Source organism: Anastrepha obliqua, chromosome 2 (assembly GCF_027943255.1).
Source record: "Anastrepha obliqua isolate idAnaObli1 chromosome 2, idAnaObli1_1.0, whole genome shotgun sequence".
NCBI lineage: Eukaryota > Metazoa > Arthropoda > Insecta > Diptera > Tephritidae > Anastrepha > Anastrepha obliqua.
The window spans coordinates 104768881-104840969 of record NC_072893.1 but is presented as its reverse complement, the minus strand read 5'-3'; the positions used below and the strand labels follow the sequence as shown (position 1 = coordinate 104840969).

The 72089-nt window shown below is 38.5% G+C and overlaps 5 protein-coding genes, 1 long non-coding RNA gene and 1 other non-coding gene across 7 annotated transcripts in view; 4 read left to right on the top strand and 3 right to left on the bottom strand.

The window, feature by feature from the left end:
• LOC129238885 (probable fatty acid-binding protein) overlaps window positions 1–92 on the top strand; it is an 810-nt gene extending 718 nt beyond the window's left edge. Inside the window, exon 1 of the mRNA XM_054874110.1 lies at window positions 1–92. This exon is cut by the window's left edge and continues 718 nt beyond it. The gene's annotated coding sequence lies outside the window, so the exon portion shown is untranslated.
• A 15792-nt stretch (window positions 93–15884) lies between these two features.
• On the top strand, window positions 15885–21788 carry LOC129238304 (short stature homeobox protein 2-like). Its single transcript, XM_054873346.1, has 3 exons — window positions 15885–15939; window positions 16020–16130; window positions 21331–21788. Exons 1-3 carry the CDS (start codon window positions 15885–15887, stop codon window positions 21786–21788), a joined length of 624 nt encoding a protein of 207 aa, XP_054729321.1.
• Window positions 21789–32361: 10573 nt separating this feature from the next.
• LOC129237181 (uncharacterized) lies at window positions 32362–32744 on the bottom strand. The gene is made up of 2 exons (XM_054871692.1): window positions 32642–32744; window positions 32362–32530 (listed from the first exon to the last, which is right to left on the bottom strand). The coding sequence occupies exons 1-2, from the start codon at window positions 32694–32696 to the stop codon at window positions 32415–32417; spliced, it is 171 nt and encodes a 56-aa protein (XP_054727667.1). The 5' UTR covers window positions 32697–32744; the 3' UTR covers window positions 32362–32414.
• An 11421-nt stretch (window positions 32745–44165) lies between these two features.
• On the top strand, window positions 44166–44661 carry LOC129238551 (uncharacterized). The gene is made up of 2 exons (XR_008581796.1): window positions 44166–44349; window positions 44408–44661. It is a non-coding gene; the product is annotated as an uncharacterized LOC129238551 (long non-coding RNA).
• A 10293-nt stretch (window positions 44662–54954) lies between these two features.
• LOC129239945 (U6 spliceosomal RNA) lies at window positions 54955–55061 on the bottom strand. The gene has a single exon (XR_008581982.1). It is a non-coding gene; the product is annotated as a U6 spliceosomal RNA (small nuclear RNA).
• A 4055-nt stretch (window positions 55062–59116) lies between these two features.
• LOC129237856 (general odorant-binding protein 19d) lies at window positions 59117–60354 on the top strand. The gene is made up of 4 exons (XM_054872815.1): window positions 59117–59326; window positions 59427–59705; window positions 59767–59820; window positions 59896–60354. The coding sequence occupies exons 1-4, from the start codon at window positions 59132–59134 to the stop codon at window positions 60052–60054; spliced, it is 687 nt and encodes a 228-aa protein (XP_054728790.1). The 5' UTR covers window positions 59117–59131; the 3' UTR covers window positions 60055–60354.
• A 1675-nt stretch (window positions 60355–62029) lies between these two features.
• LOC129238695 (uncharacterized) lies at window positions 62030–71718 on the bottom strand. Its single transcript, XM_054873811.1, has 5 exons — window positions 71583–71718; window positions 62627–62714; window positions 62448–62536; window positions 62241–62380; window positions 62030–62180 (listed from the first exon to the last, which is right to left on the bottom strand). Exons 1-5 carry the CDS (start codon window positions 71694–71696, stop codon window positions 62096–62098), a joined length of 516 nt encoding a protein of 171 aa, XP_054729786.1. The 5' UTR covers window positions 71697–71718; the 3' UTR covers window positions 62030–62095.
• Between the last annotated feature and the right edge of the window lie 371 nt (window positions 71719–72089).

Sequence of the window (72089 nt, the reverse complement as noted above, 5' to 3'; positions counted from 1 at the left end):
TTTATGACTGATTATTTGCTGATTAATGCATAAAATAATGTAATTAAAAGTATGAAGTTGTTATTAGGTAACAATTAACTATTTTTATGTGATTAGGCTGATAATTAAAGTGAAATAATTCTCAATATTAATAACGACGCGCATCAAACTGTTCACACATGCTATGATAAATATTGTTGAATAGAGATTTTTCGCTAATGCATTTAAATATATTAACATTTAATTTACAATTTTTATCATTGACAAATATTTAAGCACAAAACCGGCATAAGAACAAATGTGACTTTTTGCATTCAGTTAAATAAACATAAAATTGAATATTCGTGCACCTTAATGAAAATAAAAAAAAAGTGTAGATTAGACTTAGATTAGGATTAGACTTGATTTGTCAGACTATGATTTCGAAATAGTCTACAAGCAAGGCAAAATGAACACAAATACCGATGCATTATCACGAATAAAGATAGACTCAGACATACTAAAAAAAATGATACCAACGAATTGTGATGACAATAATAAAATGTTTGTAATAACAAGGGGAATGTCTGCCAAAAATAACACCAGGGTAGACAAGGAGAACTACAACTCTCATTCGAAGTCAGGCCAACTTCACATTTGGGAATGTACGTCCATAGCTGATATAAGAAATATAAAAAGATTAAAATTCGTATACGAAGAAAAAATGAAAGGATCCGAAATACAGATAAATAAAAAAGGGGATATAATAGTCCGATATAGTGAGGAGCCTCTGAAATACGTTTCAATCATGGCGAAACTATCATCAATAGCGACTAAAAGAAATATAGAAAAGCTAGCGCTAGCAAAAGATAATTTATTAAGAGAAATGAATATTGAAGATTTTAAGAATGCATTCAACAAGTTACAAAGTGAAAGATTAGAAGAAAAATTAAGACCCCTAAGAATAATTTTATATAAAGCCCCAAAACAAATTTATGACGAAGAAATAAAAAAAAAATTAATCTTTGAGTATCACAATTCAGCACTAGGAGGACATCTGGGTATAAGAAAAACTATCTTAAAATTAAAGCAAAAATACATATGGAAGAACATGAGAAAAATGATAAAACGATATATAAACAGTTGTAAAGAATGTACTCGAAACAAACAGACAAAGTACATAAAAGAAAAAATGACAATAACGGACACACCTAGTACAAGCTTTGAAAATTTAAGCATAGATACAGTAGGACCATTGATTATATCAAATGGTTTCCGATATATTTTAACGGTACAATGCGAACTGACAAAATACGTAATCCTATTCCCAATGAAAACTAAAGAAGCAATTTCTATCGCAAAGACACTAGTAGAACAGGTAATACTAAAATACGGACTTTTTAAAACATTAAAATCTGATCGAGGTACAGAGTTTGCAAATGAATTAATGAAAAATATATGCGAAATACTAAATATAAAGCAGACCTTTTCAGCACCCTATCACCATCAAACAATAACAGTTGAAAGAAGTCACAGAGTCCTAAATGAATTTCTATTACACTTCGTAGAAAGTCACGAATGGGACCAATGGCTACCTTATTTTGCATTTGCTTTTAATACCACACCGAACATAGAGACGGAATTTTCACCGTACGAGTTAATATACGGAAAACTTCCACGCTTACCGACTGACATAATCGAGGACAATCAACCAGTATATAACTTAAACAATTACGCAAATGAGATGAAACTTAGACTAAAAGAGTCACTTCTTAGGGCACAAGAACTGATAAAACTAACAAAACAAAAGAGAAAAGAACTATATGACAAGAACAGTAACACATCAGAACTAAAAGTAGGTGACTGGGTATTTGTAAAACTAGAAACTAGAAGAAAACAGCAAAGTCCATATCATGGCCCTTATCTCATAGTAGAGCGTAAAGGAAACAATTCTGTATTACAAATTAACAATAAGCTTAAAGAATATCATAATAATACCCTTAAGAAATACAAAATCACCTAAAATATTACCATATTAAATAAATTTAAGAAAAATGTACTATAAAACATAGAATTAAAAATAGATTTAGATATACTAAGAAACTTTCATAGTCATAAAATTATTTTTATTGAAAACCACTGTACTTGCAAAATTTAAACAAATTTCTTAGCACAGTAATTTTCAATCTTAACCATAGGGGTGTAGAGTACCTCCACTTCACTTCCAAACATTCCTAATACTCCAACTCAAATTAAGTAAACCACTTCAATTCACTCCACTTTCAATTTCAGTGACATAATTCTTTCATTTAAATGTACTCCACTTTAACGACACAATTCTTTTTCAATTTCAATAACATAAACTCTTTGCCCTTTACTTTGAAACCCGAAACATAAGTAAACACATAGCACACACCAAATGCACTTTTTGTCACACGATACCCCACTCCAAAGCAAAGCCATAACTCATTGTGAAGTAGGTTAACCTAAACAAAATTTAAGTCAACCTAAGCAGAATTTTAATTGTATAGTATTTTAAGTGTTTACAATTTTTGTTATTGATTTTTACTTGCAACAAATGTTTGATTGTAATTATGTATATTGATAACAAGGCAAAAAGAAAGTATAAAAATAAAGCCATTCTATCAGAAGTCAGCTCAGTCAGCTCTAGCAGCTCACACAGCTCACTCCTAATAGTTGGAAGGCAGTCGTTTGCCCTAACTCTAAAAAATCTTCTTTTATTTTTAAAGGAATCTTTAGTCGGCAGGTTTGCCCTAAAGCTCTTCCGTGAATTAGTAATTCTTTTATTTCGATGATACTGTTTCGCTCATTTACATGACGATCTCTGATACTATCATTATAAGTACACAACAACTTGTACATTACATCATACACTTACATAAAAATGCAGTACTCACTAATTTTTGCCACAATTAAAACTTTTTCTCAAGCACTCGAAGCAGATCTATTCTCTACATAGGTACGTCATCAGATGAACCAGATGCCGATGAACCAAAAATGTAATAAAGAAAAGCACTTCAATTTAATAAAAAACGGGTTTTCCAAAAAATGATCATACCAGAAAAATCCTCGCAGCAACCGAACCAATAAAATATAAGTCCGGAATATTACTGACATTAATTTTATTTATGTTGCTAAATTTTAGTTCTTCAATAGTTCGTATAGGGATAACGATAAGAACGGCGTCCTTCTCAGTGAGAAGAACAGCATTGGCGAACGCTGGAAACAATTTTTCAATGAACTGTATCACCTCGAGTCAACACATGGCCCACATTCCGAACACCCCCTAGAACGGATGAAGTGGAACCAGAGCCGACTTTAGAAGGCCTGCGCATAGCACTTAAACGCATGAAAAGGTAATAAGGTAGCCGGAGAAGACGTACCTGCTGTTGAGTTAATAAAAATCTAATGTGACAATGGGCTGCAAGTTGTCCTTCGCTATATACTGCGTATTTCGCAACAAGAACATATACCAGAAGCTTGAAGAGTAGGACTAGTAATTCCTGTATTTAAAAAAGGCGACAAAACTCTTTGCGAAAACTACCGGGGAGTAACACTTTTAAGCATGCAATTTGGAATGCATGCATCTGTGTTTCAAGCGGAGGTGTATGCAGTTCAAGAAGCGATGAACTTTGTTGTGGAAAAGCGATGGAGAGGCAGATCTATATGCGTCTGCAGCAACAGCCAAGCTGCGCTTATGGCCTTAGACAGCCCTCCAACCACATCAGGGGTAGTAAAGTCCTGTAAATCCAGGCTGAACTATGCCGGTAGGCATAATAGCTTGATGCTAACATGGGTCCCGGGACACGTGGGTATCGAGGGTACCGAGACCTCTGACTCCTTAGCTAAGATGGGCTCTGAGGCCAACATCTTTGTCCCAGAGCCCGTTTTGCCACACAGCCACAGTTAGCAAATGGGTAACTACCACCCACAAGCGAGCTTGGCAGGCTGAGAGAGGCTGCAGATGGACTAAACTGATGTTACCTGTCATGTCCGATCGACTGTCGCAAACCCTTCTGTCATTAAGCAGAGGGGAGTGCAGACGGCTGGTTGGACTGATGACGGGCCACTTTCTGTGGGCGAAGCACATGGAAAGGTTGGGCATCTCAGACAGTGTACAGGAGGATGAGACGGCGGACCACTTCCTGTATGTCTGCCCCGCCTTCGCTCGAATCAGGTTTGAGGTCTTTGGCACTAATGTGTTAAGAAGCGACCATCTTGGCTCCTTTGCACCACAATACTCAGATTTCTTCGGAGATCAGGTAGATTTAAAGAAAATTAAAAGGGAATCCAAGTGTAGTACAATGGACACAATTAATGTCTGAGTGCTGCACTTGCTAGTTGTCCCGACAAAAAAAAAACACTTTTAAGCACCATTTACAAACTCTTCTCGAGTATTCTAGCTGCCAGACTTACTAAGGCGAATACCAGGGTGGTTTTCGGGCCAATCGATCAACGACAGATCAAATATTCAAATGCCTAAGCAGAATTTCGACAAATGTTTTGAATATAACATCGGCGCCCACATGCTCTTTCTGGATTTCAAGCAAGCTTTTGAGAGCAACCACCGCTGTAAAGTCTCCGAAGTTTTTGCTCATCTGGGCATAAATGCCAAATTAACATGTCTAGTAATGGCCACTTTGACAAATACCACTGGAACCGATGTAATGCGTCATGCTCTATCCGATTATTTTAAAATAACATGCGGAGTCAAGCAAGACCCACAACGGTGTTCAACTTTTTATTATCTTTTTTTATAAAAGAGAAGGTAAAGTAGGGATACTTTTTCACCGGATTAAACCCGACAATCACGTACGTTGGCGAAAAGCTATTCTAGCTCGCAATAAAAAATAGCTTTCCGAAATATTCCAGGATATTGAACAAAGCGCCAACAATGTCGGCCTGAAGATAAATGAAAGTAAAACTAACTACCTGAAGTTGTCCCGATCGCAAGGAAACGCCGACCGGAAAATATTTAGATGTTGTTATTGGAAGATACTGCTTTGAAGGAGGCTAAGGAGGCTAATTCAAGTCATCATTGACTTGAAAAAGATGTACGTAAACAACTGCAGTAAATTGTGAATGAAGCTAAAGTTCACTCTGAGCTATAACGCTGCCCGATGATGATGGTGAATAGCTTTTTTATAGAATTTTTTCGTGTACGTTTCATTCAGTAATTTGAGGAGAAAATGGAAAAAACTGAATTTCGTGTGCTTATTAAGCCGATTCACCCTTAGAAACCCACTGCTTCGACTGTTGTTTGGTCTCTGGTGTGTGGTGATGGATCCATGTTTCGTCCACGGTTACAAAACGGCGCAAAAACTCCTCCATATTGCGATTAAACAACGCCAAACATTCCTGTGAAGTTGTTACACGATTGCATTTGTGATCGACTGTGAATTACTGGGTAGTCTGATGAAGGTCTGAGTAGTCTGATAAAACACAAACTAACTGACGCAGCACGTTCAAATTTTGACAGGAGTCAACTGACAGATGCCTGTTGACAGGAGCAGTATTTCTTTTTCAGTAAAGAGGTCAGAAATACAATAAGTCACGGACTTATTGAATCGCCCTCGTATTATTCTTGGCTTTCCCCTTACTTTTGCTTATTCTTCCCCTTTTTTTGTTTTCTTATCCTCTGTACTGACTTCACCGCACTTGTAAAACCGCAACCTTGTGCGATTGGTAGTTCTGGACGTTAAAAATGCTTTTAACACAGCTAGTTGGCAATAATTGGGAGCTATTTTTCTGACCGGTAAACTGAGGTTTAGGCTTTGGAGCGACCAATGTAACAGCAAACTCACCGAAGAATCAGTTTTAGATCCATTACTATGGGACTTAATGTAAGACAGTATTCTAGAATTCGATATACCTCCTAAAACCAAAGTCATTGGATTTGCCGATGACATCGCTGTGGTAATGGTAGCAAAACACATCCAAGATATTGAGAGGATTGCCAGCGAATCTGTAAATAGGATCAATCCTTAGTTGACGTCCATGAACCTGGAGTTACCTGAGCACATAACTGATGTGGTCTTAATGAGCAGCAGGAAGGTAGTAAAATTTATGGTGGTAAATTTTGGGACTGTAACTATCAATCACGGCCGCCGTAGCCGAATGGGTAGGTGCGTGACTACCATTCGGAATTCACAGAGAGAACGTCGGTTCGAATCTCGGTGAAACACCAAAATTAAGAAAAACATTTTTCTAATAGCGGTCGCCCCTTGGCAGGCAATGGCAAACCTCCGAGTGTATTTCTACCATGAAAAAGCCCCTCATAAAAATATCTGCCGTTCGGAGTCGGCTTAAAACTGTAGGTCCCTCCATTTGTGGAACAATATCAAGACCCACACCACAAATAGGAGGAGGAGCTCAGCCAAACACCCAAAAAAGGGTGTACGCGGCAATTTTATATATAGATATATATAACTATCAATTCAAACCCTGCTATTAAATACCTAGGGGTGATGATTGATAGTCGTCCAAACTTTAAAACGCACCTAGAATATGCTGTGACGAAGGCATCGAGTGAGCAGGCCTGTCTGTCACGAATAATGCAAAACAATGATGGTCGTGGTCATATCAAAAGGAAACTATGTATATAGGAGGGGTGCCAGCTTGGTCCTTTTATACGCGGCGCCGATCTGCACTGATGCATTGAACATAAACAGCTATTCAAGAAAGCAATATCCTTCTATCGGCTAAGCGCTTAGTAGACTATATGCGGCTTCCGTACAATTTCTGATGACGCCTCCTTCGGTATTGCAGGACTAATCCAGGTTGAAATTTCGGCAAAAGAAATGAAGGGAGTATATACAAGTTTATCCTAAACCGGTTGTTGAGCTATGCGTAAAGAAATTGCAGCAGAAAAAAGGCTCGTTCGATCGCCCACTGGCAAGACCGGTGGAACAGATCACCTAAGAGTAAATATATGGACGCATGAGTTAATACTCACCCTAACTCAATCATGGGGGAACAATTCTTTTCAGCACACGCGCCATGCCAGTTTACCAAACTGCCCAATCTACACGGAGAAGATGTTGATCACGCCCTGCTCCAATGCCAACTAATGTTTTTGTGCGTGATTGTCATTGGAGCCTCAATTGTGGGTATGAAATATCTAAAACTTGAAATGGTTTTTCTAATGGTAGTCACCCTTAGGCAGGAAATGGCAAACCTTCGAGTGTAGGTAAGATGGCAAGAGTACCCCAGGTACACTACAAGTAGCACTTACGTGCCGTTTTGATACCATAATGTGGACCACTACCTGTGAAAGGATTAAGGGAGGAGAGAAAACCGTCTACAGCCATCCACTGCTGTTGATGTAGTGGAGGAGAGAAAAGGGATCTAGGCTGGAGAATTTCATCAAGTCATCCCCAAAGGAGACGCTGAGGAATCTCAAGCGCCTAGCCGCCAGAGCCGGACTTTTGCAGAGAAAGTGTTCCACAGTCTCTTTCTCTGCAGGATCCCCACAGCTTCTGCAATGGGGGTTGTACGGAATTCCAAGCTTCTCCGCATGAGTACCGATCACCCAGTGACCAGTGATCACCGCAATGAGTTTGGAAATTGAATGGCGGGGGGTTCCCATCACCTTAAGCGTTCTGTTTATATCGTATTAAGGCCATAGTGCTTTTGAAATGGCACACGCTGAGACAGACCTCCATCTGTCTTGCGCTTTCTTAGAAAGAAGTTGTGTAGTTTCCCTTTAACGACGGCCAAGGGGATACCGATGTCTGAGAAGGGGGCAGCTGGATCCGGTTCTACCGCCCGCTTCCTGGCAAGCTCATCGGCAATTTCATTTCCCTCTATGTTCCGGTGCCCAGGAACCCAGATGAGGGAAATGTTTCCTGCACATTCGAGACGTTTAAGTTCCTCCTTACAGGAGTTCACGAGAAGAGAGCTGCAATACGGCGACGACAGTGCCTTGATTGCAGCTTGGCTATCGGAAAAAATATGAATGTCTCCCTCCCAACAGCGATCCCGACGCATTTTGCATGCCTGCAGGATCGCGAAGACCTCTGCTTGAAAGATGCTGCTTGTCTCCGGCAGTTTAAAGGAGACCGAAATGCTTGCTGATTTAGAGTAGGCCCCCGCTCCCACTCCAGACTCCATTTTGGATCCGTCAGTGAAAACAGAGGCATCTATATCCGCACCAACTCTCCCCTCTTTCCAATCTTGCCTGCTCGGAAAGATAGCCCTAGCACAACCCTCAAAGCACAGTTTGCGGATGGAGAGGTCGGTGCGAATATCAGAGAAGGAAGGGGAGATCTGCTTCAAGATGCTGCTATGTCCTACAGGAAGTTGTCTCCAAAAGCCAAACTCCTTCAGCCTAATAGCACTCTGAGCAGCAATGGATTTAACCTGCAGATCCACAGGAATTAAGTGGAGTGTATTTCAGCCATAAAATCCATCTGCCGATCGGAGGCAATGTAAAACTGTAGGCAGCTCTATTTGTGGAAAAACAACAAGAAACTCACCACAAATGGGAGGAGGAGCTCGCTGAACATCTAACAAAGGTGTACGCGCTGGGATAAAATTGTTTATATGATTGTTCAATAATACAACACTAAAAATAACAAGTTTTTCTTTCATAATAAGTATATACATATTTGTATTTATGCAGGTGTGCATTTTTTATTATTAAACAACTCATTTCCCACAAATACTGCCGTTAAAAGTTTGAAACTGCCAAGCGATCTGATACAGTCATTACTTTCCACCACCACCTCCACCACCGCCGCCGCCGCCTCCACCACCACCTCCTCCACCACCGCCACCACCCCCATAAGGATAAATTTGTTGTGGTTCAGGATTTGGATGAGCTGTTAAAAATTACGTTTGTCAGGGAATTAAAATATAATAAAAAAAGAAAACTATACTTACCAATAGCCATCGCCAGCATGGCCAGTACAAAAACAAAGAGTGCGTAGAACTTCATGTTGCAAGGGTAAGGTCTGCAATGATCAACCCGCAGTCTAGCTGTCATATTTATACGAAAATCGTTGCGTGCCCTGCACTTCAATTTTGTTTTGTTATCTCATAGAGAACAAAAGGTTTGTATGACAATTGAGTAATAAGAAATATCATTATTGCACTACTTACGCATTGCTGTAACTTACCGGCAACCAGGGGAACTTAAAGCTATACAAATATTATTAGGAAATATTTATTACCTTTTATGTTTCTCTGGTATTTGTAAAGATATTCGAATAACAGAAAAGGGAGTAATGGGCATATACATAAGGGGTATTTCAATGGGTGCGGTCGAATTTTGGCAATATGGGCTTTTTATGCTATTAAAATTTAATGCTCTTAATGAAAACCCCTATACATACAAGCATGCCAAGTTGCTTGAGACTGTAAAATTGCATTGCATTCACATAAGAAACAGATAACCGAAGTCTTAAGCAAAAGGAGAAGCAGGGCGTCCAAAATCAACACCCACTTTAAAGATGGTACCCAATCAATAACCAATATGACCTAATAGATCTATGAATAGTACTGTGTGAAAGTCTAAAGACATCGAAAATCCTGGAAAATATATTACAAAAAAAATTAGAAGCGACTGATTTTGCCGTAATGAATTTAGTAAATCTATTTGTCGAAGAAAATAGTAAATCTAGTAAAGTAAAGAAGTAAATCTCTTTGTCCATTTGTCAGTAAGGACTGCCGCTTGTTCTTTTCGGCGAATTGATTTTCGATTGACTACATAACAAAAGTGAAATCATATTTTAAAAGCGACCAATTCACGACAACGACTGTAAGTTATACATTTCTATCGATCTATCTACGATTAGCTAACTTGCAATTCTTAGCATGACGCATACACCTTTTGAAACCACAGATCAGACTGCACTACTGCACTATCCAAACAGAAAAGCAGACAAAAACACCGCTAGAGGTCCAAATAAAAATTTCCATAACTCAAAATCATTATATGATTATTTTTTTGTTTTTTTGTTAGTACAAGGTGGCGCAAAAGTAACCTTGCGATGTTTTATGATTCTTCTTGTGGATTAAATTTATTTGGTCTTTTAATTTTTTTTACATCAAGTCGAGAATATGATGTCATGTAAATGGCCACCGCCACAGTTGATTGCCATTTGGGCCCTTTTTATGGCATTTTCCATCACTTTGGCCAAAACTTCCGGCGATAGGTCCTCACATTCTTGACGGATGTTGTCTTTAAGAGTTGCAAGAGTCTGAGGCTTGTTGACATAAACCCGCGACTTCAAAAAGCCCCACAAAAAGAAGTCTGGAGCGGTGAAATCAGGCGATCTTGCTGGCCAGTGCAATTCGCCAAAACGGGAGATTAGGCGCCCGGGAAATGCATCCTTCAGCATATCGGTTGTGGCACGTGCAGTGTGTGCCGTTGCACCGTCCTGTTGGAACCACATGTTTTCCAATCCCAATTCATCAAGTTGCGGCAAAAAGAACTCGTTGATCATTGCTCTGTAGCGCTCACCATTCACAGTAACCGTTTGGCCCGCGACGTCTTCGAAGAAAAAAGGTCCGATGACTCCTCCAGCGAAAATAGCACACCATACAGTGACTTTGAGCGGGTGTAATGGCTCTTCGTGGGTTACACGCGGATTTTCAGTGCCCCAGAAGCGAAAATTTTGCTTATTTACGTACCCGCTAAGATGGAAATGGGCCTCACCACTCATGATTATTTTTGATGAAAAATCATCAATCCTCTTGGTGGTGATTAAGGATGGCTTGAGCGTATGTTAGACGCGATTGGCGGTCAGCAGCTAACAGCTGATGCGCCATCTGGACTTTGTAAGGAAACATCTTCAAATCGTGTACCAAAATTCGCTGTAAAGACCGTCGACTGATACCCATTTGCGTGGCACGTCGTCTGGTCGATGTCGACGGCGCTTCCATGACATCCTCGGCTACAGCAGCAACATTCTCTGCAGAACGGCTGCTCCGGGGTCTGCCACGCCTGGCAGCATCTCGTGTTGTGCCAGTCTCTTCGAGGCGTGCGGTTAAACGTCGCAATGTCTCACCAGTAGGCGTTGGACGGCGAGGAAATTCACGTTGTGCCAAAGTCACCGACCGATTATTGGTCAAATAAATAGTCAGCAATATTCCGCGTTCTGGAGAAGTGTAACGTAACATTGTTTATTAACGTGTATTTCGCATGTGTTTACTACACAAATGTCAAAACAGAACTGACATTAGGGGCCAATGGCAAAATGTATAGCATTTTCTGATAGGAGGATTACTTTAGCGCCACCTGTTATAAATATAATTTAAAAACTATTTTTGTTTTTTATTAGTATAAAAGTTATTTACAAACAAAATGCAATGATTCATTTCTTGCAACCTGTAAAAGTTCATCTTTACTATATCACACACAAAAAGTTATGACTTATCATATCGTTGTATGACCGAACTTAAACCGGAATGGGGCTTCCAGAAGCATTTCTGAAAAAACAACCAAGCCCGTGATGACACCACTTCAAACTTTGAATGGCAATATGGTGCGAGGTTCCCTGTCTCTTCGTGCGATAACTGCAGGATGGTCCATATAGTGTTTTTTTAATCATTTATTGTTTTGACAGTGACAGCTCTTTCTCACTGGAAATTCAAAACGAAAGTCGCTTTACGGTTGAACAACGTTTTGTAAATTGGCTTAAAATTGTAGGCCCCTCCATTTGTAGAACAACTTCCAGACATACAACATAAATAGGAGTCCTCCTCCAAACATCCAAAAAGAGTGTAAGCGCCAATGATATAAAGGTATATTAGCTATTGTATATAGGTATTTGGGGAAATAAATCTATTACTTTCTCGGAAATAGTGAACGATATCTCGTAAAGTATCGATCGAACAATTTAAAGTTTATGCTCGTTGTCAAGGTAACATTTTGCAGTAAAAATTATTTTGCTGTTTTTTTTTGCTCTATTCAGTTGTGAATTATAGGTAGGAATGGAAGTCAACAAAGAGAAAATTCGATGCATTTTACAGTTTTTCTTTGATAAAGTCGAAAATGCAAGCCAGCCCACTGGAATTGTTAATAAAAAGAAGTCCAAATCGTCTTTTCTGTCGAGGCATATTTTCATCCGTCCGGCTATGTTAACAAACAAACCTGCCGCATGTGAACATCGAAAAACCTGAACGTCATCGTCGAAAAACCAATGCACTCTCAGAGAGTGACAGTTTGGTGTGGATTTTGGAGACCTTAAAGCTCCACCCAGTGTTGCTGAACCACCTCCACCATCGATTTCTCTACGTTCTCAACAATGAGGAATTCATGAATTGAATATCTGGCGGATTTTACATAAGGATTTGCATTTGGTTCCTTACAAAATTCAATAAACACCAAAATTAAAGCCCACGGATGATTATCAATGCAGAAATTTCTTGAATGGGTTCTTTGAAAAAGATGCTAGTTTTTTACTCAAAATCATCTACTAATTTCAGCCTGAATGGATTTGTCCACAAACAAAATTACCGCATCTGGGGAGAAGAAACCCCTCGAGTAATTTCAGAAAAAAACCTTAGATTAGTGGATATTATATATTATTTGGTGTGGTTAGGTTAGGTTAAATGGCTGCCCTAGCTAAGGGCTCACTTGGACAAATATTAAGAAATTCGTCCGTTGTGGTGCCATACTTGGGAGAGGAGAAAGGAGAAGGGAAGGAAGAAGGGGCCTTGGGTTTTGAGACGATGATGACCATACATTTTACGACAGCGCCAACGGGGGCTGATTTGCGTTCGTAGTTAGCCGCAACAAGCTACTGATGAACATCACCAAATTTATGATATTTACACCGGCTATATCCGCAGGCGTAGCGAAAAAGTGAGAGCCCAGATGTCTAAGTCTTTGCCAGACGAGAGCAGGGCAGCTGAGAAGAAGGTGTTGAGATGATTCCACCTCATCCTCCAGACAGTTTCTGCAAAACGGATTTGAGGCAATCCCAAGTCTCACGGCGTGAACACCTATTGGACAATGTCCGGTAAGGATGCCCACCAAAGCTGGGGAGAGAGCTGGGGCTTTGTTAGCCTTAGGAGTTCCCTTGAGCGTCCCCGATCTACCCGTGGCTAGAAGGATCTCGCGACCTTGCACGTTTGCGCACTAGCCCAGCGCTCGCTGAGTTGACTCGAGGCCCGTCTTTCCAGGAGGAGACCACAGGTTCTCAGAGAACCCCAATTCTCTCATTTCGAAACCGTCTCCAAAGTTCCCTGTCTAGCCAGCTCATCAGCCCAGCAGTTTCCCTCTATGCCGCTGTGCCCGGGAACCCAAATGAGCCTTATGACAAAGTATTCGGATGCAATCGAGAGAGAAGCCAGACGTTCCCCCACCAATCTCAACGCACAAACAGCGAGCCCAAGGCCCTAATTGCCGATTGGCTATTGGAGTAAATATTTACTTCCTTAACGGTAATTACCGAATTAAGTAACCAGTCCACCACTTCCTTAATTGCGGATACCTCTGCTTGGAAAACACTACAGTGGTCCGGGAGAGTGTGGTGTGGTTCTCTTGGCCGTTGTTCTTTAAAGATGACATCGTTAAATACAACTGACTGAAGATTTTTTTGTGGCTTGAGCTTGAAGGATCTTTATTTTCAACAGAATGGAGCCACAAGTCATACAAAACGGAAAAACGTTGCATATCTAAATTTCATGGTCTATTAATATCAAGTAACATAAACTAAAATCGCCACCTAGATGATGGGATCTAACTGCATTAGACTACTTTTTGTGGAGTTTTTTGAAAAGTAAAGTCTACGTGAATCAGCTAACAATGATTCCAGAGCTGAAACACATCATTTAGATCGAGATAGCTGAACTCAATGCGATAATCTCTGAGCGTGTCTTTGAATGTTTTAATTCTCATATGACAGTCTGTAGATGTGTTCATGGTGGTCACTTAAATTATTTTTTTTTATTATTATTATTATATTTTTTTTATAATTATTTTTATTAAATTTTTCGCGTATATTCGTTAAGAGCCGTATGTGAAATAAAAATAGTGGCTGCTGAAAGAATCTAAATTTTTGCAGGTTTTATTTTAAAACAACATCTTGGCGCGCCCTTGAAAGACCCCTGATAATTAATAACGGGTGATTTTTTAGCTATTATCTTTTTAAACAGTTGGTTTAAACAGCTGACGCACGTTTTGTGTTTTGTTTCACCGTCAAACATCTTCAATTTGGTCTATAATTTAACCATGGATCGTCGCTTGCAAATTATTGAATTTTATTATAAAAATGCGTGTTCTGTTAAGAAAGTTTATCGCGCGCTTCTCCCACTTTATGGTCAGTTTAATCGACCCACTGAAGCGGCTATTCGAACTATTGTGACTAAATTTAGAACCAAATTTACATTATTGGACATCAAACCACCAACACGCTTACGTAGAGTGCGAACTGAAGAAAATTTCGCAGCTGTATCGGCCAGTGGTAATTAATGATGACCATCAATTTTGGATTCGTCGCCGTTCGCAGCAATTGGGCCTCTGTTACTCTACAGCGTGGAAAATTTTGCGAAAGGATTTAGGTGTGAAGCCTTTCAAAATACAGCTGGTGCAAGAATTAAAGCCGAACGACCTACCGCAACGCAGAATTTTTGGTGAATGGGCTCTTGGAAAGTTGGCCGAAGGTCCACTTTTTTTTCGAAAAATTGTGCTCAGGACGAAGCTCATTTTTGGATCAATGGGTACATAAATAAGCAGAACTGTCGATTTTGGAGTGAAGATCAGCCAGAAGAATTGCAAGAGCTACCAATGTATCCAGAAAAGGTCACAGTTTGGTGCGGTTTATGGGCTGGGGGTATCATTGGACCGTACTTATTCAAAGATGCTGCGAATCGTAACGTAACTGTGAATGGTGAGCGCTACCGTGAAATGATCTCCAACTTTTTTTACCCAAAATGCAAGAGCTTGACTTGCATGACATGTGGTTTCAGCAAGACGGTGCCATATGCCACACAGCACGCGTAACAATGGACTCGTTGAGAGACGAGTTCGGTGAACATTTTATTTCACGTTCGGGACCTGTCAATTGACCACCCAGATCGTGCGATATATCGCCTTTAGATTATTTTTTGTGGGGATATGTTAAAGCTCATGTCTATTCAGACAAGCCTGCTTCAGTTAACGCATTGGAAGACAACAATAAAGCATTTATATGTGAGATACCGGTCGAAACATTGAAAAGAATATGCCAAAATTGGACTAAGCGGATGGACCATTTGAAGCGCAGTCGCGGTCAAGATTTGCATGAAATAAACTTCAGACATTGAATTATATGGACTGTACTATCGATTTAAATAAAAATTTCATGCATTTTTCTGAATTTTACGTTTGTTTTTTTGAAAAACTTTCCTATAGCTCTTAAAAAATCACCCTTTACAATTATTTCTTAACATTGCCGAGTCGGCTGCTAGCTGTACAAGCCTTTGGTTATCACACAATCGAGATCAGAGCCTGACGATTTTTATAGTAATTAAAAGTTGTAAAATAAAAGGTGTACCCACATTTTTTATGACTTGTACAGATGTGTATGTGTGTATATACCTCGAAATATTTTAATTTCAGAAATTTATTCATAGAATTATTTCACATAGTTCACATAATTAAACAAAAATCATTAATTCCATTCTTTAGAATTCGAAAACGGCTATATTCCGGCTTCAATTCATTAAAAAATTTTCAATAAGTGCCTGCCTCTTGCCACCATATGTGAAAAGAAATATTACTTTAACTGAGTTCAATGCCTCTTAATAATTTATCTATAGAAGAAAAGCACATAATTTTGCTTCCGGCCTTTATCCAAACCCTTTTGTTTGCCAAAATTAAACTAAAACAACATTTTAAGCAAACGCCAGCTGTGTTTTTTATATAAATAAGAGCCAGGCGTTGACAGTTCACTGATCACTGCAGGCTTCACGAAATGCAGTTCTACTCTCTCATTGTCTTCGTTCTAGCCATGTTTGCAGTGGCTTTTGGTAAGTGAAACAAGGTTTCAATTTGTGTTCAATAGGTTGCTTGAATAATTCATAATAACTGTACTCCTTTTTTCTTGCAGGCGGCTTCGGAGGTAGAGGTGGTCGAGGCAAAAATGGTGGTGGGGGTGGTGGCGGAGGCGGTGGCGGAGGTGGACAGGGGGGTGCAGATGGTGGGGATGGCGGTGATGGGAGTAAATAGAAAGGAGTCCCAGAGTCTTTTGCGAAAGTCTGAAATTATATAAAAATACAAATATACTTTTTTTAAATCATAGAGAAATGTATGTATTTAAGAGTTAATTTTTAATTTACGAAGTAATTACCAAATGTGTTCCGTATTTATTATTTAACTTCGCTAAATAAACATAAATAAACAGAAGCACACAGGATGGTTCATCAACCGTTTGGAATTTACTTTCATTCGGCTCTGAGGGAAAGGAATATTTCTCAAATAATTTTTTTGCTGAATATTTTTCCAATAATTTTTATTAGTTCAAGCAATTCCCTCCTATTTTTCAGTACATTTTTATACCTACCCTCTGTAGCTTTTAGATCCTAATATGAATTTGGGAAAAACAGTTCCATTATTTTTGCTTAAAATATTTGTACAAATGGTTTAAAATTGTTTTATGGTCGATCTTTAGCTCCTGGGCGATACTACGACTACTAACATGCCGGTCAACTTCGGTTATTTCTGTGATTTTATCGACAATTTCGACGACGGGCCTGTCTGTGCAAACTGCATCTTTAACATCAAAAATCGAAACGGAATCGACGAAACCAAAATTGCACGTTACAGTATCGGCACTATGAACACCGTTCACAATTTCAGCGGCCTGGCTTGCATTTTCGCCTTTATCACAGAAAAACTATAAATTGTACCGAATTTTCTCTTTATTGACCTCCATAGTTAATGCTCGTACCCTGTAACTTACAACTAAATGGACCAAAAAAAAACGGCAAACGATTTTTTTAGTCTGAAACTTTAAATTGTTTGATCGATACTTTACGAGTTATCGATCACTACAGCCACTATCGAGAAAATAATGTAGAATTATTACTTTTTCACCCAAAATTTAGCCTGCGGGTATTAACGTCCAGCCATTTTTTTTTGTCAAAGGATCAGAATGGATCACAGTCCGCAGTCTAATTTTAATTAGTCTCATACGAATTCCAATAATCTAAATTTAAGTATTTATTATCAAAATATTTTGTGTCTGTGAACAAGGATTTCTTAATCCATTGCGTTTTGACATTGGTATGCATGGTTTAGTCGAAACTTGGCTCAATAATGATTTTTGTTTTGACCCGGCTTCATTTCGAATACATCCAAGGGTCAGGATGTAGAAAAAAAGCAGGACGCAATATAGGTGGAAGTGTTCTTACTGCGATTAAGCGTCTTCTAACTTCTTTAGTTTTTCAACTTTTGGAGGATGGCTCCCTAGACGAACTTTGTGTCTGTATATTTGAAACATATGGAAAATTGCTAATTTGTGTATCCTATATCCCGCCTTGTAGCACCGAATCTCTATCTGAAGCTCATATTAATAACTTGCTTCATATCTATGACAAGAATGGAGATGATAATTTCTACATTTTAGGTGATTTCAATCAGAATAAGATGGTCTGGTCTAATTTGCTAAATAAAAATATTCTAAGCCCTTCCAGTGCAAGGTATCGCCAAGAAATCAATTGTTTCGATAGCCTTTTCGGTATTAATCTTCTTCTTCTTCTTCTTAATTGGCGCGATAACCGCTTACGCGATTTTGGCCGAGTTTAACAAAGCGCGCCAGTCGTTTCATTCTCGTGCTAACCGGCGCCAGTTGGACGCACCAAGTGAAGCCAAGTCCTTCTACACCTGATCTTTCCAACGCGGAGGAGGCCTTCATCTTCCTCTGCTACCACTAGCTGGTACCGCATCGAATACTTTCAAAGCCGGAGCGTTTGTATCCATTCGGACGACATGACCCAGCCAACGTAGCCGCTGGATATTTATTTGCTGCGCTATGTCTATGTCGTCGTAAAGCTCATACAGCTCATCGTTCCATCGTCTGCGATATTCGCCGTTGCCAACGTGCAAAGGTCAAAAAATTTTACGCAGAATCTTTCTCTCGAACACTCCAAGCGTCGCTTCATCGGATGTTGTCATAGTCCCAGCTTCTGCGCCATACGTTAGGACGGGCATGATGAGAGTCTTGTAGAGTGTTAGTTTTGTTCGTCGAGAGGCGACTTTACTGCTCAGTTGCCTACTTAGTCCAAAGTAGTACTTGTTGGCAAGAGAGATTCTACGTTGGATTTCAAGGCTGACATTGTTATCGATGTTAATGCTGGTTCCTAAATAAACGAAGTCTTTTACAACCTCGAAATTATAACTGTCTACAGTGACGTAGGTGCCGATACGCGAGTGCGCCGACTGTTTGTTTGAAGACAGGGGGTACTTTGCCTCTTTATCTAGTTTGGAGAAGGCAGAACTAACAGCGCGGTTGTAAAGGCCGATGATGTCAATATCATCGGCATACGCCAACAATTGTACGCTCTTATAAAATATTGTGCCTGAGCGATTAAGTTCTGCGGCTCGTACGATGCTGTCCAACATCAGGTTAAAGAAGTCACACGACAGCGAGTCGCCTTGTCTGAAACCTCGTTTGGCATCAAACGGCTCGGAGAGGTGCTTCCCAATTCTGACGGCGCTGCTGGTGTTCAGCAACGTCATCTTGCAAAGCCGTATTAGTTTTGTGGGGATACCAAATTCAGACATCGCGGCATACAGATAACTCCTTTCCGTACTGTCGAATGCAGCTTTGAAGTCGACGAAGAGATGGTGTGTGTCGATTATCCTTTCGTGGGTCTTTTCCAAGATTTGGCGTATGTTAAATATTTGGTCGATGGTAAACTTTCCAGGTCTAAAGCCACACTGATAAGGTCCAATCAGTTGGTTGACGGTGGGCTTCAGCCTTTCACACCCTCGCTAGAACCTTATAGGCGATATTTAGATGACAAATCCCCCTTCTTATGGGTTGGGCAGAGCACACTTAAATACCAATCGGCAGGCATGCTTTCATCCGACCATATTTTGCATAGGAGCTGATGCATCCACCTTACCAGCTCCTTACCGCCATGTTTGAATAGCTCAGCCGGTAGTCCGTCGGCGCCCGCGGCTTTGTTGTTCTTTATCGCCTTTATATGGTAGATTCCGACCATTAGATGTTGATAATCGTGTTATTTTACCAATAAATTCACAAAATGGCGAATCTTCTGGCTGTCTGTTGTGATTGCAGATTTTCGATGTCGAACATTCTTTGCGTAGGTAGATGTACGTTTTTTGCTGCACAGAGGGATGTGCGCAGTTTGGCTGCAACAAGGTTATGATCCGAGTCGATGTTGGGTCCTCGGATCGTACGTACATCTAATACACTAGAAGCGTGTCTTCCATCTATCACAACATGATCGATCTGGTTTCGCGTTTTTCGATCAGGGGACAGCCAGGTAGCTTGGTGGATTTTTTATGCTGGAATCTGGTGCTGCAGACTACCATGTTTTGGGCCCCGGCGAAGTCGATCAGCCGCTGTCCGTTACCGGATGTTTCGTTGTGCAGGCTGAATTTCCCGACTGTGGAACCAAAAAATCCCTCATTGCCCACCCTGGCGTTGAAGTCGCCAAGCACGATTTTTATGTCGTGGCGGGGGCTGCGCTCATAGGAACGTTCCAAGCGCTCATAGAAGGAATCTTTGGTCGCATCGTCCCTCTCTTCCGTCGGGGCTTGGGCGTAATCTTTAATCTTTCTCTACTCCCTGTACGGTTGCTCAAACTACCAAGCCATCCTAAAAACTAAAGATATTGAAAATAATAAAAACAAATACATGTTTTGAACTCTTCAACTCCATTAACAGCATCATTTATAAATCATCGTCATTAAGGTTGGCTTAATATTTAGCCCTGAAAACCGATCAACTAGGTGAGTCAACCGCGACTGTCAATTGGCATCACCATTTCAACTGATTATTCCCAACTTTGTTCAAGTGAAAATTTAATCATTTTCGAAGTATTTGTTTTTGCTACTGCTAATAATTTTATGTTCTTCTTTTAGCTGCCAAAAACAAAAGGATCGATATTTCAACTTCGAAACGCTAAATTGACCACCCTTTATAACATTACAGAACAAATAGATGACTAAGACAATTCTCGGATATGAGTTCAGCGACCTTATCTACAACAGAAGTGGAGGTATCAAAGATATCTGCATTGTTATTATTTATCTCTGTTGTATAATATTTAGTCACAATAATATTTAGATAAAAAACAAGAAGTGCTGGCTACCAGGAACTTTGTTTCACTTATTAAATATTATCATGCCCATTGAAGGTATATTATACGAGTATGTACTGTAGTATTGTACATATATGCAGTGGGCATCGAATAGTAGTCACGCACAAGTCCACTAACGCAATTTTATTACCTGCGAATAAAATTTTGAAACGCCAAAGGCAACAAATCGAGCGTTGAGTAGAAAGCAATAAAATGTTTATTAATTGTAAACAGTACTGAGATAAATGCCGTAAAATATCGCTTCTTTAACATAACAAATGTGCATACATACAAGGTGGCGCAAAATTAATCACCCGTCCAAAAGATTTATAATTTTTGCAAATAATGTCATACGTCAATCATATTGAATCTGCGGTATAATAACAGATAAATAGTGGAGTGCATAAAGGTCAAACAGCAAAACCTTTCATCACCCGCGCATAAGATTTTCGTCACTCACAACCATTGTTTTATTTAGTAAAAAAATTGTTCAAAAACAAAATTGTCTCTAATTCAGTTAACATTTAATTAACCCAATACTTTTTTCCATAAAACTATAACCATTTTCATTCACTAAACTTCTTAACTATGCCTATATATAAATTGATTGTTATTATGGCGGCCGCCGTAGCCGAATGGGTTGAGACATAACGACCATTCGGGAGTGTTAGAAAACGTTTTTTCTAATAGCGACCGCACTTCGGCAGGCAATGGCAAACATTCGAGTTAATATCTACCACCAAAAATAATCTCATAAAAATCATTTGCCACTAGAGGTGCCAAACTATCGATGGCACTATCGTCACCATCGATGGTGGGGCACTATCGAGCTACTGAACTATCGATGATTCAAAGTCTCGATAGTGGACGATAGTATCGTCAAAAGAGCGATTTACACATCACCAAGCAAATATTCGCGCTTTTTTTATTTGTGGCGTCGCTTGTGTACAAATATTAAAAAGTGTAAAGTTGTAAAGTGTTTAAAATAACAATTCGTAAAAATATATAAATGGATCGCTTTCTTAAACGAGGTAATACATTTTTCAAATAATTAGTAAGAATGCTTAGAACACTTTTGTCTAATTTTAGGACGCAGTTCTGCTGCAGCAAGTTGCGATTGCAACAGCAGCGACAGCGAAAAAAATTTTGTGTTGGAGAAGCCTGCACAAAAAAAGGAAAGTAAAATTTCGGATGTGTGGAATTATTTTAAAAGATCTGATGATAAGAAATTTGCCAAATGCCTTAGTTGCGCCAAGGAGTATAAAACCAGTGGCAACACATCGAACCTGCATGATCACCTTAAACGGTTTCACCTGAATTTGGACAGAAATGTTCCTGATACACAAGTTGCTGAAGATGTTGTACAAGACGAGAACATTGCGTCTTTCAGCAGCAGCTGCAAGTCCAGCATGCGGTCAGTGGAGTCATACTTTAAAAGGGCTGTGTTGTATGATGCAAACTCCAAGCGTAAAAAGGACTTAGATAAACTCGTAGCAGAGATGGTTGCTGAGGATATTCAGCATAGTGAAGGACAAAGGGGTTATTAAATTAATTACAGCCTTAGATCCACGTTACAAGCTTCCCAGCCGGAGTCATTTGGAAAACGTCCTGAGGACCAATTTGTTTAAAAAAGCGACGGAAAAATTGTCAACAATTTTGGAGCAGGTTTCGAACATTGCTATCACTTGCGATATGTAGACAGCTTTTTAACGGTAACGGTTCATTTCGTACATGAATACGGCATCAAAACGGCATCGCTAGCAACCAAAAAACTGATCGATACTACAAATCACTCGTCACAAAATATTGCAGACACTTTAAAAGATATATTAACATCTTGGCATATCTTTGAAAAAACTGTCTACATTGTAACTGACAATGCAAGCTCAATGCTGAAAGCATGTGAAATTTTAAAAATCCGAAATCTGCCATGCTTTGCTCATATAGTTAATTTGGTAGTCCAGGATGGCTAGAATCTCAATCACAACGATGTCACAAAAGCTTTGTTTGCAAAATGTAAAAATATTGTAAAATTTTTTAAGAAAAGTTCAATTGCGAACGAAAAATTGAAACAAGTTCAAGAAAATTTTGCATATATGTATGTACCTTGTTGCAAGAAACCCCAACAAGGTGGAACAGCTTCCACGGCATGATTGAGAGAGTTTTATTAACCCATGAAGCCATTGCCAGTGTGCTATTATCAACAACAAATGCACCATTACCATTCACTGCAGAGGAAATCAACGTGTTGAAAGATATTGACAAAATATTAGCATTATTTAAGAACGTGTCCGAAAAAGTTTCTGGTGGCAAATACGTTACAGTGTCATTAATAATACCATTGGCATATGGACTATATCGGCAAATTGAAAATCTTTCATCTCAGTTGGCAACTGCGGTAGGCAAATCTATGAAAGATGCTATGTTGGAGTCGATTAAAAAACGACTATCTATATATGAGCTACGCACGGTAACAAGGATGGTTACGATTTTGGATCCACGCTTCAAAGAAGATGGGTTTCAATCCAACGCAAATGCTGAACAAGCAGCAAGTATCTTGGAAAATGAGTTGGTCAATTTGGGCAATTTGACTCATGCTGAAGACCCTGTCAGTCTGGAAGCAAGCACGACCACTACGGACCCAATTTTTGATTTTTTGAACCAACGATGTGCTACTAAAAAGAGTAATGTTCGATCTGATGCAATCATTATTAAAAGGCAGTATCTGGAGAGACACATAGCCCCACAGGAAATGGACCCTCTTTTATGGATCAAGGTAAAATGAAAAAATCAATCTTCGATACATAAAAGTAAGTTTTGGTAATACATTTGATTGCAGGGCAACCAGGTGGATTTCCCTTTATTAAAATTACTGATGTATAAATATTTATGCATCCCCGCAACGTCTGTGGAGTCGGAAAGAGCTTTCAGCAAGGCGGGACAAATTGTTTCTGATAGGCGAACACGGCTTAAAGAAGAAAATGTGAACGTTTCGCTATAATAAATAAATCATATTATAATATAGTTTTCAAGTTTTAGCTTTTAAGTCTTCTATAAGGCTTTTGTATTTTTAGCTTTTCCCTTAAAATGTAATTTCATAAAATGTAAGCAATGTTCCTTAAACTTATAAGTTCAATATTTTGGCAGAAAAGACCCATAGCCTGTACTCTTACTCTTTTTTTCCAAATGTAAATCACTCACACTTGTGAAAATATCTAGTTGTTTTAAAGTGTTCCTTATGAATTAAAATAAAACTCAAATTATTTGTTTTTTCTTACAAATTTCAATGATTTTCAATCAATATTTTTTATTGCGACTATCGACCACCATCGATGGCGCCCACCATCGATAGTTTGGCACCTCTACTTGCCACAAATAGAAGGAGGAGTATATTTGTATATTCTGTGTTTTTTTTTATTAATTTTTACTTCAATAAATAAAAATAAAACAAAAACAAAGTTAAAAAAATTAACCCTTTCGCGATTTACTCACATTTTTGCTACAGTTCAATATCATTTGAAGTGAAAGTCAGTAAATAAGAAAATAAAGGGTCTTTCAAAAGATGCGTTTGGGTATTGTTTTAAACTAATATAAAACATGCAAACATTAAGATTCTGTTTGGTTTCACTATTTTTATTCAACAAACATAAACAATCAACTCTTAACAAATATATGAGAAAAATTACATGGTTTAAATGCCCACCATGAACACGTCTATAGGTAAAATCCGCCAAACAGTCGATTCATGAATGCCTAATTGTTGAAAACGTCGAGATATAGATATTTAAAGTTGTTCAGCAACACTCAGAACACACAACACACACAATAGAACGTTCACTTTAAATTTTTGGTCTAAAAGTCTTTCTTCTATCCTCCACAGTTTCTTGAAATTTTTCACCAACCTTTGGATTGTCGCCTTATTTAGAAGATTATGTCCACCAAATTTTGTTCTTGAAGATAGACTATTTTCATAATAAGTTTCAATAATTTTAAAGCATTGTTCTATCCTGTAAAATTCTATATCCATCTACTTGGCAAATGTCAAAGTTGACACAAGAAAAGGTACCGTCTTGTAATTATTGATTACTGATACCTAGGCGTCACTTTTGAAAGACCTTTTATTTTAAATTATCTTAAAATCAACTTCATTTTAGTAGTTACTGCATTTTTGTTTTATAAGGGGTAATACATACTTCTTAAAGAAAATTTCATACAAACTTAAATTAAAAATATTTATTTGTCGCCAAGATAAGAAGCCTAATGCTTTTTGTTAAATTTTATTTATTAAATTCTATTCAAATTGATGATAAACACAAATAAACGGCCAAATCTTTTTTTAAGAAAAAGCTACAAACACGATTCTTAAAAGTTCGTTGACGTTGTTGATTTTCAGCAGTACACCGAAATCGACGCATGCAACTATTTCCCAAAAAGAAAATTCATCCGTATTAAATTTGCCTAATTCCGTTCTGAATTTGCCTTATCCCATGCAAACCTTTTTTAATTTGTAGAAGTGTTAAACATTTTCTTAAAGTCTGCAAATAATGAAGGGACATTTTTTTTGGAAACTAGAAAACACTATCAGATTCATGTGGCCTCTAATTCGATAAACGTTTACGAGGGATGCCTTTTATATGTCGGGAATAGAGAACAAAAACAAATTTTAATCATCGAAAATCACTTTATTGTTTTTCAAAATATTCTCCATGAGGATCTATACACTTTTGAATGCGTTTGAACCAATTGTCGAAGCACTTTTGCCACTCTGAATGAGGTACCTCCAAACTCCAAAACATGCGTTCTGAATGCCGCAACCGCTTCTTCAGGTGTCGAAAAACGTTGACCTCTCAGTTTGTTTTTTACGTACGGGAATAAAAAAAAGTCATTCGGTGCCAAGTTAGGACTATACGGTGGATGACCCATTAATTCGATGTTTTGGGTGCTCAAAAATGCAGTTGTTTGAGCCGATGTGTGAGAGCTCGCATTGTCCTGGTGAAGAGTGATCCATCTTTGGCGATTGGTTTTCCTAATTTCTTGGAAGACAAATGGCAAACAAATGGTTGTGTACCACTCAGAATTTACTGTTCTGCGTTGTTCTAGTGGTACGGTTGCGATATGTCCAGTTTTTCCGAAAAAACAGGCGACCATTTGCTTGGAAGTGCTTCGTGCGCGAACAAGTTTTGTTGGATTTGGCTCATCTTGAAACACCCATACAGTCGACTGCTGTTTACTTTCGGGCTCATACGCGTAAATCCATGATTCATCACCTGTCACGATGTCCGATGTCATAGACGTGTTTCGAAGCCCCGCGATCGTATTTTTTGAGCATTTTCTTCGACCAATCGACACGAGCCTTTTGTTGAGCGATTGACAAATTGTGTGGGATCCAACGCGAACAAATTTTTTTGACAGTCAAATGTTTATGATGTTATTGAATGTTATTGAATGTATGCTGGTCCCACTAATGCCTAAGATTGTCTCAATCTCACGATAGGTCACATGACGATCTTGCAATCAGTTCGTCAGTTCGCGCACAGCATCAATGGTTTTCGGAACAACAACTGATTTTGGACGACCTTCACGAAATTCGAATCTTTAAAGTTACTCTAAACAACACAAATAGCGCTGGTATTTCAAAACGTTCTGAGTAGTAAAAGATGATGTAAAAAATGTCAAACTTTGCGATACAGCTGTCAGTTGCCAGATTGCAACACCAGGGTTGCCAAATCCCGGAATATAAAAGGCACCCCTCGTATTCCATAAAAATAAAAATAAAAATGGGATTCATATCCTAAACTCATTCCTGAAATTTTGAAATTTTAAAACTAGGGAAAGCGGGGTATTATTGGACACACTTTCATTTTGTACGAAAACTCGCAAAAAAAATTTGTTTCTAAAAATGCGAAAACTTAGTTTTAAAGTACGAGAAATAACCTTCATTTTGGTATGACAACTTGATCAAATGGTATGATATTGTACAGTTAATATCAGTTAGCGCAAAATATCGATTTTCGCGATTTTCAAAAATCTCGGGGAATTATTGGACAGTTCGTAAATTAATAGAAAATTTAAATTATTGTTCGAAAATTTTTATTTGAGAATGAAAATGAAAATGAAAAAATAAGACTTAATTTACAAAATAAATTGAAATTTGACAAGAAATATTATTGTGGACCGCATTGAACACACGTAAATGCATTGGGGTTCTCTCCGGCGCAACTCAAGTGAACACCTCGATCACAGGCGATGCAATGGGCCGTGTTTCGGCGGTTCTCCTTCTTGGGCATATTTTTCATGCAAATTATGCAGAAATCAATGTCTTCCTCATCGTCGATTTCAGTAGAAGACGGTATTTTCTTCAGAGGAGTCTTTGGTTTTCCACGGCCTTTTAGTTTCTTTGTTGCTGGTGTGCTTTTTCGTTTCTTTGCTGCTGGTGTGTCGCCTTTCTCCGATAATCTCTCCTGTTTCTTCTTAGCCTTTTCACGTATTTCGGTTACACATTCTGGCGATGTCAAGACGGCCGATTTCATTGGCTTGCGACCACGGTTTGACTTCTTAACTGGCGTGCCAAGTTTCAGCAGACCTACCGATGTCAATGCAAGGCGGAGGTCTTTGACCGAAACCGCAATGCTTGTCGATGGTTCGGATGTCGTGATTTCTTCATGAGCTGCGGTTGATATTGAATCCCCAGACATAATGATTCGACGCTGATTATCGACATCTTCTTCATCATCGTCGCACGCATTTTCGCCACTCAACTTCGAAGCAACAAAGTCGATTTCCGTGAAGGCTTGTGGATTGAATGGAAAAATTCCTGTCGCTCGAAATCCCGCCTTAATGTTTTTTGGCGTCAAGGCAACGTCTAAGGATTGGTCGACGATGAGTGGTACATGATGTAAATCAAAAATCACGCCTACGTTGGACTTCTTCCAAGCATCATGTTTTATGGTGAACATGTTCTTGAAAGGGCCAAATACCGAAACATCGAGCGGCTGCATACGATGCGTACAATGCGGTGGGAATGAGATCATGGTAATGCCGTGCCTCAATGCCAATTCAATGGCCTCAATCGACAAATGGGACGTGTGATTGTCGAGAAGCAGAAGAGTTGGTGAATCCGCATTCGCGCCCGTGTGTTTGATGAAATGTTGCATATATCGGATGAAGTCTTCAGATGTCATCCACCCAGAACCATTTGCGAAACCAACTGCGCCAAGTGTTGCATGCGTCATGTACACCTCTTTCATGTTGTTCCGTGGGAAGAGATAAAACGGCGGAATTGATTGCCCCGTCGCGCTAACGGACAATGCTAGAGTCACATTTGTGCCTCTCTCGGCAGATGTTGATGTTCCTACACGCTTTTTTCCTTTCGGTGCAATTGTTTTGACTACTTTCGTTGGCACAGTCGGGCATGGACATTCGTCCATGTTCCAAATTCGATGCGATTCGAACTGGGTGGCACTGAGCACAGACGACAGATTGTTGAAGAAGGCATCGACATTCTCTTTGTTGAAAGACTTTGCACGATTCTGACTCACTTGTTCCGCTGTTCGTAATGACAAATTCCGGTGACGTTTCATGAAGGCCAATTGCCAATCCGTACTTGCCTCTTTGTTGGCATTCCATGAGTTCGGATACGAAATGCCGATCTTATTAGCATATTCATATGCAAGTTTTCGCAGTTCATTCAAACTCAATCCATAGTTGATGTTGCTGGCGTCAAGAAGGTATTTCATCAGCACACTCTCTTGCTCTGCATTGAAAATCTGAAATAAAAATAAACAAGCTGAAAATTATGTTCATTTCATGAACATTTTGCTTCCTCATAGAGATAAAATTTTTATTATCATTGGATCATTTTTAATATTTAGGATTTTTTGCGGGTTAAAATGCGCATGAAATGCGGTTCATGAAATGAATATAAAAAAATTTACGAAAATGACAAAAATTGAAATTTTTCGGATATCTGAGATGAAATTATAGAAAATTCTGAAGTAATGGATCATTTCTAAGATCAGGTTCGTATTCTACGTGTAAAAACTTGCAAAAATCAGCCCTAAATCTTTTGTAACAAAAAAAAGTCAAATTTCACAGATTTGTGCTATCAACTTATAAATTAATGTAAAAAAATTTCGATTGAAGCATTTTTAAAAAATTCATAATTTGAAGGAAAACAAAGCTTTCTTCATGAAGCAAAATAAATGAATTAATGAATAATAATAAATTTATTTGTGATTTGTGAAAATTAATGAAATTAACACAACTCACTGTTTTGCCGGTCGTCGAATGTTCTTTCAGCAAATTCTTCATCACATCAACATTATCAGCAGCAACGTCAACATTTGCCTTGTCAAAATTCGAAATGTGCCAAGCCAAAGTGCTTTTTGGAATGTTTTTCGCCTTTGCAGCTTGTCGAATGGAGTTCTTGTGCAATTTCACCAGCTTAGTCGCCTCCAAAATATTGTCGAAATCAATCGTCTTTTCTTTCTTGGCATAATAACGCGGCATTCTGTCACAGAAAACTTTATAAGTCTAAAATAATAATAGAAATTGACAAAAAACAATAAAATAAGCCCTGATAAAATTATGTATGAAAAAACACTTATACATATCAATCACACGAATTTATATTGTAAAACATCAAGAACTAAGTGTCCAATAATACCCCCGAGAAAAGTGTCCAATAATTCCCCGAATGCTTACTTTTACAAAATGTCATAGCACAAAAAACTCAATGCAAACTTCATGCATAGTTCCTTTATGCATCGGTGATTTAAGGTTACACGAATATTATAAATATACTAACCTGAATTAATACGTTGAAAACAGCAGTCAAAATAAATATAATACTTAGTGCAAAAAAAAATTTCACAGTGTCGAATTTTTTTACTCTTTGACAGCGCTGAATCTGCGTGTCTAAACAGGTCGACTGCCTAATAAAAAGTGAGCTGATTACGATATAAGTGCATGGCTATTGGTTGATACCTCTAGCGTTACGGGGAGGAAAGATACCGAGCTGTCCAACAATTCCCCGTGTCCAAGAATACCCCGACCTCCCCCACCGGTCCCGAACCCCGAAATTCTAGGATATCCACAAATGGTACCTAAATCGAAATGTTTGTATGTAGAATTTACTTAGATATTCTGGTTTACAGTGGATTACCATACCAAATGTGAGCAATAACATTAGCTTACAAATATTAAGTTGTAGAAAATAAATCCATTATTTTTCCGTAAACAATTTTAAGGAAAAATTCATTTCAATTGCAAGTGAGATGATATTTCTTCAAATAAATTCTATTAACTCGCAAACTCTAAACCGATTTTTTACAGAAACTAACAATTTCTAAAATCAGTTTCTTAATATCATTCCCATAATGCTTTTTATTATTATTTATTTAAGCAATTGAACACTTCATTAACTTATGTGTTGGTTATTTTTTATAGTAGGTACCCACTACTCAAATTGATATCAGCTTCTCATGCCAGCTGACAATTAAGCATCGCATATTTAGTGAAGATTCAGAACCAAGTCTTGCGAATGCCAATCGTTTAATTTTTTGCTTCTTTTATCGCACAATAAATCACTGCTCTCAAAACTCAGTCCATAGACTGTCATATGCAAATATGTTTTCACTATCACTGCGTCTGCCCAGCTGACAAAAAAGTAGTGAGCATGCATTATCAATTTAAGGGTTTTCCACAGGGTTTTTTTTTTTTGTTGTACGTGCAACTTATATTTTTATAATTTTTTTTTAATTTGGGTTTTGCCTTTCTTTCGCTAGAGATTTCCAACTAACAAGTGCATGCGCGAAATAAATATTAAAAAGATTGACTTGATCTATGTGGGTTAACCTCTATACTTGTACGACGCTAGGCTGCTGGCTGAGTAGATAAGACTTTAGTTTCTTTGTTTGTTAACAGAAAAACCCAAGGTGATATGGATTCTACTTATGCAATCATTTGATGGGCTATCGTAAAATTTAGCAACGATTCTTCTCTGACGGAAGAATAGGGTATTTGGCGCTGCCTTTTTAATTACTCTGAATAGTGGCTTTATAGAAAAAGTACAAGTACGAAGAAAATGTGTCAATGCCCTTAATTTGATGTCGTGGAAATGGTTCCAGGTAATGGGGTATAAAACGCTTAAAACTACTGCATCCGAAAAAAAGTTATTTTAGTTCTAGGGTTACCGTTGAATTTCTGCACATTATTAACTATTACTATTAAGCTATTAAATGCCATTAGAATACGAGGGTTGCTATTTATATTTTTGGTCTTTGGCACTTGTAGTGTTGCCAGGTACCAACTGATGTTTCCATTGAAAGGTTTAACATATTTTATCATAAATCTACTCAAAACGCGAGCATTTCATTTTGAGAAGCACAGGCAAGTTTAGATTATATTGACGTGGCTGATATTAGTTTTATATTGAAAATTAGGTGGAAACGTTAGGTTATATTTAAGCAGCAGCCACCACTTCCCGCTTAGTTTCGGTCACGTCTATCTTGTAATGCGACCGGCTGTATTTAATTCACTTCTTTAGCTTAATGGCAGTTCGTAAGGGACATTCGGCAAACCAATATTTGCTTTTCCAGGAAGAGTCTGCTGGACCGTTAGTAACTTGCCTCGTAAGTTTCGTATATCGCAATTAACGCTTAATAAGTTAGGTTTCCATACAAATTTTCTTTATTTTACCTCTCTAAGTGAATCCCGCATGTCAAAATTCGCAGTATTAAATCACACCCCTTCGTTGCCACACCTGGTGTACCTCAGGGTTGACCAAATTTCTACTCCATGCACATGATTTTAAAAGTTCCAGCAGAACTGCCTACATCGCGAATATTTCACTATCCTTCTTCTTGATTGGACGCAAAGGACGCCTTCATTTTTCTCTGCTACCTCCAGCTGGTACCGCATCGAATACTTTCAGAGCCGGAGTGTTTGTATCCATTTGAGCGACTTGACCCAATCAACGAAGCCGCTGGATCTTTATTCACTGCGCTATGTCTATGTCACCGTAAATCTCATGAAGCTCATTGTTCTATTGCCTACGATACTTGCCGTCACCAATGTTCAAAGGTCCAAAAATCTCCCGCAGAATCTCTCAACCACTCCAATAGACGCCTCATCGGATATTTCATTGTTAATTTAAATAATCTATCCAACTGGAGTCACAAAATTATCGCTTCATATCAATAAATGTTTCCACATAACCTTCTCTAAAGTTCTAAACTCGATTACCTATACTAATACCATTTGAAATGTGCGGCAGTAAATGAAATTTCGCATCTTGGTATTGTTTCTGACTAAGACACTCCTTTTGTTAATCACATTAGTTTCATTACTCTTAAGGGTTATTTGAACTTGGACTTTCATCGACGTTATGTGCGACATTTTACAGATTCTTATACTTCTTACACTTCCGTAATTCTCTATTCATAGCCGAAATACACCTCAGTAATTTGGAATCCAATTTATAATGTTTATTCCCAAAGCATCGAAAGAATTCAATGCAGCTTTGCGCGGTTCGCTCTGCAATTTCTTCATTTTAATGAGCCACTTCCACTACTTGGAACCCGTTGAATGCTAAAAAAGTTTAAATCACATTCCTCAATGTATGTAATAATCTCACTAACTAATGCTAATCTATGACACTGTCTGTGGCCTCATTAATTGTAGTGACCGACTGGAGCAGATAAGCTTCAATGCTCACCAAAGAGTATTGCGTTTTCACCTCCCTTGACATGTTAAAACTTTGAAATAAAACTATTTAAATTATGCAGCCATTACTAGGACTCTTAATTAATTTCATAAAACTTTTAATAGTCTCGATCTTGATTTCGTCCTTCCTAGATCTCTATTTTTATCTAAGCTGGAATCAAATTTTTTTAAGTCTTATCTTAAAGTTATTTTGTACCTCAAGCCATAGATTTAATAAAAAAAAGGAAAGCTGTCTGCCTACTACAAAAAAAACGATATTACCTCCAAGAGGCTCGATTATGACTCCTTCCCCAATCTCGATGATGGCTATTACCTCAGCCCGACATCAGCTCCACTGTTCCATAATTCGAAGACAAAAAAGCTCGTATTTTAAGTTTATCAGTATTTTATTTTTACATTTCAAATAAAGTCACGTTGGTATAAAAATGACATTTGGTAGAAAAAAGAGTTTACTTTCCACCACCCCCTCCACCACCGCCTCCGCCACCTCCACCTCCGCCGCCACCACCAAACCAAGGGCCACCTCCACCTCCATTAACTGCCACAGGAACAGAATTTGGTCGAGCTAATGATTGAATGTAAATATAAAATTTTTTACAAAAATGATGCTATTATATAGAACACCGGTTGTGTACGTATGTATGTACTTGTTATATAATATAAGTATAGTACTTACCAACGACAAGCGCCAATATGGCCAGTACAAAAGCAAATAATGCTTGGACCTTCATGCTGTTGGTTATAATATTACTCTGATTAAATCGCAGCCGTATTTATATTAAAATTTTGACACAAATTTCAATTTGTACACTCAAAGAAAGACTATTCTAATAAAATTTTCTGAGGGTCGAATTAATCGAGCAAAGATATTAATATTTTTAGAAGCGTTGGAAGTAAATCGATTTCGTTTTGTTACCGAGTGTCATAAAACTAACTTTAGAAAAGAATTTGGCTTCGTTTTCTAATCGTTTATAGTGAAGCGAAATAGATTCACGAGGAAACGTTCATTTTGCTAACACGAAGGCGTACATCACTCGTAGTCGCTGCCTGGTCTACCTTCGTATTTATTCATAAGCAAGCTGATCACTCGTTAGGGTGAAGTTTAAGTTAGGTTGGACTTAGTTGATCCTGTAGACGGCATATAGATCAGAAATTGATCCAATTGATTCGGTAAACGTTACGATGTAGTATTGCTCTTCACACTAAAATAATTACGAGTATCTACAATACATTGTGCCGCAGTATTCTTGAAACAGAATGCAGCAATTAATCGAGAATTCATCTTAAGCAGAAGCTAATTTTTTCGGTTTGTTACAGTTTCCAATTTTTACGTGTTATAAGTCAATTTCTTAGAAGCTTGGCCAAATACCCAGAATAGGTGTACGTACCAACTATTTATATATAAGTATATATAAAGGTTGGCAAAAAAGTCTTGCGGTATTTCCGCAAGCTTGTCTTTGCAAGCGCGTAGTTCTAGTTGTATTCGTCGCATAGGTTCACGCTAGAGCTTTTTGGAAAGCTCTTTTCACGTGCTAACACGTGTTTGATTAATTGTTGTTTGCTTTTAGTCGTTCGTGAGTTATAGCGTCGCAAACATGGAGCAAAATAAAGAGAAAATACGGCATATTTTACAGTACTACTACGATAAAGGCAAAAATGCATCTCATGCTGCCAATAAAATGTGTGCAGTTTATGGACCCGATACAGTTTCCATTTCCACCACACAACGATGGTTTCAAGGTTTTCGTTCTGGTGCAGAGGTGATCGAAGATGCGCCACGGTCCGGAAGGCCTGTCGTCGAAAATTGCGATAAAATCGCTGAATTGATCGAAAGAGCCCGGCATAGTAGCAGCCGTAGCATCGGCCAAGAGCTGGGCATGAGTCATCAAACCGTTATAAACCATTTGAAGAAGCTTGGATTCAAAAAGAAGCTCGATGTATGGATGCCATACGACTTGACGCAAGAAAACATTTTTGCCCGTATGGATGCATGCGAATCGCTTCTGAATCGCAACAAAATCGACCCGTTTTTGAAGCGGATGGTGACTGGCGATGAAAAGTGGGTCACTTACGACAACGTGAAGCGCAAACGGTCGTGGTCGAAAAGCGGTGAAGCTGCCTAGACGGTGGCCAAGCCTGGATTGATGGCCAGGAAGGTTCTTCTGTGTGTTTGGTGGGATTGGCTCAATTCGGACCTGTACTGCCAACAACTGGACCGCTTGAACGCAGCACTCATGCAGAAGAGGCCATCTTTGATCAACAGAGGCCGAATTGTCTTCCATCAGGACAACGCCAGGCCACACACATCTTTAGTGACGCGCCAGAAGCTCCGGGAGCTCGGATGGGAGGTTCTTCTGCATCCACCGTATAGTCCGGATTTCGCACGAAGTGATTACCACCTATTTCTGTCCAGGGCGAACGAGCTTGGTAGTCGGAAGTTGTCCTCAAGAGAGTCCTGTGAAAATTGGCTCTCTGAGTTTTTTGACAATAGGGAAGCGAGCTTCTATAAGAGGGGCATTATGAAGTTGGCATCTCGTTGGGAACTAGTCATCGAACAAAACGGCGCATATTTGACTTAAATCGCATTATTATAACCAATTTTATGAACAATTGAAAATTCAATAAAAATACCGCAAGACTTTTTTGACAACCTTTATATATATAACTCAAATATTGTTGTCAATGTTCTATAAAAACATTTCTCAAAGATGACTTTTTTGGAGCACTGTGGCAATGAGAACTGGAGTTTAGATAAGGTGTAGCGACTAGAGTTTTTCGATTTGCCAAAAAAAATTTAAAAATTTTTATTTCTGAGGGAAAAAGTAACACTCAATGAATGTATCTTATTATCGATGAAAAAATAAATATAGGGTGGGACATGTAAAATTTGCTTTTTGAATCGGCTATAAAAAAAAACTAATCAATATTTTTTCAAACTTTTTTTTCATTTTGAATATTGAACATTGTCATTTATGAATGAAAAATAATATCGTTCAAATAACTGCCACGACTGGCTTTACAGTAGGCCATTCGATCAACCCAATTTTTAAGCACATTTTCGATTGTTTGGGCTCCAATTTCATGAATGGTAACTTCGATTTCGTGTTTTAAAGCATCAATCGTCTTTGGATGGTTCGCATAGCATTTGTCCTTAACGGCTCCCTACAAAAAATACTCCAACGGGCTTAAATCACAGCTCCGAAGCGGCCAATTGATATCGGAATTTGGCTGATTATTCGATTTTCAAAAACGGTAGCCAAAAGTTCGAGTGTAACTTTGGTAGTGTGACAAGTTGCACCGTCTTGTTGAAACCAAATGTCGTCCATGTCATCCTCTTCAATTTTTGGAAACAACTCGTTGAGCATGTCACGGTAACGCTCGCCATTTACTGTAACCGAGACTCCTCGCTCATTTTCGAAAAAAAATGGCCCGATGATGCCGCCAGACCAAAAAACCGCACCAAACAGCGACTCGTTTTGCTTCTCTACAGTAACGTGTGGATTTTCTGAGCCCCAAATCCAACAATTTTGCTTATTGACGTAGCCACCGATGTGAAAATCAGAAAAAAAGAAGAAGACTCACCACTTTGGAAAAAGGTTTTCAATATTTCCCAATTTTGTTCAAGCGTATAGCGTCCCATTTCGTAAATGTCAAACCTTTAAGTAAAGTATGAACACATTTGACATGTCATTTGCGTTACCATTCTCACAAAAATAGGTGGTTCAAAAAGCAAACGCTATATGGCCCACCCTGTACTAATAAATAGTCTTTATATTTGATCAAAATTTCAAAACAAAACTTAATAATTATTATTTCTGATCAAGAAAATAACAACTCACAAAAAAATTATTATTTCAGATCGAAAAAATAACATTCGAAAAATTAGTTTTAGTTTAGTCCTTTAACTCCTAGTCGGAGTATAGAGCGTCGCCAACTCCTCTGCACCATCGAACATGGTTTTGTGCAAAGGATCTAATGTCGTAGAACACCCAGACTTGGGCATTCACACGGATAGTGGAAGAATGTCTGCCTAGAACCTTCTTGATTGCAGCTTCTACATCTAGCGTTTTACGGCCACCCCATCTTCCTAGCATGGTATCCGATAGGCCAATGACCGGTTATAGTTGACGTAAGTCTAAAGATGTCTTGCCTTTCTTAGCAGCTCGTCAGTTCTGCACTTATTGTAATCTGGCCACGTTTCCCCCTGTCTTGAAAGCTCATCAGCTTTCTCATTTCCTTCTATGTTCCTATGGCCAGGATGAGAGTGATGTCTCAGTAATTCGGTGTTAGATATGGATGGATGCCAGAAAATTCGCATTATGCGGCGCGAGCAGCTACACATTATTGAAAGTTTGGAGACGCCTTGTGATTATTACGGTGACCTTCCACGTTGTACAGCAGGACGGACTTAGCGTATGCGTTGAAAATTCGCAGTTTGGTGTGCTTAGTTATGTTATTATTTTTGCAGAGCGGTGCAAGGGTGCCCAACGGTGCTTTGGCGAATGTCCATTTGCTGAAATTGCACCTTAATTTTGAGCAAATAGATGGAAATGTAAACATGAACCATGACAATTATTCTCGAATTTCAATTAACGCAAAAACCGCCTGCGAATATTTTGCTCAGTGCACTTAAATGATGATACTAAGTTACATGTAATTGAACTGATACCAATGGGAATTTCTACAAATAATCGAGGCTGATAAGCAATCGTTAGTTTTTAGCAAATGTATATACATTTACAGAACCTGATTCTCGTAGGCAAAGTCCATAGCCGTCAAACAAAAATGTATTATGTAAATATGGTAAATAATTTTGGGTTATAGAGGCGTGCATTTTCAGTTACGTCCACTGATACGAGCTCAGTAACGGAAACGAGGACACGCTATTACTATGAACACATCGCATGAAGTGTGGGCGCACTATTATCGTGAACTAATTACAACTATTACCCTTAAGAAAATTTTAATATTACATATTTTCAATTAAGAATCCAGGAGCCTTGTGGCTCATCACTTAAAATTTCTTATTTAGCTCATTACATACCTACATAAGACGGGCCCGTCAGTTGCCAACACAGATGTATTACAAGATGAGAGTATCAAAGCTTATGGTTAAAATAAGGCAGCTCTTTTCCAAAGAACAACGGATCTTCTGTAATATCCAAGTCCTACGAGATCATTTTTAACGTCATTTTTATTTAATAAGCTTTTCATAAAAAAACGCCTACCGTTCAGACGCGGCACAAACCAACCATAAAAAGGTATCCGCATTTGAGAAAAACCATCAAGACCCGAGCCACATAAGGATGCACGTGCCATTTAAATATATACATATGTACATATGATCTCTCGTAAGGAATTCTTGCTCGGAGATTTCTTCGCCAATACCACTCGTTTCATAAATACACAAGGGTACAAAAAGGAAAACCATGATATTTTGTTTTAGAACCCGAAAAAATCGACATCTGCCTAATATCTGAGACGCAATTTACCAAGCAGTCATATATCAAATTCAAAAACTACAATAAATACCATTCAATTCACCCAAACAACGCCGCACGAGGAGGCGCTGCTATTATTATAAGAAACAATATAAAACATTACGAAGAAGGCAGCATCTCTATACCTGAATTTCAAGCAATAACCGTAACAGTGGAGAGTGATAGGAATTTATCAGTCACTGCAGTCTATAGTCCCCCAAAACATCAGATCAAATGCGACCAATACATAGAGCTAATTAATAGTCACGACAACCGATTTTTAATGGGCGGTGACTTCAATGCGAAGCACACACACTGGGGCTCGAGATTAACCACTACAAAAGGTAGAGAATTATGCAAAGCTCTTCAACAGACTGGATGTATAACATTTTCTACTGGGACTCCAACATACTGGCCAACGGATTCACAAAAAATACCCGACCTAATCGATTTTTTCATTGCCAAAAAAATACCAGCTAATTATATCAGCATAGAAAGCGGGTTGGATATGAACTCGGATCATTCTCCAATTTTATTAACATTATATGAAAATGCGCTTATCAAGAAATTGCCATTTAAGCTAACAAATAAATATACGGATTGGGAATATTTTAGGAACGTTTTAACCGCGGATAATCACAATGCAGAAATTACCAACACTTCCGATTTAGATGATGAAATATTAAGATTATCTAACCTTATACAACTGGCAGCCTGGAGTAGCACTTCGGAAAAAAAGTTTGTCACATCAGGTTATAAATATACCAAAGATATTAAAGATATGGTCGCAGAAAAACGCAAAATACGAAGACGATGGCAGCAAACAAGATCTCCCTCCGACAAAAAACGACTAAATAAAATTACGAAAGAAATTTCCAGGAAAATAAAAGATTTTAAAAACAGATCTCTGAGTACGTATCTAAAGAGCTTATCGAACGAACGCAGCACTGATTACTCGCTCTGGAAATGTACAAAAAACTTTTCACAGCCAGTAACACAGTACCCACCAATCAAAAAAGAAGACAGTTCTTGGGCCAAAAGTAGTAAAGAAAAAGCTAATGTTTTTGCTGAGTACCTCGAGGGCATCTTTAAGCCATATGACACGTCGAGGATAGCCGGAATGCAGCCACTTACCTATGAAACTGATGCCGAAATTCCCCTTGTTACGGATTCCGAATTGCTTGGTGAAATAAATAAACTAAAATCAAAAAAAGCGCCTGGGTATGATCTTATAACTGCTGAAATTTTAAAACAACTTCCTCAATGCACGATATCTAGGTTTACTAAAATAATGAACGCCACATTCAAATTGCACCATATCTCAATATATTGGAAAACTGCTGAAATAATTATGTTTAATAAACCAGGGAAGCCAGCGCATGATGTCACATCTTATCGGCCTATCTCGCTCCTACCAATTATATCAAAACTGATGGAAAAGCTTTTAGCCAAACGTCTCAACATAATTATTAAGCAAAGAAATATAATACCAGTGCATCAATTTGGTTTTCGCACAAAACATTCTACCATCGATCAAGTGCACAGAATTACTCGCATCATTGAAAACGCCTTTGAGGAAAAAAAGGTGTGCTCTGCTGTCTTTCTCGACGTGTCTAAAGCCTTTGACAAAGTTTGCCACATTGGGCTCCTCAACAAAATAAATGCGCTTCTACCAATACAATATTTTAATGTTCTAAAATCGTACTTATCCGATCGTTTTTTCCGAATAAAATACGAAGACACATATTCCGAACTTAAGGAAATTAAAGCTGGCGTCCCACAGGGCAGAGTGCTGGGGCCCATTCTTTATATTCTTTTTACGTGTGATCTACCTATTGACATAAATTGCTCCACAGCAACTTTTGCTGACGACACAGCCATCTTATCGGTAGGAGAAACTCAGATTGACTCAATCAAAAACCTTCAAATTTATTTAAATAAAATCTCCGAGTGGACCATTAAATGGCGCATAAAACTAAACGAAACAAAATCGGTTCATTTAGACTTCACACAGAAGAAAATCAAATATCTGCCACTACATATAAACGGCGTACAAATCCCGCATCACAACACCGCCAAATACTTAGGTATGACACTAGATACCAAGCTTAGATGGAATGCTCACGTTAAAAAGAAAAGAGAAGAGTTAGATATCAGATTTAGAAATATGTACTGGCTTATGGGCAACCAATCAGCCTTATCCCTATACAATAAAATTCTTTTATATAAGCAGGTGCTTAAACCAATTTGGACATATGGGATCCAGCTATGGGGCTGCTCAAGCTCAACCAACATAAAATCCATACAAAGATTCCAAAATAAGGTACTACGATGCGCTGTTAATGCACCTTGGTACGTCCGTAACACCGATATCGAACGCGACCTTGGCATCGAATCAGTTGCCACTTCGATCAACATCAACGCTAAGTCTCATATGGAAAGACTACGCCACCATGTAAATAGCGAAGCCTCAGCCCTAATTGGCCCCGTTAAATTGAAAGAAAGGCTGAAACGAAAAAAACCGCACCAACTCACGCAGTAGCCCATTTCCCTGCAAGCCTGATGCAGAGTATCTTTAAATTTAGTTGTATTGTACAAAATTAAATCCAAATTGTTCGTTAGTTTATAATTTATTAACTAGTTACAATGTAAATAATAATAAAAAAAAAAAAAAAATGATATTTTGTTTAGCTTCAAAAATTTAACCAATTATGATCAATTGTTATTGTTTCTGGTATCAGAACAAACTATCGAATTCTGAGTAGGTAGGTAGGTAACTTAGATGGCAAGAGTATCACAGGTACACTAGAAGTATCATTAGAATGCCCTTTTGTTACAGAAAAATTTCAAAAACTTAAAGGAAGAAATACCATCTACTAGCTATCCAGTGCTGTTGATGTAGTGGAGGTTATCAAGTTATCCCCGAAAGGCACGCTAAGGAACCTCAAGCGCCTAGCCGCCAGTCCCGCACATTTGCAAAGAAAGTGTCCTACAGTATCTCTGCCGGATCTTCACAGCTTCTGCAATGGTGTTTGTACGGAAGTTGAAACTTTTTGAGGTGAAAAGAAGAAATTAATTGAAAAAGTAGAAGGAGGTGAGAAGAAAAGCGATGTTGCAAATAAATGTGTGAGTTTCTCTGACTATGTTCAAGTGGATGAAGATGTTGCTGTCTCAGGATCACTAACCGATGGCGAAATTTTATCTGCGCCAGATACGAGTGAAAAGAGCAACGATGAAAATGAAGCCGATACATCAGAACCTTTGGCAGAGGTGTCAGTTAAGGTAGCAAGAGCCTCATTCGATAACTTACAAAGCTTTTGTCTACAAAACGAAACTAATGGAACAGCATATCAAGCACTTTTTCTCCTTAAAAAATTATTGAAAAGTCTGAGCAGCAGCAATGTGCTTCAAAGCAATCCCGTATAAATGAATCATTTCCAAATATTAATTAATTCACATTATGAATATGTAAAACAATAGCAGTTAAATAAAAACGCTTAATAATTCGAAGTTTTTTTTATTTTCTCTGAAAACTTTCGAACCATTTAATGTGCAACGCACTTATGCCAGCGTTTGATCCAGCTCTCGAAACATTGCTGGAACTCTTTTTTCGGTATAGTCATCAGAGCCGTCTTCGATTTTTCCCTTACTTTCTTACGCATGTTAAAACGCGACTCCTGCCCGGTAGTGGTTTTTTGACTCGATCAAGCAAAAAAAATCGCAGGGAGTCATATCAGTTGAATTCGATGGCTGTTGAATGGTATTCGTTTCGTTCTTAGTCATAAATTAACGCAAAATGATGGCGCTGTGCAACGGTGCGTCGTCATGGTGCAAAATCCACGAGTTGTTTTCCCATAAATATAGGTTGGCAAAAAAGTCTTGCGGTATTTCCGCAAGCTTGTCTTTGCAAGCGCGTAGTTCTAGTTGTATTCGTCGCATCGGTTCACGCTAGAGCTTTTTGGAAAGCTCTTTTCATGTGCTAACACGTGTTTGATTAATTGTTGTTTGCTTTTAGTCGTTCGTGAGTTATAGCGTCGCAAACATGGAGCAAAATAAAGAGAAAATACGGCAAATTTTACAGTACTACTACGATAAAGGCAAAAATGCATCTCATGCTGCCAATAAAATTTGTGCAGTTTATGGACCTGATACAGTTTCCATTTCCACCGCACAACGATGGTTTTACCGTTTTCGTTCTGGTGCAGAGGTGATCGAAGATGCGCCACGGTCCGGAAGGCCTGTCGTCGAAAATTCCAATAAAATCGCCGAATTGATCGAAAGAGACCGGTATAGTAGCAGCCGTAGCTTCGGCCAAGAGCTGGGCATGAGTCATCAAACCGTTATAAACCATTTGAAGAAGCTTGGATTCAAAGAGAAGCTCGATGTATGGGTGCCACACAACTTGACGCAAAAAAACATTTTTGCCCGTATGGATGCATGCGAATCGCTTCTGAATCGCAACAAAATCGACCCGTTTTTGAAGCGGATGCTGACTTGCGCTGAAAAGTGGGTCACTTACGAGAACGTGATGCGCAAACGGTCGTGGTCGAAAAGCGACCAGCGGTGAAGCTGCCCAGACGGTGGCCAAGCCTGGATTGACGGCCAGGAAGGTTCTTCTGTGTGTTTGGTGGGCTTGGCAGGGAATTATCCACTATGAACTGCTCTCCTATGGCCAAACGCTCAATTCGGACCTGTACTGCCAACAACTGGACCGCTTGAATGCAGCACTCATGCAGAAGAGGCCATCTTTGATCAACAGAGGCCGAATCGTCTTCCATCAGGACAACGCCAGACCACACACATCTTTGGTGACGCGCCAGAAGCTCCGGGAGCTCGGATGGGAGATTCTTTTGCATCCACCGTATAGTCCGGATCTCGCACCAAGTGATTACCACCTATTTCTGTCCATGGCGAACGAGCTTGGTAGTCGGAAGTTGTCCACAAGAGAGTCCTGTGAAAATTGGCTCTCCGAGTTTTTTGACAATAGGGAAGCGAGCTTCTATGAGAGGGGCATTATGAAGTTGGCATCTCGTTGGGAACTCGTCATCGAACAAAACGGCGCATATTTGACTTAAATCGCATTATTATAACCAATTTTATGAACAATTGAAAATTCAATAAAAATACCGCAAGATTTTTTTGCCAACCTTTATTTTCCATTTGGCGAATTGCGAATTGCTTTAGGTAAACTGCTTCACATCTCATAACGCCCAAATAATAGTCCTTATTCACTGTCCAACCTTCTGGCAAAAATTTTTGGTGTACAATACTGTCAATAAAAACCATGAGTATCACATTTATTTTTAATTATTTTTTATTCGGAGCTCTCCACCCATTCGCCTGATGTCTGGATTACGTGTCGTACTCATAAACCCACGTATCATCTTCAGTAATGATCCGTTTCATGAATGTTGGATCGGATTCAACCTTGGAAATCATGTCATTGTTAATGTCCGCGGTCCCTTTTCTTGCTTGAAATTCAGGTCCTTTCCGAGCAACGTTCAACTTTGCAGCAAAACGGTGCAAGCCCAAAGTCATTAACGACAATGACCTGAATGGGTCCACAAGCAAAGTTCAAGTCTTCTGCCAACTCTCTGATGGTTAGTTTGCAGTTGTTGATCAACTTTTCTTTCACTTTATTGATGTTTTCATAAGTTTTCTATGCCCACGGCGTGCCACTGTGATCGCCTTCCTTGATGGACTCACGGTCTCTTTTGAAGAGTTCATGTCACTTGTAAACGGCTGTTTTGGCGATGAAATTTTGGCAGGAATGATAGTCACAAATGTGGCAATCTCACAGAAAATAGAACCGTCACCAGAGAAAATGCTCTTGACTATCGCTCCAAAAAGATGTACACAGTGAATATTGTGTCATTATTAATTCTATCAAGGCTCGTAGCTCACTTCTTCGCAAACAGCAAATTTTGGAAGTGGAAACACTTGGTTTTTTTAATGGTGTCAATACTGCACCAACGGCTCTCATGAGCTTTATTAATGAAAGCATTCATGTACCCCTCCTGCTTCCACTAAGCTGCAGCAGGCGGTTATTCCGGGAATTTTTTGATCAAGGTGGTATTATTATATGTATGTATATTAGGGCGGGTCGATTAAAAAATAAGAAACTTTGTCGAAGGAATCATACCTCTAAAACGAACTCTGATGTCCCCCAATTCGGGTCGAACGAAAAATCCCACTTTGACCCATTTAGAGTGCTCCAATCGAGTCCAAATGTATGACCGACCCCCACTAACTTTGGACGGCCGATACACCCATGCCAGTGGCACACCCCCTGGAACTCCCCTGGGGGGTTCCCCATACAATTATTTCAAAATATCACCATTTTTGGCCTTTACATGAGAAAAGAAACTAAAAAGTTCGACCCAAATTGGGGGACATCAGAATTCGTTTTAGAGGTATGGTTCCTTCGGCAAAGTTTCTTATTTTGATCCCTAGAATATGATTTTCACAGAGCAATGGGCGATTTTTTTGCCTCCCCTCAAATCGACCCGGCCTAATGTATATACTCGTACATACAGATATTTAACTATTCATTCTACTTGCATACTAAAGCGAAGATAATCAAGTAATGAGGCCTACATGCATATAAATATTTATATGTAGATGCAAATCAGCATTCCCCATGACTGTACTCTTTATGCATAAGTAGAAGTGCTTACGAATGTATATATGTATGTAATAAGAGATAATACTGGAGGTGCGGTAATGCAGCGCTGAAGTGATAAAACGGCAAACTATAAAAGGCAGAGAAACAGGCGCCAATCGGCATTCAATATTTTAATATTCACTCGACTACCTGAACGCATAAGTTCGTGCTGAGAAATCAAAATGCAATCGATATTCCACTTTGTAATGCTTTTATTGGCAGCAATGGCTTTGTTAAGTGGTAAGCATTTTGTTTTAGCGAAATCTTGAGCGAATATTCAATATTCTTATTTTTGTAGGCGTTGCGTTGGCTCAACAACAGGGTGGCGGCAATCCAGGTGCCCCTGGTGCTCCGCCAGGCGCTCCCGGCAATCCAGGCAATCCCGGAAGTCGAAGATCTTAAATATAGAGGCTTATATTTTAAATTAAAAAGCAAACACACGTATATAAGTTAAGAGGAATCTGTTATGAAAATGGTACCTTAATAAATTTAGTACAAGAAATAAACTTGTGCCTTACTGGATGCCGGGTTACTCGGGAATAAAATCTATAATAGTTGAATTGCTGATAAACTCACTAGGGCGGGATCGGCAGCAGATTTTCACGGTACATACTGTGGTATCAACTGGGTAGAAGCTGAATGCAGGGTAAATACAGGGTGGGCCATGTAAAATTTGCTTTTTGAATCGGCTATAAAAAAAGCGAATCAATATTTTTTCAAACTTTTTTTTTTATTTTGAAGATTGAAAATTGTCATTTATGTATGAAAAATAATATCGTCTAAATGACTGCCACGACTGGCGACTGACAGTAGGCCATTCGATCAACCCAATTTTTAAGCAAATTTTCGATTGTTTGGGCTCCAATTTCATGAATGGCAACTTCGATTTCGTGTTTTAAAGCATCAATCGTCTCTGGATGATTCGCATAGCATTTGTCCTTAACGGCTCCCCACAAAAAATAGTCCAACGGGCTTAAATTACAGCTCCGAGGCGGCCAATTGATATCGGAATTTCGGCTGATTATTCGGTTTTCAAAAACGGTAGCCAAAAGTTCGAGTGTAACTTTGGCAGTGTGACAAGTTGCACCGCCCTGTTGAAACCAAATGTCGTTCATGTCATCCTCTTCAATTTTTGGAAACAACTCGTTGAGCATGTCACGGTAACGCTCGCCATTTACTGTAACCGCGGCTCCTCGCTCATTTTCGAAAAACAATGGCCCGATGATGCCGCCAAATCAAAAACCGCACCAGGCAGTGACTCGTTGTGGATGCATTTACTTCTCTACAGTAACGTGTGAATTTTCTGAGCCCCAAATCCGACAATTGGGCTCATTGTCGTAGCCACCGATGTGAAAATCAGAAAAGAAGAAGAATACTCACCACTTTGGAAATAGGTTTTCAATATTTCCCAATTTTGTTCAAGCGTATAGCGTCCCATTTCGTAAATGTCAAACATTTAAGTAAATTATGAACACATTTGACACCTCATTTGTGTTACCATTCTCAAAAAAATAGGTCGTTCAAAAAGCAAACGCTATATGGCCCACCCTGTAGTTGGGCGGGTGCTCAAAGCATTGCCCATTGGGAAGTCACACAAGAACATCATCAAACCAAAAAGCCTTATAAGATATTTTACCTACAGAATGGAATCGCACAATATACAGGAAATATGTACTTAAATTACTATCTCTCAATCTCTCATCTTCACTTTGACACCGAGGCAGAGTGTCGGCTCTGTCGGGAGGATGATGAAACCTCAGACCATATCTTGTGCAACTGATTGTCTTGGCAAAGACAAGACTGCACATATTTCATCGAGATCAAATGTATCTGAAAGAAATCAATAATGCACCTGTTGCAGAAATTTTAAAATTTGTACGCAAGACGAAAAATTTACTGAACGAATTTGGCTCTCAACCAATTCCCAGCCTGATGCAACGAACATCTAGGTTAAATAGCACCTGATGTAATGCATTTAACGGCAGTAGTGCTAGTCAATAGGACAAGTATTAGCTACTTCTAAAACATATAACGGGTTCATCAGAATGGAGGTGCTTTTCCCAATAGGTTTTTTTTTTACAGATAACGCGTGACTACTGTCGCAATAAATTCATAATTTTTTTCAGAATTCATTGACATTTCATCATGGAAAGACTTACGTCCCAACAACGTTTACAAATCTTATAATTGTGTTACGAAAAGCGGCGCTCTGTGAAAAGTGTTCATCCACCGTACTACCGAAAGCACTATTCGGCAAACCATCGACAAAATTGAGAATAATTTTACATTATTGAATGATACTCAACCGATTAGACCACATCATCGACGTCGATGACATACAGACAAACATTCATTTTTATATATAAGATGCCAGTTTTTTTTCTTTTAAAGAACTGCCGTTGTGCAGGTGTGCGGGATTATTGACCGATTTTACCCTAATTTCATTAAAATATTTCAATCTTTTACCGAGTTATTGTGCGCACAGACAGGCGGACGGGTGGGCAGACATGACTAAATCTAGATTTGTTTTTCCGAATACTTTATATGTATATAATATATTATATATATATATATATAGACTGTGTCAGAAGAAAATAACCGGTTTTTTTTCTTGTAACTTGAAGATATATTTCGTTCTGCTTTTTTCATAATAATCCCACTCAACGGCTTCGACGCCAGTGCTAACCCAGGTTAGTGTCGCTCGAAAATCTCCCGTAAACGCAACCAAACAAAAATGAGTGAGAAGTACGCGAAGCGTTTTGAGGTGGTGTTTTTATGCACGCATTCGAAAGGGCCGAAATTATCTTAAGTAATTAAAAAATTAAAAAAGTTTGTTGAGATGTGGAATCAGCGGTATAAGGTGTTCAAAAATGTTGTTGATTTTTCCGAGCGCGGCTTGAAGCGAGTGACGACAAAAGGAAGTTAATGATCATCCAACTTTTTAGGGGGACCCTTCTGTGTGACTACGCCAAGCACGATTAGTTCTTGATAAAAAGAGAATAGTTGTGAGTATTAACACCATCGAACGTCGACTGAAGGAGGCGAACATATCGTGCCGTCCCACATCATCAAAACCACTGCTCTCCAAAAAACACATTGAGAAACAACAAAACAAGAAAATGGCGTCACAGTTATGGACTGGCCTGCCCAGCCCCCTATGAAAACGCATCTTGCCGGAAGGCTAGTCCATGATTTAAAGCAACACATGCGTCAAGTTCACAAAATCTAGTCCTGCTTGTCGACGTGCTACGCAGAAGAGCTGATTCGAAACATGAAGAAGATGAAAGGCTTTACTCGGCAACGGTGAAAACTACACGGCTTATTGAGTAATTGCGACTCGTAGTTTTGTACATACTTCCATGTAAAAAAATTTTAAATATATGTATATCTTTTATACTTCATGAATAATCGCGGTTCCTTTTTTCTGACACAGACTGTAATTGGCGCGTACACCCTTTCTGAGTGTTTGGCCGAGCTCCTCCTCCCCCTATTTGTGTTGTTCCACAAATGGAGGGATCTACAGTTTCAAGCCGACTCCGAACGGCAGATATTTTTATGAGTAGCCTTTTCATGGCACAAATACACTCGGAGGTTCGCCATTGCCTGCCGAGGGGCGACCGCTATTAGAAAAATATTTGTCTTAATTTTGGTGTTTCACCGAAATTCGAACCAACGTTGTCTCTGTGAATTCCGAATGGTAGTCGCACACCAACCCATTCGGCTACGGCAATTAAAGCTTAGACCACAATAAAATGACTGAATTAGTTTTTGAGCATAAAATAAAAACTGAAAGGAGTTTCTGATATTTTATAACATAGAAAAAATATTTTTTTTGTGAGGCATTTTGCATTATGAAAACCAGAAGCAATAATAAAAACGAAAGCAGCTTTTTTTAGTCTTTTGAGCTGGCCCATGATTAGACGCCTATAAGCTTATACAGGGTTGCCCATATTCGATCCATGTGTTTTTTGGGCCCATTCCAATCGACGAGGCTTGTCCGCAGGCAACAATCTTTGCGTCAATTGAATCTTATACGGGAATAAATGCAAATCAATGCGGATAATTCGTTGTAAAGTGGTCCGAGCAATGCCCAACTGCTGAGAACGGCAATTTTGGGATGTCCTTGGCGACCTCTCAACACTGGCCCGTACAAAAGCAATATTCTCATCCAAACGTCTTGGTCGTACCTTTCGTACAAACGTTTAATGGTGTTCTTAGAAGGCGCACTTTTCACATTATTTAATTTTTTATACGCACGTTGAGTTTTCACAATTGACTTCTTTTGTTGAATGTAAATTTCAACAATTTGTTCCATGGTAAAAATCTGCTTGGACTGACGCTTCCAACGCGATATGTGATTAAGCGATCTGACGTCTCTGTCAAAAGATACAGGTATTAACACACACTCGTACATAAATAAATGCGTATGAGCATATTTTTAAAGCGATCAAAGCAAAGATGGTTATGAACCACGACTACCTGCGATACGAACCTGTGCAAAGCTTTTACCCTAGACAATCATTGCACAATTTCTTTGTAACAGAGAATGCTTAAAGCTCGTTTAACTTAACACTCTGTATTATTAAAGGGTGATTTGTGGAATTATTTTTGAAATGCTCAGTATACTGGAATATTTTAACTTAACTTCATTTACAATATCCCTGAAGTCAGGATATACTCTGAGACTAGATATCTAGGAATCTAGAGACGCAAAGTTAAATTGGGTAGTCGATAATATTAAAGAACGAAATGAGATTGATACGATAATAATTAATAATAATATAATTACGACCAAACGGTGGCTAATGGCGTTAACCACTTCAAGCTGCTAATGAAATTAACCAGGTGTGTAATATTTATTTTTATTTATTTATTTATTTATTTATTTAAAGAGAAACAATTATAAATAATTGCTACACTTAAATCTAAAGCACTGGCTGCCAGGGCCGTCGGCTAGAAACATTTTTTTTTTTTAACATACTTAGGGGATAATATTTAGTACAGAAATATGTATAAATGTGTATATTTATAGCTGATGTGAGGATATTAGATTATATGCTTATTTTACATAGAGATACGAATTGCGATAGAATATTAACCCTTTCGCGATATTGTTGCCATATGGCAACAGTAAGCTTTAAAAGGCCGTCAACACTCTCTTGTAAAAAATATCAACTTTTTTGTTACATATTTTCAAAAATTGAAGTTTAATGGTTAAACAGAAATAAAAAAAATAATAACCGCCCATTATATGTATATCGGTAATACAACATTTTTAAAGAAAGCCTTCTGGCATATAGCACTTCACTCTGAAATTTGTATTTTGCATTTTTAGATTTTTGAGGCATTTTGGGCAAATGTTTTCAACAATTTTTGAATAAAGTATATAGAAAAATGTTCAATCTGTCATTTGGCATATAAATATTTTTTCGCTCGCAGCTTTAAAAGCTGTGCTAATTTTTACAACTAAGCTTGCTGCCATATGGCAACAAATTTCTCGTAAGGTGTTAACTTGCATTAGATTGCAGAAGAAGTCTATTTGCGATTGAAACTGGTAGCAGAGAGACGTGTTGTTGTTTGCGGAATATTATTTTCAAATATGGCAAGAAAAATTAGCGACAGTGTTATAGAAAAGATTTTGGAGAATTTCGAGGACTCAGATCTCTCAGACTTTGAGAATTCGGAATCGGAAGAAATATTAGAGGATTTATTTGAGGCATTTGACAATAATGAAACTTTTATGATGGAGGAGCTTAGTCGTCCAGGTCCGTATGATATAAGCATTACAAATATCAACGGGGAATGTAATGACCAACTAGTTTTGGATGAAAATGGCTCTAGCTCAGAAGCTGGTACTTCGAACTATCAACCAAAACAAGTTAATGAATTTCGATGGAAAAAGACTTCGTGGGCTCCTCCTCAAGCTGAGTTTTCTGAGTGTTATTCAAGTGACGCTGTAAAACTTCCAGTACAGTACTTTTAGGAGTATTTTACTGTAGAATTTTTTGAAGAAGTAGTGCAGGCGACAAACCAAGCCTCTCTTTTAAAAGACGGTCGACCATTTAACTTAACGAAAGAAGAATTTTTTAAGTTTCTTGCTTTGGAGGTTATGATTGGGACGATTGGTTATCCCAGATTGTCTATGTACTGAACAGCGCCCACAGATATTCCGGCATTTCGTCAAAATATGACAAAGAATAGATTTCATTCCTTGCGAAACAACTTGAAGTTCACAACAAGTGATCCCCGCAATGACAAACTTTTCAGAATTCGTCCATTAATAAAAATCTTTACTAAAAAGTTGTATACTATCCCCAAAGAAGAGAATCTTTGTGTGGATGAAATGATGGTACCTTTCAAAGGAAAGACTGTCCTTAGACAATACATGCCTAAAAAGCCAATAAAATGGGGAATTAAATTATTTTGTCTATGCAGTTCAAATGGCATTTTGTATGACTTTGAAATATATCAAGGAAAAAATGCCGTTATTTCTGGACCAAAACTAGGGTTTTGCTCCGATATTGTAGTTTATCTCACAAGAACTATTCCCGAAAACAAAAACTTCAAGCTATTTTTTGACAACTATTTTTCTGCACTTAATTTGATACTGTACTTACAGAAAAAAGGTATTTGGAAATACCTAGACTTCCTTCTTTCATTGTATAGAATATCGATACGGTCAAGAAAATGTACACTTAAAATATTTGACCACTTTATTGACCTGGCCATATGCAACTCATGGCTGGAGTACAGAAAGGATCATCAGGGTAATAATAAAGGCCAAAAGCAGAAACACATGGATCTGCTTGAGTTCCGCAACGACATTGCTGATGGTCTGCTAGCGCAAGCAAATAAGGACGCATTTTCTCGCAAACGTGGACGGCCAGAAGTCTCTTTGAATGAAAACATCGACAGCCCATCAACTTCTCGAAAGAGATATGAAAGAGCACCATCAGTTTCTGTCCGATATGATGGAAATCAACATTGGTTGGAGACACTGAGAAAAAAAAAACAGATGCAAATTAAAAGGATGTTCAGGATTTTCCAGACACAAATGTTCAAAGTGTTCGGTTCACTTGTGTCTACCCAACGGAGATAGCGATTGCTTTAAGGATTATCACTGCAGCGACTAAATTCTTGGTAAGATACTTCTTTCCTTTGTATTATTTTAAGTAATTTTTATAGCTATAGTTTTCTATAATACTTTTTATGCTAATATTTTATGTTTTTAGTTTATATCCTTGTTCACTTTTTAATATGTATGTACGTGTATATTTATAGTATTGAATGGATTTTTTATTTGAAATATTTTATTATTGTTGGAACTTTAGTTTAGAAATCTTGATTTATAAATAAATTGAAATTTTGATGTCAAACCAAAATTTAATAAATGTACGAACCTTTATGCAAAAACCAAAAATAAACTGTTTTTCTTTACCATACAAAACATTTGTTGCCATATGGCAACATTAAAAAAAAGCGCTTAACAAAAAAAAATTAAAAAAAAAAATTATTTGTATTGTTATTGGTCCTAAAATAAATACTCAGACAAAAATTTGGATTTTTTGGATGGCGCAATAAAAAGATGTAGCGAAAGGGTTAACATTGGTGGCATTAATAAATTTAAGATGATCAGAAGGTTTAGTGTTAGTAAATAGAGCTGTCCTGATGTGTTGTGTCTCTGGGCAGTCATCGAGCAGGTGAGATACTGTGAGGTTGCAGTCGCCGCAAGAGGGACATGGTGGTGCAGAATCGCCGTTAAGTAGATGCGCGTGTGTGGTAATCGTGTGTCCATTTCTTAGCCTAACAAAATTTTTTATATTTTTGATTGGCAGGTTTACAGGAATGGTCGATCGTGCACTATCGGAGTTGCAGTTTTTATAGAAATGCTTGTATTTACTCCTGTTCTCTGTTTGCCATCTAACGTGCTGCTGTTTTTTGAAGAGTTTACGAATATCTGCATTTGTGAGGTAATCGAAAAGAAGAAGAGGTTCGGTGGCAGCTTCTTTGGCTCTTTTATCCGCAATCTCATTACCCCTAATGCCTGTATGTCCAGGTACCCACATTACTTTTACGGAGCTATAGTGAAGTAGATTTTGGCGGATTTTGTTTATGAGATGGCATTCGTTTGATGAATTAAGAAAGGCGTCTATTGAAGACTTACTGTCTGTGCATACGAGTATAATATGCTTGGCATCTTTACGAGAGGAGTACAGTACTGCTTCATGCAGAGCAGCTACTTCAGCTGTAAAAACTGAGCAGTATGTGGACAGAGCACCGACGGTAATGGTGGCACCAAGTGTGTTTGTGACAGCAAACGTTGTACTGGTATCAGATTTCGATCCATCGGTGTATATGATTTCCCAGCCCTCGTTGTATGGTTGTAAGGCTTCACGAAATATTTGCTGGTATTCGTGAGAACTGGTTTTATTTTTATAGTGATTCTGAACAACGGAAATGAATGAAGATCGAGGAATCATGAAAGGTGGATTACACACTGTTTTTACTAATGTTGGTGTCGATATTATGTCCATTACCTGTACTAGTGATAATGTAGATTTCTTCCTAGTTAGTGCGTGCATGGAGCAAAACAGAGTTAATTTGAGTGAATAACAGCTGATTCCGGCAAAGGAGAATCTTAGGTAATAGCATCATAGTATTGTACTCAGCCCTGTACGAGATATCAGCTAGACCCAAGAATGATAGAAAGAAGATTGCGCCCATCAGAGACTACGTGACGTCACGTTTTTCTAAGTTGTGCAGTATTGCCAACCATTTGCTCTTCGCAGTAAATTTAGTGTTTTTTTATACCGAAAATGTGAAAATTTTAAAGTTTTGTGTTTGCTTCTTTTTTTTAATTTAAAGCTACCGAAACTTTAAGTTAAAAAAAAAATTTATTATTATACAAAAGAAGGTTAAAAAAGGCCACTCTGAGAAGATTTTAGTGCTAATGAAAACTAGTTAAATAAAAAAAAATAAATAATTGGCGCGTACACTTCTGTTAGGTGTTTGGCCGAGCTCCTCCTCCTATTTGTGGTGTGCGTCTTGATGTTGTTCCACAAATGGAGGGACCTACAGTTTCAAGCCGATTCCGAACGGCAGATATTTTTATGAGGAGCTTTTTCATGGCAGAAATACACTCGGAGGTTTGCCATTGCCTGCCGAGGGGCGACCGCTATTAGAAAAATGTTTTTAAGGTTAGGCAAGAATATTAAATCTTCTTCCCTCAACTCTGCTTAAGATTGAAAACCTTTCTACACATTTTAAAAGGCCTTTGAATTTACTGAATGCGAATTAAAACCATAGAGGTGTAATCGTTTCTTCCGGTCATCAATCCTTAGTGAGACATAGGACATTAAGAGTTGTATTCATTGTAAAAATAAGCAACAAAATACCAGAAAATACTCAAGAAACCATACTGACATTTTTACAAAAAGAGTACCTTATCTAGTTACATAACCTCAAATATAGCAAATAAGTCCTTCCCTTAACAAAAGAGTCTCGCTTAGCAAAAAAAACTCATAAATTAAATTGTACATAAGCATTACACATTTATTTAAAAAAAACGCACATTTTAAAGACAATTTGTCACGCATACAAAGTTCTTTAAGTGATTCATTAAAAATTTGGTGTTTTATTTTCTTTAAATGGGCATTTTCGTGCGTTTTTATATCCAAAGCTAGGCAACACTGCAGTAGCGAGAGAGAGATTTGACTGCTGAAAGCAGAAGAACACACACAACAACTGCAATCGCGGACAATGCGACCAGATGTTAAAAACAGTAAAGCTAAATAAAACTGAGTGAATTATTAGCTAATTTTTAAAAAATGTATATTTTACAAAATTAAAGACATTACTTTTAATTAGAACAGGCTAGGAAAATGTCATGAAGAAAGAACTAAAACTCCGACACTAAAAACCCAAAAAAAATGCTAAATCAAGTTACGAAAATGGTAATCTGGCCATACTGGAGCTAAAATCACGTAACTCGTTGTCAAATTCGCTGAGAGCAAAGTAACGGGACCACGACTTCGATTACAACTGCTCTGACTGGTGACGTTGGGAACGCACGTATACTCCTTCTTGCGGCAGCATGGTATGGTGCATGTAAGAGTCTGATATGCGATTTAGCACAATTACCGTATATTGAAAGACCATAATCGATTTTTGAAAGTATTAGTGATTTGGTTATGCTTATAAGGGTATTGGTGTGAACAAAACAGTGTTTAGATGAGAGAAATTTAATTATATTTAGCCTAGATATTAGTTCTTACATACTGACAATGTTGCTTAAAGCTAAGTCTCTTATCAAATATTAATATCTTTAAGGTGTCAGAGTGGGGAATTTGAATGTTATGTAGGGAAAGGGGAGGAAAGGAGCATCTATGTTTCCTGCATATATAAAATGAGGAGCACTCATTAAGAGCAATGTTGGCACCAGAGATTTGGCTCCAATTGTTTACGCTCTTTAGGATTTCGATGAAGATTAGTTCAATCTGCCTCAAGTCAATGATCTTGGAGAAGATAAGGACATCGTCGGCGTAAATGACATGCTCTACGTTACTAAAAGGAGCAATTACTGAGCTTAGTTCGTTAAAAGCAATTGTGAACAGGGTAACCGAGAGTGGGAATCCTTGTGGTATTCCATTATAGAGATTGTGGATACTTGACTTGTGGTTATTAACTCTAACAATGAACTGACGATTTTGTAGAAAAGACTTTACAAAGTTATAGATTTTATTGCCGATCTTCCAAAGCTTTAGTTCTCTGAGTACAAGGTAAACCCCGATTCTGTCAAAAACTTTCTCAAAGTCTAAGCTCAATACAGAGACATGGTTTCCAGTTAAAAACGTGGAACGCTTCACGATTTTGCGTGTCATCTTTGCGCAGGGGCCATGCTAATCTTCTCTGTATCATTCCAATTTTAGCATATGTTCTGCCGAAGCAAGAACAGTGTAATATTTAAGTCTCCTATATCCGCAGGTGTACCAAAAAAATGGAAAGCCTAGATTTCTGAATCTTAGCCCGACGAGAGCAGGGCGGATTGAGTAAAAGTGCTGAGATGATTACACCTCATTCTCCAGACGGCTTCTGCAGGAAGGACTTGAAACAATCCCAAGTCTCGTCGCATGTATATCTAACGAACAATGCCCAAAAAATTCACGAGCTCCGGCTTTGTTAGCCCTAGAAGTCCCCTCGAGCGCTCCAGATCTACCAGTGGCCATAAGGATCTCGCGACTTTCCACGTTTGCGCTCTAGCCCAGCGCTCGCTGAGTTGACTCGAAGACTATCTTTTCACAAGCAGACCACAGGTTTTCAAGGGAACCTCAATCCTTTCATAACGCGGTGAAACCCCCTGTCTAGCCAGCTCATCAGCCCAGCGGTTTCCCATCATGCGATTGTGACCGTGAACACAAGTGAGCTTAATATCAAAGTACTCGGATGCAATCGAGAAGGAAATCAGGCATTGTATTATTTTTTAAGAGTTGTCGAAGCAAAGCAAACGAAGCGAACGGGTATTCGGCCAGCACCTCAACTCAACTCAGCGCAACATCTTTCTGCATAAGGTTTGTGAACTAAGAAGAAACTGCCAAAATATTCGTAGGGAAGATTTGTAAGCAAAAATGTCAAGTTATATTAAGTTAATGTAATCAATGAAGATAACGGATAATGGTAAGATTCTATCAAAAGGTAAACCATATGCAAGTAGTGCTCCGATTTTTTTTTTTAACTTAGGAAATACGAAATTTGAAATCGAAACCATTTTGAAAATCGAGGCAGTATTTTTTTTCAACATTTAACAGTTCCGACACTGTGAATTCGAGTTGTAGTAATTGCGGCAGTGTTATTTTTTTAAGAGATCGCACGCTTTTTGTCACAAAATGTCTAAAAAAGCGCGCCAGTCCTTTTTTGTCGTGATATGCGGCGCCAGCTCGAAAAACCAATTGACGCCAAGTCCTTTCCACCTGATCTCTCCAACGCAAAGGAGGCCTTCCTCTTCTTCTGCTACCACCAGTTGGGACCGCATCTAATACGTGCAAGGCCGCAGCGTTTGCATTTATTCGGACGACATGACCCAGCCAACGAAGCCGCTGGATCTTTAATCGCTGCACTATAATTACTAGGTTGTTCAATAAGTTTTGCCGTTCGATTAGAGGGCGTTGCTAATAGCCTAATTTTTTATTTTTATTTTTTTTTTGTCATCTTGGTACACTCTTCATATGAACGCATGTGAAGTTTCATTTCAATCTGTCAATTCATTCTCTGTTTAAGAACGATAAGCATCGACGAGTCACAGAATTTTCTACAATGAAAAAATTAAAGTATCGTGCGGTGATTGAATTTTTATTTTTTGAAGGTTTAAAAGCAACGAAAGTTTATGAACAAATGTTGCAAGTGTATAAGGACTTTTCGCCATTAATTAGTACAGTAGAAAAATGGGTTACTGAATTTAAATGTGGTCGTACAAGCCAAGGTCGTACATGCCTTGAAGACAATCCCCGTCAAGGGGTCCAAGAACAGCAACAACACCAGAAATCAGAGAAAAAATACCGGATATCGTATAGGAAAATCGTCAAGTGATTGAAAGAGATTTAGTAGAAGCCCTAGACATCTAGAATATAGTGGATTTTGTGCATCGATTCATCACTATGGATGAGACTTAGGTCTATCTTCATGATCCTAAATCAAAATAGGAGACTAAAGAGCGGTGTGAGCCTGGTTCTTCGGCTCCGAAACAAGTTCGTGTCCAGAAATCGGCCAAGACGGTGTTATCATCAGTTTTTTGGGATGCGAAAGGAATTTTGTTTGTGGATTGCAAACTGGTAAGACAATAAATTCTGAATATTATTGTAACTTTTAACCCAACTGAAGGAAAAAACTCATGAAAAAACATCCAGTTTGCGAAGGAAAAAAATTCACCAGATTTGCCCCCTAGCGACTTCCAACTGTTTCCAAACCTAAAAAAATGTAACCATAAAAACCGTTTTTCATCATATAATGAGGTCATAGCAGCTGTGGAAGCGTATTTTGCAACCCTCCCAGGTTCTCATTGGAACAAGTATATTAATGCTTAAATGGACTATACTGAAAAATAAAGTGTACTTCAAACCATAAAATTATGTTTTATCGAGAAACAAAATGCATTCAAAAACCTAGTGTTGAGTGCAGCGAACTCACGCTTACAAAACCATGTAGCTTAATAACAAATTATTATAAAAAAAATTTATTTTGTCACAACAAAAAATTTAATTTTGTTAAATTTTGTTATTAATTTTATCAAAAATTCTTTTATTACTGCAGTTATATTATGTTGCTGTCACAGTTGTAAACAACCGGAGAAAAAAGAAACAATATTCCATTTCCTTTGTGAATGCCCTGCCCTTTGGAAGGACAGAATGTTAACCCTGGGTAAACCGCTGTTCGAGAGTCTGGAATAGCTGTCTGGCTTAGATGTCAACAACCTGAACCGCACAGATTGGATATAGTCATGCTGAAAATAATTGGTAAACAAGTTGGTAACGAGGATGTGGCAACAAAATGGTGCGGAGGCGCTAGTTGGATTTTGGAAGAATCCCCGCTTAAACCAATCAACCAGCAGTTATGCCCTCATATTGTCAGCTATTACTGTTTAAAAAAAAATCAATTTTGTTTAATATTTTTTTTTTTTTTTGATTTTTTAGTTGATTTGACCAGTTTTTTAAATATTTTAATGTGCAAGAATCACCACTTAAACCAACCAACCAGCAGTTATGCCCTCATATTGTCAGCTATTACTGTTTAAAAAAAAAATCAATTTTGTTAAATTTTTTTTTTTATTTTTTAGTTGATTTGACCAGTTTTTTAAATATTTTAATGTGCATATGTGACAAAATTTTAATAGTTTTCGAGATATGGCTTTTTAAGTGGATGTGCGCTCTAAATCTCTATATGTGGTAGCTCCTGCTCGGTCGCTACGCAGTGTAGAACCGTACCCGAAAATTTTGCTTGTGGAAGAAAATTTGGAATTACATCATCTTCAACGTCATACTCAGATTCAGGATAAAATTCTGATGAAGGAATTACAATGTAATGCTAGAGGTCAAAATTAATGATTCGTTCCTCAATATTCTATGATTAAGGGGGTCTTCTGGTCTCCAGCGAAAAAAAAATCGATTTTTTTTTTGCATAATTTTGTTGTATATGTATGCGGGAATACGCCACAGAAAGGATTTTTTGAAAATCGCATTTTTTCACATTTTTCTGGGCACCGAAGTGTACCCTCCTCCGGCCGTTTTATCATAAACTTTATCTTTAAACGCGTTTCCCCGAAAATCGTGTTTTTTAAGCATTTTGGTCACACTTTTCATAGTAGTTATACTCCGATTTCAATGGTTTTGATCTTAAAAGGTTCGGAAAACTTACCGCTAAGTTTCCCCGTGTACGATTTTTGAAATTTTTTTTCATTCCATTTTTATAACCTTTTAAAGTTCAAAAAATTAGCAAAAAAAAATTTTTTTTGCAAATTGTTGCATAACTTTTGAAAAAAATTAAAAAAAAAAATCTGTCACGGGAAAACTTAACCAGGGCAACTCTGAAGACAACGCATATCTAATTCTTGCTTTCTGATTACCCAGGTGGAAAAACCGTGACCAAAATGGAGACGTGTTTCGTTTGGAGGTGGACGTCTTCAGCGCCATTTCAAGGTCGCGGGTGTTAATTTTTTTCAAAGTCAAAACCATTTTTTAAAAGCCAAGACATGTAACTTTAAAATAAAAAAAAAAAATTTTTAAATATTCACAGGATTTGTCACAATCAATCCCCAAAAAACCCCTTCATTTTAGGGCCTCGAGACCAGAAGACCCCCTTAAATGGCATTCATTCCGAATTAAGAATATTTTATTCCATCATCAAGCATAACTTAAGTTTATTTCTGCAAAAATGTTTACTCCAGATAAATAGTACCAACTTGAACTTGAAGTTTTTGAGTTCAAAAGCAAAACCAAACAAAACAAACCTTCAGTTACAAAAGAAAAATCTGATTATGCCAGCGAAATTTATTTCAAAGCCATCAACTGCTCAAAATGTAGGCCACTATAAAAGCGTGAAGTGGTTGACGAGCACCACATCAGACCCAATTCGACAAGCGTTCGTTAATCACGAAATCGTCAAGAAAATGAGCAACTCAAATAATAAAGCTTTAATCCACATTCTGCTTTGTTTGGCGGCAATTCAAAGTGTAAGTTTTTTTAGCATTTAGTTATAGAAAATTAAATCATTTTACTGTAATAAGAAAATAAAATTAATAAAAAACATCCATTTCTCTGCTTATTTCACAGCTCACTGCGCTCGATGCTGACCTATACAAACTGTCTGGCAAACGCAAACCTTTAGTAACACGCCAGGATCCTTCTGATTTGGATGATTACAAACGCATAAAACGCCAAGTGCCGCAGCCCATGCAGGAGTTCCAGGATTTCACAACATCTATGAAAGTCCAATGCGCTACAGAAATGGGTTTCAAGCCAAATGAGTATGAAAAATCGTTGCTTCACGAAGATCAACCAACACCAAAGGAGAAGTGCCTGATGGAGTGCATTTTGAAGCGCATGGAAGTGGTAAGTTGGCAGCAAGTTTTTTCAATTTTCATTTTAGGTAATAAATATATTTCGCTTTCAGATGGATAAGAACAACTCATTGTCGACGCCGGCAGTCGGGCGCATTGCGGACATAGTGAGTATAAGAAAGATTTTAATATTTGTTTGTATTTACAAATATATATTTTTTTATTCCAAATTACCTTTCAAGATTGGCAGCAACAATGCTTTGATTACATCGATCGCTATGGCATCAGCAGAGAATTGCAAGAAGCTCATAAATGCCGAGGACTCCTGCGAGCGGGCATACCAAATTAATAAATGCATTGCTAAAGAGATGAAGATGCGCAAAATTAAATTAATATATTAGGAAATGGGCAACTTAGGCAGTCGCACAAGAAGCCACAGCTAAATTTTTAATTGCAGCATTAAATTAGTTTAGGATTTATGCCGATGAGTTGAATTATTAAAATTTTTCTGTTTTTGGCTTGCACTATGAACTTCTATAAGAAAACAAAGCAAAAAAAAATATGTTGTTGAGTCTTCAGATTACACTTCTTAGTGCTGCACCTCAATTAAATAAATTAAATTAAATTATTTTATAATTGCAGTAGCGTACCCATATTGTCACCTATTATAGTTTACAAATATAGAATTATAACCAAACATACGACGCTTTATTTTTATTTTTTGTTTAAAAATTCATGCGCAATCTGAAGAATATCTTTTCAATGTTTTAAGCTTAAGGTCAGTGAAGTGATGAGCGTCGAACGAAAGAAGAGTAAGAACGAAAACTTTAATCGCGTTTTTCTCGAAATTTTTATTTTTTTCCTTACAAATTGGTAAGTGCAAAGCGGAATACGAGGGGTGCCTTTTATATTTCCGGATTAGAGAACAAAAACAAATTTTAATCATAGAAAATCACTTTATTGTTTTTCAAAATATTCTCCATGAAGATCTATACACTTTTGCATGCGTTTGAACCAATTGTCGAAGCACTTTTGCCACTCTGAATGAGGTACCTCCAAAACATGCATTCTGAATGCCGCAACCGCTTCTTCAGGTGTCGAAAAACGTTGACCTCTCAGTTTGCTTTTTACGTACGGGAATAAAAAGAAGTCATTCGGTGCCAAGTCAGGACTATACGGCGGATGACCCATTAATTCGATGTTTTGGGTGCTCAAAAATGCAGTTGTTTGAGCCGATGTGTGAGAGCTCGCATTGTCCTGGTGAAGAGTGATCCGTCTTTGGCGATTGGTTTTCCTAATTTCTTGGAAGACAACTGGCAAACAAATGGTTGTGTACCACTTAGAATTTACTGTTCTGCGTTGTTCTAGTGGTATGGTTGCGACATGTCCAGTTTTTCCGAAAAAACAAGCGACCATTTGCTTGGAAGTGCTTCGTGCGCGAACAACTTTTGTTGGATTTGGCTCATCTTGAAACACCCATACAGTCGACTGCTGTTTACTTTCGGGCTCATACGCGTAAATCCATGATTCATCACCTGTCACGATGTCCGATGTCATAGACGTGTTTCGAAGCCCCGCGATCGTATTTTTTGAGCGATTGAGCCTTTTTTTGAGCGATTGACAAATTGTGTGGGATCCAACGCACACAAATTTTTTTGACAGTCAAATGTTTATGCAATATTGAATGTATGCTGGTCCCACTAATGCCTAGGATTGTCTCAATCTCACGATAGGTCACATGACGATCTTGCAATCAGTTCGTCAATTCGCGCACAGCATCAATGGTTTTCGGAACAGCAACTGATTTTTGACGACCTTCACGAAATTCGTCTTGGAGTGAACTACGACCACGATTGAATTCACCATACCATCGATAAACACTGGTCCTTGATGAAGCTTCATCGCCAAAAAATGAATTAAGTTCATCCATGCAATGTTGCTGAGTCCATCCACGTCGAAAGTTGTAAAAAATAATCGCACGAAAATGTTCACGATTTAATTCCATTTTTGGACCGAGATGAATCTTTTAAGTTACTGTGGATATCGTAGGCGATGGAACGATGAGCAATGAAACGTGGCTGCAAAGGAAGAGGCAGGTCTCTCATGTGTGGAAATGTAGAAAGGGACTTGGCTTTACTAGATATTTCTAATTGACACCATTTAGCAAGAGAAAGTAGAAGAGAGAAATGCATTTCATAGATCAAAAAGACGTAGAACTCAGGGCAATGTTATTAACGTAGAGAGATTTTTGGATAACTTTTACACGGAAATTCTAAAAAAAAGGTGGCAGAAGCTTGACGAAAATCTGCTCAAATACTATAAATAATTTTTTACCATATAACTCTTTGACTGTATAAAATTCTTTTAGTTGCAAAATATGCTGTAATTGTTTAACTTTTATTAAAAGTAACAATTGTATTTAAAATTGGTTTGAAATTTTTTTCACTGCACGACCTTAGGTATTTCATATTCACGTGATTGCATTTCTTTCAGCATACACATTCCAAATACATGAGCCACTTCGCACCTGGAAACGAGATGTGCTTGTAAAAATTAAACCTGCTAGTAGTAGTTCTTCCCAACTTACTTCTCATCGATGCCCATTTCTTCGTTTTGTTCGTTACAGCCGTTTGAAATTTCGTTAAGCTCTTCCATTTTATCAGGATATGCCAATAGCATATAGCCCACCAGCTTACCGCTATTTACTTGCGTGCCACCATCTTTAAACTGTGTAACTCAAAATTGTAAAGTTTCCGGAATTTACTTAAAAAAGTTTCGTGCATAAACTTCATACCAATTCGAACTGATCCATTAGACAACGACGTAGACATTTCGTTGTATGCTGTGCGTCCTCCTTATTCAAGAAAAGCTCCTGCGCGTGTTCTGTCGAATGCAACAAAGGATGGTAAATAAAGAAACAAAACATGAAAACACAAACATTCTAATTTGCCTTATCTGATTTTTAGAACCTACCCAGCTCAGGCTTCGGGTCACAATTAATAGCGTATGGCTCAACGGCTTCAATCAATAATCCCATGGGCAAGTTCATCATTTCATCAGCCTGAAATGGAAACAAGAAAACTTTTTTATTCGAAATCAGTAGCATAGACAAAAATATGGCTTAGGACTTATAAAAATAAATATCACACACATTTTTGTACCCAACGCAGCAAGCACACCGGAGTATATATATGTATATTAGGGCGGGTCGATTTAAAAATCGCTCATTGCTCTGTGAAAATCGTATTCTAGGGATCAATATAAGAAACTTTGCCGAAGGAACCATACCTCTAAAACGAATTCTGATGTCCCCCAATTTGGGTCGAACTTTTGGGTAGGGGCAAATTTTGAAAAATCCCACTTTGACCCATTTAGAGTGCTCCAATCGAGTCCAAATGTATGACCGACCCCCACTTATTTATAATAATATCTATTTTTTCTCTTAAGAAATTTATTTAGTCAGAACATATGTAAATGAAAAAATTAATTTAAGTGAGTTATAGAAAAGAACCTAAAAAGTTCGACCCAAATTGGGGGACATCAGAATTCGTTTTAGAAGTATGGTTCCTTCGGCAAAGTTTCTTATATTGATCCCTAGAATATGATTTTCACAGAGCAATGGGCGATTTTTTTGACTCCCCACAAATCGACCCGGCCTAATATATATATATATATATGTATAATTGGCGCGTATACTCTTTTTGGGTGTTTGGCCGAGCTCCTCCTCCTATTTGTGGTGTGCCTCTTAATGTTGTTCCACAAATGGAGGAACCTGCAGTTTCAAGCCGACTCCGAACGGCAGATATTTTTATGAGGAGCTTTTTCATGGCAGAAATACACTCGGAGGTTTGCCATTACCTGCCGAGGGACGACCGCTATTAGAAAAATGTTTTTCTTAATTTTAATGTTTTCACCGAGATTCGAACCAACGTTCTCTCTGTGAATTCCACATGGTAGTCACGCACCAACCCATTCGGCTACGGCGGCACACCGGAGTAGGATAGTTAAATTTCTCAAATAATTGTTAATTTCTAAAAACTACCATATATTAAATTAAGAAATAAATAAAGATATTCATATTTATATACCAAAATGCTCAGACCGATGAGAGATATCGTTTTAGCCATTCCTGCGTATCCGTAAAATGACATCAGCATATAACTGTCACCATACAACTGTCATTTTGAAAAATGCAAAAATACAAAAGATCTGATGTCTCAGTGACTAACAAATAAATAAAAAACTTTCTAGTAAAGTTCTACAATATAAAAATTTATCTGAAAGAAATAATTGCCACTAATCAAACACTTTGCAAGTCCTTTAAAAAAAATGTGTACGGATATACAAATCGGACAGCAACGACACCCACCTCCTGTACTAGAATAATAGAGTTTTCAACTCAGTTAAAATTATGATATTTCCAAGAATTTTAAAGCAAGAAATAGCAACCGTCTGTTGACAATGGAACCCCAACATATCCGGAATTTATAACCAACCAAACACTATCGGCTCAGTAGCTTTCCTCACAAATTTGTAAGGAATGTTTTAAGTTCTCACAACAACATGAACGATGAAATAGAATCCTAATATCAATTTACATCAGCTCATTCTCCATCGGCTATCAGGACATCGGCGATCTTAAAAAAAAATAAATAATTGGCGTGTACACTTCTGTTAGGTGCTTGGCCGAGCTCCTCCTCCTAGTTGTGGAGCTTTTTCATGGCAGAAATACACTCGGAGGTTTGCCATTGCCTGCCGAAGGGCGACCGCTATTAGAAAAATGTTTTTGTTAATGTTGCTTTCACCGAGATTCGAACCAACGATCTCTCTGTGAATTCCGAATGGTAATCACGCACCAACCCATTCGGCTACGGCGGCCGTCGGTCTTAATGTGGCGTATAAAGTGCAAAATGAAGTGAGAATCCTGTATATGTAGGCTGGTTAATCACACATTACCCATAATTTACTATGAGTATAAGTCCAATTTTGAAAAAATCTGCGAAAAGAGACTCGAGGCACAAAATCTCTTTGTAGATTTTGGAACCACTTCCAACAGCAGGTCAAAAAATTGCTTATGCGAAAGTACTTTTAAGCCACTGTGTCTGAAACTGATATTCCTGCAAACGTGATGAGAAAGGAGGATGTAAAGGAACCTTGAACAATACTGTCGAAATGTCATAATTGTATCGTATCTGCCAAAGGCGTTGGATGCCACACGAGCCTACTGGATGACGGTATTTTTACCATGAGATTACTTCAGAGTACAGCTCTCGATTTTGTCCGCACACTTTCGAACAGTTTGAGAAAAAGAGCAAGGAGTACTCGCCCACGTTTTCGGAGCTTATTGCTTGAAAATTTTCGAGGATAAGTTGGAGCATATCGAGCTTTTTCGATCAATAGTTTTGATTACTTTGTTACTTTGACTTTTTTCCAGAAATTCTTTTAAGTATTACAAATTACTTTCACATTAACGTGATTGGAAAACTAAGGAAACGCTGATAAAAAAAATTGACAATTTTTGTTTTGATGCTCAAATTGTTTGAGCAGTTGGGTGATGAACGAGATTCTAGTTTCCCCGGTATCTGGAGCTCTACTTTAGAGTGAAGATCGGTAGGAAAATACTCTGGGATACGTAACTGAATCGCTCAGATATCATTTTAGCGTTTAAGACTATAAAATGGCTCGTGTTGGTATTATCGACCTCAGTCAACGAAAATTTTGCTCTACCTTGCTTGCTGTTTTGACAAGTTGGGTCCAGAGGTGATGTGAAAAGGTGGTTAGTATCGTACGAGGTGGACATAGGTAGGAGTTTAGTCAGTTACAGTATTCAGAATGTAATTGTGCCAGAGTGATGCGAATCTCTCGGGTTAGCTAAAGGTTTTTAACTGCAATAAGTGGTGACTGCACTCCAATTACGGCATTCAGAGGTCAGGAGTTTAAGAAGGTGGAAAATGTCTCCCCATTGGATGTCATTTAGCGTATTATCAGTTCGTTTTGTTCGGGATCTCATCTGAATAGTTAAAAAGGTGTCTCCTAATGTGCCTGGGAGGCGGCTCAGATTCTAGCAGGTGTCTACAAGGATGAAACCTTCGGTAGCACCCAAGTAGAAACTGTATGCGGAGCATTTTGAGGTGCTCCTTAACTGGCAGCATTGGGGCTTCATTATGTAGGTGCTGTAAAGGAGGCACCTGAAGGCATCTCGTTACTGTCCTGATTGCAGTGTTTTGGCATGTATGAAGCTTAGTCCACAGGGAACCCAAGTTCCAAGCAACCAGAGCGAACAGCCGTTTACGAGTGGCATGAACGCTAAAAAAAGATCGTGAGTCAATCGAGTTGACGAACGTCGAGGCAGGGCGTCGGCCTCGGAAACTGATGAAAAAAGTTAGAAAAGTGAAAGAAAAGTTGATCAAACCGCAAATTAACCAACAGAGAGTTGGCAAAGGATTTGAACAATGTGTTCAAGACATTGTATTTAGTTAATGATTTTGCCTTGCGCCGTGTTGCTGCAAAGTTCATGATTTCCTAGGCTTAATCAAACCCAACATGCATCAAAAGCATCATTACTAGAGATGAGCTCCGAATGAACCGATATAAAAAAAAACCACGTCATTTTCAGTCAAAAAGGAAAGCGGTGCCCACGGCCAGAAGTTAAGCAATTCGTGAAGCAATTCGATAAAAAAGAAAGAATTTGTGGATTTTGTCACCGTCGGTGGTACGTACAAGGTGGCGCAAAAGTAACCTTGCGATGTTTTTTGGCTGTAATTAAAAAAAAAAATGAAAAACTTTGATTCTTCTTGTGGATTATTTTTATTTGGTCTTTTAGTTTTTTTTTACATCAAGTCGAGAATATGATGTCATATAAATGGCCGCTGCCACAGTTGATTGCCATTTGAGCCCTTTTTATGGCATTTTCCATCACTTTGGCCAAAACTTCCAACGATAGGTCCTCACATTCCTGACGGATATTGTCTTTAAGAGCTGCAAGAGTCTGAGGCTTGTTGACATAAACCCGCGACTTCAAAAGGCCCCACAAAAAAAAGTTTGGAGCGGTCAAATCAGGCGATCTTGCAATTCGCCAAAACGGGAGATTAGGCGCCCGGGAAATGCATCCTTCAGCATATCGGTTGTGGCACGTGCAGTGTGTGCCGTTGCACCATCCTGTTGGAACCACATATTTTCCAATCCCAATTCATCAAGTTGCGGCAAAAAGAACTCTTTGATCATTGCTCTGTAGCGCTCACCATTCACAGTAACCGTTTGGCCCGCGACGTCTTCGAAGAAAAAAGGTCCGATGACTCCTCCAGCGAAAACAGCACACCATACAGTAACTTTGAGCGGGTGTAATGGCTCTTCGTGGGTTACACGCGGATTTTCAGTGCCCCAGAAACGTAAATTTTGCTTATTTACGTACCCGCTAAGATGGAAATGGGCCTCATCACTCATGATTATTTTTGATGAAAAATCATCTTCCTCTTGGTGGTGATTAAGGATGGCTTGAGCGTATGTTAGACGCGATTGGGGGTCAGCAGCTAACAGCTGATGCACCGTCTGGACTTTGTACGGAAACATCTTCAAATCTTGTACCGAAATTCGCTGTAAAGACCGTCGACTGATACCCATTTGCGTGGCACGTCGTCTGGTCGATGTCGACGGCGCTTCCATGACATCCTCGGCTACAGCAGCAATATTCTCTGCAGAACGGCTACTCCGGGGTCTGCCACGCCTGGCAGCATCTCGTGTGTGCCAGTCTCTTCGAGGCGAGCGGCTAAACGTCGCAGTGTTTCACCAGTAGGCATTGGATGGCGAGGAAATCTGGGACGAAATTCACGTTGTGCCAAAGTCACCGACCGATTATTGGTCAAATAAATAGTCAACAATATTCCGTGTTCTGGAGCAGTGTAGCGTAGCATTGTTTATTAACGTGTATTTCGCATGTGTTTACTACACAAATGTCAAAACAGAACTGACATTAGGGGCCAATCGCAAAATGTATAGCATTTTCTGATAGGAGGATTACTTTAGCGCCACCTGTTATAATAGGTAGAGTGTAGCGAATAAAAGTCAAGGTGGTTTGGTCATCTTGCACCCTCTTTCCCTCAAAATATTCCATGCGTCACGCGCTTATGTAGATAGGATCCGTTCCGTATCGGAAAAGCAAATAAAGGGTTTGACTTCACTTAGCCTTTCTAAGTGGCGCCGGTTAACACGTTTATACTCTTAGGTCGTTAAATATAAAAAAACAATACTTAACACCCTGTATACATCACCTAACTAAGCCACCAAAGTTTTGCCCAGTTTTAGCAATTTGCTTTTGGGTACTTATTTTTTATATTTTTTATAAATGTGTAACTCAAAATATAAGAAAAATACCATATAAAGCCAGCTTTCAAATTTGTACGAAAATTATAAAAATTCAACCGTTTTATTCGGAATTTTTAGAAAAACTGTAAGGAGGCAGTTATGCCATCATCATTGTTCGCGTGACGGTCCACGTTAAACCTTGACCTCCCTCAATAACTTCGACCAAGGCTCTCGATTCTTTGCAGACATCCTCCAGTTTTTTAGTGCAAAGATCTTGACGTCGTCATTAACTGTATCAATCCAGGTTTTCCTTGGGCGACCCGTTTTAAAAGGCACAGACAGCTTAATATTGTAGATCTTTTTGCAATTTCGTTTGCGTCCATCCTCAGAACATGTTTAGCCCACTTAAGACGCTGGAGCTCAGCTAGGCATTCAACGTTATAAGAAAGGCCAAACTAAAGTTTTCAAAGCAGACAGCAATGAAAATGAGGGTGAACTATTGTAGATGAAGTCGACAGCTAGAAAAGCTTGGCCTAGCTGAAGACGAAAACAAACCCGATGCCTAGAGCCACACAGCTGAATCTGCAACACTCGAAATATGCTACAGAGAACTTGGATGTCTGCCTCAGGTAAAGGAAGGTCGACATCAGATTTATACAGGAACCCTGGGTCAGAGACAATGAGGTTAAAGGGTTCCAAGACAACAACAACAGCAACATATTCTACAGTCAAGCAGAGGGTAAGGCCCCGTCATGCATCATCACTAAAAAACACTTAAAAGCGTTTCTGTGTTCTAATTTTGGGACTTACTGTGATGAAAGCGCAGCTGCAGAAATCGGCAATATACCTGGGATCGGTGTATATGCCACATGATAAACCGGCGCCGTCAGACGAAGTGGCTCGATTCCTATCAACATTAAACAACACAGATAAACTGTTGATGCGGTGCGACGCAAACGCCAGAAACGAGCTCTGGGGCAGTTCAGAGACGAATGAAAGAGGTGAGTGACTACCCCAACCTTCACTTTTCTGAGCTCGGCAAATTTTCCAGGCTGAGAAGAGGTCTTAGACGTTACCCTATGCACAAACAATAATTCCCAAATAGTCACAAATGGGAGAGTATCCGATAAGAAATCCTTTTCGGACCACCGTTGGATTCTCTTCGATATCAATCTTAAACTTGAGAAACCGACTCGATATAGAAACCCTACAAGAACAAACTGGCACATATTCCGTAGAGTAACCCAGTCTAAACTTCAACCCATAAATAAAACCATAACGTCAAGGAAAGACTTAGATGAGAAAGTAGGAGCTTTCGAAGCTTCGCTGATGAAGGGCTTGAAGCTTCATGTCCCGCCACATATTGCAAAACAACCTATCCTATCTGGTGGAATGAAGATTTAAGTCAACTCAGGAAAATGTCAAGACAAATCTTCAATATCTGCTACAAATACAAGTACTTCAAACCCTACAAAGATTGCCTTAGGGAATACAAGAAAGCAATCAAAGAGGCTCGGACAGAGACTTGGAGAGATTTTTGTAGTTCCATCGAATCAACCAAAGATACGGCCAGAATAGCTAAACTTTTATCCAAAGAACACTCCTGCCCTTCCTTCTTGAAGAAAGATAACGGAGAATGAACAAAATCCTCGGCCGACACACTAGAATATCTTATAAATACACATTTCCTAGGTAACACAGAATATATTGAGAACAATAGTAACAGTGTTCAAACATCCAACCTGTCATCCAATGCAATCAATCACATCGTATCCCAAGAGAGAATATTATGGGCGATGAAAAACTTTAAACGATATAAGCAGCCGGTCCAGATGGGATATTCCCAGCCATGCTGTGGGACACTCGAGAAACGACGATTCCTTGGCTGGAGGTCTTCTTCAGAAAAAGCCTTATTCCAAAAAGCTGGAGGAGGGTTAAGGTGATCTTTATCCCCAAAGCTGGCAGACGCGGTTATGATACAGCGAAAAATTTCAGACCCATCAGCCTATCCTCCTTTATCCTCAAAACTCTCGAGCGATTGTTGAATGTATATCTCAGGGAAAGTATTACAGACACAACGATTTCACCATCTCAACATGCCTACCTCAAAGGAAAATCCACAGAGACAGCTCTTCATGAGGTTGTAAGTACGATTGAGAGGAGCATAGAATACAAACAATACTCACTAGTCGCTTTTCTCGACATAGAGGTGGCGTTCAACAATGTTAGCACAAGATCCATAATCGACAGACATAGTCTCAGCGAATGGATAGAGAACATGCTTAAAACAAGAACAATCATCGGTGAGGTAGGCAGTAGCACGATAAAACGCTCTGTCAATCCCTCAGGGAGGAGTCTTATACCCTCTGCTGTGGTTACTAGTTGTCAATATCCTTACCAAATTCAACCGAAAGGGTATTAAAGTAGTGGCGTACGCAGACGACATAGTGCTCTACAAGGAAGTTGATGCAAGAGTAGCTATCTTCTCAGGCAGTCAAGCAGCTATAGAGGCCATAGACTCCAACTCCGTTTCATCCAAACTGGTCCTACAGTGTAGAGAGGAGCTGGAATTGCTTAGTCATTGGCTTGAAATCACTCTGATATGGGTTCCCGGTCATAGGAACATACAGGGTAATGAGATAGCGGATGAGCTAGCAAGAAAAGGTGCGACCCTAGACTTAGCAAAGGCGGTGGCAGTCTCCACCCCCACTGAACACATTAAAAGCATCCATTGCTTCACACTATCATGTTTTAGCCGAAAGAAGATGGCAGCAACTAACTACATGCACTACAACAAAAAGCACATGGCCATCATACAAAACCCAAAGGACGAATCACCTGTTCGGATGTTCTCGACCAAACATCTCACGCATCGTTGCAGTGTCAGGTCATTGGAAAGTAGTGGAGCATGCAGCCAGACTTAACCTCCACGTGCCTACGTGCCAGTCTGCAGGGATTTCTTCACTGCGCCAGATGGTTCTTATTTGGGAATGAAGAGCATTGTTTGCTCCTTGCTCTTTCCTTACTCTCCCCTACTCCTTCTTTGAGTAATTCTGCGCTTATGCCATCGTTTCGAAATTCTTTGTAATTCTTTTGCTTCATAATTGCACGGTAAATTCCATCCGAAGTGGGTTAAGACGTCAATTGTATTGTCATAGTAGTAGTAGGCTATATTAAATTATTGTTTTGCGCAATTCCTCCATGTAAAGAAAATTTCCTGCATTCGTTATATGGAGGAAATGCGCAACAACGTCGAGCAATGAAATTATCAAACATCAAGGAGACTTTTGTCTTGCAACTTATGGTTGCACTTTAAATAAAAAAATATAATTAAAATTTTTTTAATTTCTGTAAAAATTTCAAAGGTAGATTTATGTGACATTTCTTATATAATCAGCCAGATTTTTATAAAAAAATTATAAACAAACGAAAAATAGCAAACACTTTTCAAAATGTTGCTGGCTTAATTATTTGAGTACAACAGTTAATTATGATACACATTTTGTTGAAATCCTTTAGTTGACTAGTACTACAAAAATTTCCGCTGAACTTATGAAATTCGTTGCCCCAGAAGTTCGGCATTTTTTCACAGAATAAATTAAAATTAGAATTATTTTATATAACACACCAGAACGTCTCCCGTGAATATTAGCAAAATCGTTCCCGTAAAAATTCGTACTGTCTGCAACATTTTCATTTCAATTACATTAATTACACGAATGCAGCGAAATGAGACTGGCATTCACTAGATATTGCACTGCATTTTATTTAAATTTCAACTAAAAATTTGCATGCTTCCATATATTATGAATATTATTATCGAATGCGCCGGATATTGTTCTTCATTAAAATTTATCGAACAGCAATCTAAATCTGAAATACAATTAGTGGGAAGATTTTTTTGTCTTCACAGTGACTGGAAAGCGACACATGGCAAGTTTCCAAGGTACATAACATGTGTGTGACTAATTAATTAAAACACATTTTTTTGCCAAAATTCGTTTTTATTCATCAACATAGTCCCCTTTTAGGGAGATACAATCATTCCAACGCTTTTCCAATCTTTCGATACCGCCTTTGTAAAACGATTTTTTTTTTTGCCTTCAAAATAGGCCTCAGTTTCGGCGATTACTTC

Coding starts and splice junctions, on each gene's coding strand:
- LOC129237856 (XM_054872815.1), top strand. CDS start 59,132: ATGCCAGCGAAATTTATTTCAAAGCCATCAACTGCTCAAAATGTAGGC. Junction 59,327..59,426: donor GTTTGGCGGCAATTCAAAGT/GTAAGTTTTTTT, acceptor CTTATTTCACAG/CTCACTGCGCTCGATGCTGA. Junction 59,706..59,766: donor TTTTGAAGCGCATGGAAGTG/GTAAGTTGGCAG, acceptor TTTCGCTTTCAG/ATGGATAAGAACAACTCATT.
- LOC129237181 (XM_054871692.1), bottom strand. CDS start 32,696: ATGAAGGTCCAAGCATTATTTGCTTTTGTACTGGCCATATTGGCGCTT. Junction 32,531..32,641: donor CATATTGGCGCTTGTCGTTG/GTAAGTACTATA, acceptor TTCAATCATTAG/CTCGACCAAATTCTGTTCCT.
- LOC129238304 (XM_054873346.1), top strand. CDS start 15,885: ATGCAGTTCTACTCTCTCATTGTCTTCGTTCTAGCCATGTTTGCAGTG. Junction 15,940..16,019: donor CATGTTTGCAGTGGCTTTTG/GTAAGTGAAACA, acceptor TTTTTCTTGCAG/GCGGCTTCGGAGGTAGAGGT. Junction 16,131..21,330: donor TGGGGATGGCGGTGATGGGA/GTAAATAGAAAG, acceptor GTCTAATTTTAG/GACGCAGTTCTGCTGCAGCA.
- LOC129238695 (XM_054873811.1), bottom strand. CDS start 71,696: ATGCCAGTCTCATTTCGCTGCATTCGTGTAATTAATGTAATTGAAATG. Junction 62,537..62,626: donor TGACCCGAAGCCTGAGCTGG/GTAGGTTCTAAA, acceptor TGCATTCGACAG/AACACGCGCAGGAGCTTTTC. Junction 62,381..62,447: donor TAATGGATCAGTTCGAATTG/GTATGAAGTTTA, acceptor TGAGTTACACAG/TTTAAAGATGGTGGCACGCA.